Below are 51,236 nucleotides of genomic sequence, written 5' to 3'. Positions count from 1 at the left end.
AAGCTGATGCTCTTAACCCCCACACCACGATGGCTCTCACACCCTCCGTCCCAATGTGACGCAGCCAGCGTGCTTTGCCAAACTCACTTCTATAGGCAGAGGTGGCCAATACGAAACGATCAGGAATCGAGCGATTCTGCTTTCCGGAAGCTACAAACTAGAATAAAGGAAAACAATAAAACAAAAAGGAAAGCTACAAACTATAGGACGGATGGATTTATCGTTATTCTATCGTTTGGCGAGTGTGGTGCACTCCGGAGACCCGGGGATGGCCCGGCAGCCATGCAAGAGACATTCGGAGGTGGTTATCCATGGCTTGCCTTTGCGTCATGGCCCTGGCGTTCCTCAAGGGTCTCCCAACCAAATGCCCCGCCCGACTGGCCCTGCTCTGCTGCCAAGATCCGATGAGAGCCATCTTGCCCGGCCGATCTAGGTCAGGGTGCAATCAAGGAGCGGGGAAACCAAAACCAGCTTTGTTGCATTTTCCCCGGCTGTGCGACCCTTTGAAAGCCAGAACTTGCTGCCTCTCTTTCTGTATCTTTAACGATCGGCTGAGGTTCTCCTGAAGGCTCAAGAGAGAGGTCCAACTCCTCCTGTGCTATTTTAAATGCCAGCTGCCTGGGGGGAAATATTATAGCCTAGTAGTTTAGCAGTTACACACGTCTAAAGCACCTGGGAGCGCTCTCTGTCTCTCTGCCTCTCTGTCTCTCTCTCTGTCTCCCCTTCATCTGGACTCTTGTTTCCTCTTCCACAGACCAACCTGAAGGATGGAGCAGAAGACGGAAGAGGTCTTCCCGATGACCAAAATCAAGCGCCCTCCGGACCCGTACGCCCCAGGCTCATACGCCCCAGAACCACAGGGCAAGAAATCACACTTCAAAGGACCACAGGCCTCAAAGGCGTACGCCCCGGAGCCACAAGCCCCCAGATCCTATGCTCCAAAATCGTACGCCCCGGATCCCTGTGCCCCCAAAACATACAGCACAGCCACGCCTCCCTACGGGCCAAGCCCAGGGTACTCAGCACCGTACGCGCCCAAAGCATCCAGCTCCAACCCGTTTGCACCGTCATACGGCACCGATGCCCGGCCATCCCCCTCCTACACCTCCGAGCCGTTCCCACTGGAGCCTTCTGCGCCGGAACACATCGAATTCACAGGTATGGCCCAGTCCCCAATTGCCGATGTTGCAATGCCAGGTTTTGGGGAGGCATCCGAGTCCCCGGAGCTGTTGATCTGGCTGTCCTTCGGCCCTCCACGGCCAGCCAGAGGCCCCCCACCCATCCCAGTCCCCCCTTCCCCCCCCGACAGAAGGGACCCAGGAGGGCCCCAGACAAGGGGGGGAAGGTGGGGTCACGGGCCCTGCCGGGTGGGCAATGCAGCCAGGGAGCCGTGTGGAAACTGTGCCGGAGAGGAGACAGCTGGAACCCTCTTCCGAAAATCAAAGGGTGGAGCAGGGGTTGGTGGTGCCCAGAGGCTGGGTTGTTTCGGGTGGGGGACACAACCATCGAGGCCGAAACAAGGAGGAGGAGGATGCCAGCTGGCTCCGAGGGTGGGGAGAGGCCCCCCTGCCAACACTCTGCCCTCGCAGCCTGGCAGCTTCCCCCCCTCCCTTCTCTGCTCTCGCTGCAGACGACGGCTGTTCCTACACCATCGAAGTGATGTCCGGAGATTGCCCGGAGCAGCCTCCGCCCTACACGGCCGTGGAGATCCACTGTGACAAGATCGCAACAAGTAAGTGCCAGAGCCCCGGGCCTCGGACCGGGCGGGTCCTCCGCTGCAAGGGGGCTGTCGGGAGACCCGGGGAGAGGGGCCCCAGCCCCCTTCCCCACCCAGATCCGGCCCCTCGGCCCCTTCTGCCGTCCGGCCACGGCTGCCCCAGGGAGACCCCGTGGGGGTTGCAAGGCGCTTGGCCCCTGCCGGCCTCCTCCGCCCAGCCGTGTTCTTCTTTCGGGGTCTCCCTGGCCCGGCCCACCCAGGCTAAGAGCGGGCTGCCGCTTCCCTCCGCGCCCTGCCTGCAGGCTGCTGCAACCCCGTGAACCAGCCGCCCGTGGTGGTGGCCGGCATCTTCTCCAGCAAGCCCGCCTCGACCATCTGCCCCTGCTGCCGCCAGATCATCACCACCGAGGTCACCTTCCGCGTGGGGACCCTGAACTACGCGGTCTGCAGCTGCCTCTGCGTGGTGGGGTAAGCGCTTCGGGAGCCACGCCCGTGCCTCCCCCGTGGCCTGGCCCTCCCTCGCTGGAGATTGAACCGGGGGGGGGGGGGGAGGCCTTCCGCAGGCCAAGCAGAGCCACAGACCCTACCCAGCTGTGTTGGTTTAGTGGGCACGTCTGTCCCCCGTGTTTACCGCCCCCTCCAAGCCCCTGGGGTGGCCGGAGTGGACCGCACGTGGCGGGCCAGCTCAAAGCAGCAGGCTGTACACTTGATTCCCGCTCTGCTCCTCCTTCCCACGCAGCCAGCTGGGGGACCCTGGGCCAGCTGCAGTTCTCTTGGGGCTTTTTCCAGAGAGCAGCTCTCTCGTTGCCTGCTGCAGTGAGAGGAAGGGGGCAGTGGAAAACCAGCCCTCCTCCTCCTCCTTCTTCTTTGGTGAAGAGCTTGTGGCCCTTGTGTCCTCCCCCCCCTCTCTTGCAGCTGCTGCCTGGGCTGCTGCCTGGTGCCCTTCTTCTGCAAATGCTGCAAGGACGTGGACCACTACTGCCCCTGCTGCGGCTACCACATCTACCGCTACAAAAGGATCTAGAGCCCTTCGGCCGCAGGGGGGAGCCGCCCTGAAGGCCCGCGTGCTGCAGCCGCTCTCCGACGGACCACGCTGCTCACCGGCAGTTCCTCTGCCGCTCCTCTCGCAAACCACGTTGCCAACTCCAGTTCTGGGGAATCCGCAGAGCCTGCTCAGACCCAGCCCACCCCTCCTTCTTGTGACTCGCCAGGGATCCTGCCCAAAGTCTGATGCCCCCCAAAAGCCTCCCCCCGCAGCCCCCCACCCAGGCCTCTCCCTCTTCCGTGGGCCTCCCCCGGCTCATTGGAGGCCTAAATCCTTGGGGGGCAGATGAGAGATGTTGTTGGGGTACCAACTGCAGGTTGGGAATGGCCAGGGTGGGGGTGGAGCCTGAGGAGGGTGGGGCTTGTGAGGGGAGGGGCTTCCCTGTGCTGCAATGCCACGGAGCCCGCCTTCCTGAGTGGCCATTTTCTCCAGGGGAGCTGGTCTCTGTCGCCTGCAATCCCAGGAGATCTCCAGCCACCGGCGGGAGGTTGGGAACCCTAAATGCTGGATCTGGAGGTCGAGTTATTTTGATGAGAAACGTGGGCGCTATTCTAAGGGATGCTGGAGAAAAATCAACACAGCTCTGTAGAGACAGAACAAGGCCTGGTGTGTCGTTTTTCGTCTGCCCAAAGCCCTCCGTGTTCAGCAGAGCGGGGACATTGGATGCCAAGTCTGAATCCCGCTGCCACCACAAAATATTTCTAAGAAACCTTCAGGTAGAAAAGCCCAGAAAAGGGCCCAAACTGAATCTTGAGCACACCCCATTGGGTATTTGCAAAGCTAAAAAGGAGCCGTTCGGGATGGGGTGGGGGCTGGAATTGCATATTTGAGTCTTGCAACTGGCCCTGCTGGGGATGGAACTGGGGACCTCGTGCAAGGAGTTCGGACCCCGAACGGCCTTCCCCAGACGCTGAGGTGGGAGTCCCTCTGGGTGTTGGCATGCATGGGCTGTCTGCCTTGCACCTAGGGTACCGAGTGAACTTCCAAAAGTCATCTGCAGCATTTTCCACCTGCCAAGGTCAGGCCAGAGAGCCCAGCAGGAGGCTGAAGGTGGGGCTGGACTGCCATCTAGTGGCCACCTCGAGGTCCTGCCGGCCCTAAACTGGCCAAAGGGTTTAAGCTGCACCCTGCAAGCGCAGGAGTCCCAAATTGGCTAACTGTGCAGGAAAGAAGCCCCTGGGACCCTTCTCAGCCCCACAGGCATCCCCCCCCTGCGGTCAGGGAGCCGATTCCATTCCGGATGGCACCTTTGCTTCCGCACTCTTTCGTGGTTTTTATGGGGATTTTATTGTGTTTTAACTGTTTATGTTGTAAACCGCCCTGGAGCAGGGCGGTCTAAAAATTAAATAATAAATAATAATCCCTCCCACCTTCGGACGGGGAGTCAAAGGCCTCGGGGATCTAGTGGGGGCAGCGAGGGACACCAGCAAGATGGCAGATTCATGAAGGACGGGGCTGTGAAGGGAGCCTCCACATCCAGGGGCAGTGAGGCTGAACTGCAGCGTAGGAGCAGTGTCCGGGGAGGTCCTCGGCCTCTCTGCCCCACTGCTGGTCCTCCAGAGGATCTGGCCTAGATGGACCCTCACCAGAGTGCCAGCATTAGTCAACCCTCCAAAAGACGATTTCTGATCATTATTTAATCAATAAACTCTATCTAATTGGAAAACTCGGACCTCCCCCCCCCCCCAACCAGGCCTCTCAGTCACATTAAGTGGGTTATTCCCCCCAAATTCTTACAAAATCAATTCCACTGTGGGCGATCCTGGACATATTTCCTTTCTGTGTGTTTGTTGTCAGGAAGCTTGTAACTGATCCCACAATAACAAACCCCAGGGAAATGCAGAGCTGTTCATGTCCACTTCACAGCCAGCCAAAGTGGCCCAGCGGTTCCAGGGTGGGGTATGGGGCTTGGGTTCAAATTCCCACCCTGGTAGAGAGAGCTTTACCCACCACGTAGCATTGCTGCAGCGATGCAGGGGGAATCCTAAAAATGAGTCCGAACTTTTAAGAGAAAAGTCTGACAGATGCCAGGAGACGGGCCGCTCCGGCTTTTCGGGATCCCGGGAACAGCATTAATCCAGACTTCTGCTACCCTGGCCTTCTATTCTAGGCAGTTCCAAAGCAGGTAAAAAAACCTGTATTTAGAGCTCCATCCCCCATTGGTGCCTGAACAATTTGGGGTTTTTTTTGGGGGGGGGGGTCTTAAAGAGAAAGCTTGGTGAATGCAACCTCCTCCACGTACCATTTTAGCCCCACTTCCCCCACAGAACAGACCCAGAGACAGCGGCAGAACGTGGAAACTTAATTTTATTTCCAAATGATGAACATCAAATGTCCACAGAAAAGCGTCTCAACAGAGAGGTTTTTAAGCAGCAGGAACGTGGTGTGGAGCCCGAAGGTGCCCTTTGAATCTTCAAATCACACCCAGCAACGACAATTTGGGTTGCCGACCATATCCCCTCCCCCCAAAAACCCAAAGGGGGGGGATGCTGGCCGCATTACACCCAGGGGGGCTGCTAGCAAGCCCACAAACAGGGCGGGAGAGGTATACTGCTTGCAGATGTGGAGGTTCCATTCGCTACGTTACGATTGATCCAGGGCGAACAGGGCAATGCCCTTTCTAAGGGCCACCCTTTATCGATCTGGAGCCACCCGGTTCGCTTCCCAATTCTGATCTCAACTGTTGTGGAGCAAAGCAGAGACCGACAAACCCTGACGTTGTCACCACTGTCCGGGGGCCCCGGGGACAAAAGGGCGCCAAGGGGGAGTCGCATGGGGACACCCTCACCTGCGGGCTCCGGAAAAGCACCTCCGGCCTTCTGGGCTTTAACCAGTGACCTTGGGGCAGGGGGCATTCCCCAATCTGCACAGCAGATTGCCAGTCTGAGGCTTAAAAAATTAAAAAGCCAAACCCTGAAATATTAAAATGGAAAAAGCGACAGACCCTCACAGACCTGGAACGAATGTTGAGACCAGCTGCACCTTAAGGCCAAGTTTAATTCTGGGGAGAGGTTTCTGGGCGCGTGCAGACTTCCGATGCCAAAGCTCACACCAACGGGCTAAGCACCTGAGCCTTGCAGTTTTGGCACGCAGGGGCGGCGTTCCTGCCAGCCCAGGACCAGGCACTTTCTTTGCACGCAAGCAGCAGCCCTCCGGAGGCTTCTGTTCAGCTGGTGGCACCACCCCGCTCCCCTCCAGCACGCCTCAGTGACCCACACAAGCTTCTGACAGGAAGCGGGAGGAGGATCTGGCCGGGTGGGTCCCTGTTCTGCCAAGACCCTCCCCCGGCTTGGGCAGAGGGGAGCTGGCACCCAGGCGCCTCCAACTCAAGTTCCCCAAACCACTGGAAGCCTAAAGGAAAGCCGAAGCCACCCTGATAGGCCAGGTTGTCTTACCCGCAGAAAACCTTGAACCGGACAGCTGGGCCTCTTGTTGCAGACCCCCGGGCTTCCCTCAGGGCAGAAAGGTAACCTCTCAGGGAGGCTATGCCAATGCAGGTTTCCGGCAGAAGAAGAAGTGACTCTTCTTGTTATATTTCCTGGAGACACACTGGCAGAAAGCACACACTGGTGACGAGGTTTTCTCTATGAAAGGGACAGTCCTAGTACCCAATTTGCTATCAGGCATAAAATGCCTCGTTTTTACTAGTTTGCCAAAAGCCACAGCTAGTGCCTGTTCTGAGCACCGTATTATCCGCACTCACCACCTCCTTTCTGTCAGATCATCTACGCCTGGGGAAGTTCACGCGTGAATAGCAGACGATTCACCTCCCCCGTACTTGGCCTGATCAAACCTTAAGCCCCTCGAAAACTTTGATTTTTTCTTTTAAAGGTCTTGGTGAAACCTTCCTTAATGTGCATTTCAACAAGGAGAGCAAAGAGCATCTCCCATGTTCAAGGCCACCACGCACCGAAGGGAAATCTTATAGAAAATTTTTATTCAACATACAACATATTTTTTTTTCCAGCAAAAAGGCAATATACAGGAAGATTCATTTCACGGGGCTGCTACAGAAACCAAATAAAATTCCGGGCTGAGAGGGAGTGGGGGGGGGGGGAAAAGAAAAGAATGCAAACTTAAAAAAACAAAAAAACAAAAAACAGAAAGAGAGGGAATTGCTGATTCTATATATAAATTTGCCCCCTGAAACTGCACTAAAAAAAACAAAACAAAACCCAAAACACACACAACTTAAAGAGACACACAAACGGCTGTCTGTTTGCTCCAAATTAAAACGGAAAAGCCATCCGGGGGAGGAGAGGAAAAGAAGCGGAAACTGCACACCATGAATATTGACACCTGCGAAGTTCGTTTGCAGACGCATCCCCTGCCCACCCAGCCCTCCCTCCAGACCCCAAAATCGTTATGTCCAAGTGTTAAATTGTACACGTTCCTCCGTTAAATATACAATTCCACCCCTCCCCACTTCCCACCCTCCCCCCCGCATTGAATTCATTTTTTACAAAGTCCACAGCTTACTAAATGCTAGCAAACACGTCCTTGGCGCTAAAGGGCTTATTTCCTCGGCCTTCCCTGCTTCTGTCCCAGATTAACTAAATGTTCTTTATATATATATATATTTATATATATATAAAAGTAAACGCCTTTCCCCTCCTGTTTGGTTCTCCGTCAGCCAGGTTTGATTCTTTTAACTCACAACTGAGATTCTCTCCTTAACGATTTTTGAAGTTTTAACCGCGAAACGATTCTCTCCTTATTTTTAAAAAAAATTTAATTCCACGCGGCACACACCTCTCCCCTCCGGTGAATATCTCCCTCAAGCTCCTCCTTGGAGAAACGCAGTGTTCCCCCCCTCCCCTCCCCTCCCCTCCCCCTGCCCCAACCCCAAAAAGGAAACGGGACTCAAAATCCATTTATTTCAAATGAAAAGAATAACAAAAAGAGAAGCCCTAGACTGCTTGCAGAGACAAAAACAAAATCACTTCTCCCCCAATAAGTGCCAGCAGGGTACACAACAAAGTAGAGATTTGCTATTTATTGATGACGTGAGCTTTTCGTTTTCTCCGTTTCTGTTTGCATTTACAAATGCACAAAAAAATTTCATATTTTTCTTTTTAAAGGATATAACTGAAGGAAATAAATGGGACGTGAGGCTAACCAGAGCACCAACCAGATCGCAGTGACAGCGGGACCACGGATATCTCGAGCGGGACGGGTGGACGGGGGGTGGCCAGCAAAGACCCTCGACTCCAACGCGGCACAGACTAAGCCTCCTGCGAGGGAGGGCCCACCTCTCCTGCGCCCCTCCGCCCCTCCTCCGTTACGCTGACAATCTCGGGTTTTTTTTTAAACATAGTTTTCCCCCATAAAAACTCATTGGCACCCAAAAGCTTTTATAAAACACCTTCATTTTTTTTTCTTTTGCTCAAAAAAAAAAAAAAAAAGGCAGTCAATAATAATAATAATAATAATAGATTACAGAGAAGCCAAACTGAACAGCCTGAAAATAAAATTAATACATCAGCAGCAAATCCTCTTGCTGGAGCCTCCCGACTGAGTGCACGTGTACCAAAAGTCCTACGGTTGTTAAAAAGGTGCGCACACACACACACACACACGCACACACACACTTATTGTCGCCCCCCTCCTTCTCTGGGATTTTGTTTGTTTGTTTGTTTGTTTTTGTTTTCGTTTACATTTTTGCCTCGAACAAACGGGAGAGGGGTCAGTCAGTTATGGATTTTAATAGCTTTCTCAAGGTACGTGTACCGGCTTCTCTTTGGAGCCTTGTTGAAATGGTCAAGTCCGAGCCACGGCCGGGGGTGGGACATGTTGCCTGCAAGCGGGAAAGAGAGACAGGGAGGGGCAGAGAGACACGCTGGTTAGTCGTTCCATTCAAAACGCGCTTCTGTAGCGCAGGAAGCCACACCAGTCGGCCCGCGGCACATGCTAACCTCTGCCTCGCTTGGTCGGGCCCCCCCGCCCCCCCCCAACGCCCGTGGTTTCCGTCGCAGCACGGCGGCCAGGCCGGGGTTCATGGGGGCTGCCCGGGAGAGGCTCCAGGCCCCACCTGAATCTCGCGGGGGGACGTGGGGCTTCCTAGGACCGCCAGGCGCTTACCTGGTTGGGGCTCAAAATCTTTCAAGTTCACTTCATATTCATCTTCGTTTATATACTGGTGCCGACCCATCATGACGATAGCAAACTTAAACTTTGGGAAGAACCAAGGGGGAGGGAGGAGGGAGAGAAAAGGGAGGGGGGCGGGGAGAGAGGCAGTTGGCTCAAAGATGGATCCGGAAGGAGAGTGCCGAAAATATCGCGGAAGCCTGCCTCAACACCTCTGGCTTTTTGCACTTTCCCTCCTCCCGTTGCAGTCCGGCTCGCAAGGCGCCATTGAGGGCCTGACCCTCCTTGTACAGCCAAGGACACCCCGCCCTCTCCTCTTGAATTGTGTCCTCTCAACAGCCCTGTGAGGTAGGCTAGGCTCCAAGGCCACAGCTGATCCCAGTGGGCAAGGTACCTTTTCAAATTCCTTCTCCTGGATGTCCAACACAGCCTGGATCCTCTTCATCACTTCCCGAAAGTGTTCGCCCTGGGGAAGCCAAAACCAATGGCCTCTTGGTTTCAGGGGGACTCTCCTGACGGGGGCCGCCAGAGAGACGGGGCACCTAGAGGCTCCTGCTGGGGTTGGGCAGGCCCGGGTGCGAATCCTCCCACTCCTCTCACACTGCCTGGGTGACCCCGGGCCCTCCACATGCTCTGGACTGCGGCCTGCCCCTTGGCGTTTCGACCGGCACAGCGCAAAGAGCCGCCGGACTCACCTGGTGTATCCTTAGCAAGAAGGGGGTTCCGAAAGTCCCGAAAACCTCTTTCTGGAAGTGAGCAACCGTGATGAGCATCTCGCTCTCCTTATCTAGATCTACCTGGTCCAAGGGGATTTCCTGCATTCAAAGACAACGGCATGCCTGTCGATCAGCCAGAGAGACGGGCGAGCACACGAGGGTCGGCCCCAAAGGTGGACGAGGGACAGAGCCCCCGCCAGCCATCCAGACAAAGCCTGGCCAGACCGGGGAGGGGGGGGGTCTGTCCAGTTTAACACACAGTGGCCAACAGGTCCTTGGAGCCAAGGCCGTCCCCCACTGACAGAAAGAGAAAAAAACTTAGCAGTGGTCCCCGTAGGGCAAGGCTCCAGGTGGAGAGGAAACCCCCGCAGCCCACTTGAGAACAGGGAGGATGCAGGAGGCGCCTGCTGTGGGGCGAGGGGCCCAGGCTCACCTCTATTCGAAACGTCCGGCTGGTCGCTGGTGATAAACACTCTAACAATTCGTCTTCCTGATGGACTCCGATTATTTTGTAACTTACAATTTCTAGCAGCCTTTGGAGGGAAGCGGGGGGGGGGGGGGACACACACACCCGTCAGTGCGCTCACAGAGTACGCAGCATCGCTCAGAGATGTGGCCCACAGAGCCTTCAGAACCCGTGACAAGAGGGGGGGAGGGAAAATATCCCAGTCAGCAGGACCAAATGTCCATCTTGGCGCCTGGCCTGGCCTGCCACATCTTGAAATCTAAGCAGAGTCAGCCCTTGGAGGGGAGACCACTCTCAGTGGGGCTGAGAGAGCTCTGAGAGAACTGGGACTCACCAAGGTCACCAGGCAGGCATTACGTGGAGGAGGGGGGGGATCCAACCTGGCCCCCCAGGTGATTGTGGAATGCCACGCTGGCTCTCTTAAGGACTACCCCCACCCCACCCCCTTCAACTTCAGAGGCAAATCTGCAGCTAACCTGGAGGACAGGTGGGAGACACTTGCCTTAATTTCCCCGAGCCCCTCTCAGAGAGTTCTACCGCCTTTTTACATTCCTCTAGCAAATCTCGTACGCAGCCGTGCTTGTCTGGATACAGAGTTATCTCCTGAGGGAAGGAGAGAACGAGGCCGTGAGAGGCAGAGAGAGACACGAGAACACGCAGGGCGGGCAGCTGCCGGCTGAGACGGGCGACCCTCATTTCGTGGGCTGAGGCACCCCAAAGGTCAGACCTCCCAGTTGCAACTGGTCCACGGGGCTTTCTTGAGAGACAGTTTCATTGGGCGGCCGGCTTGGCCTCCAGGAGAACCGCTAAATCTGAGTCCGAAACCACCGAAACACGTTTAGGGACTAAAAATGATTTTGCAAGGGGCAAACTTAAAAGCTCTGACCAGCTTTTAAGCTCTGGTCATCAAGGTCCTACTGGACTCAGATCCTTGAGAGAGGCTTCCCACATGAACAGAGGAGCAAGCCCTTTTCAATTCTCCTGTGTCGTAACTCACAAAGAGCCCTGGCATGCTGAAAAGACAGGAGCAGATGCTCTTATGCAAAGACTTGGACAGCGGAAACGTTCGTTCTGTAATGTTGGGTATAATAATATGAAAAATCCATTTGGTCCTGGAAGGAAGAAGTGTCAGGTTTCGTGCCGAGCGAGAGAGGCCAGAATTCGGTCTCTGGAGCTGGCAACTCCTTCGCCAGGGAGCTGCCTCGGCCAATGACTGCGGGCCAAATTTTAATCCGCGATTCTGCTTTTGCCCATTGATACCCCTAGCTGGAGAGCCTCTTGTGGCGCAGAGTGGTAAGGCAGCGATATGCTGTCTGAAGCTGTCTGCCCATGAGGCTGGGAGTTCGATCCCAGCAGCCGGCTCAAGGTTGACTCAGCCTTCCATCCTTCCGAGGTCGGTAAAACGAGTACCCAGCTTGCTGGGGGGTAAACAATAATGACTGGGGAAGGCACTGGCAAACCACCCCGTATTGAGTCTGCCATGAAAACGCTGAAGGGCGTCACCCCAATGGTCAGACATGACCCGGTGCTTGCACAGGGGAGACCTTTACTTTTACCCCTAGCTGGACCACTTTTCCTTCGCTCTGATCGAAGTTTCCAAAACACCAACGGGAACCAAATGAAACTCACCTCTTCCCTAAACAGGCTGTTTAGCCATATGCACTTAAAACTTCTCCTGTTTTCAAAGTCTGTGATCTTCATTTTGAGCTAGAGGGAGGAAGCAAGAGAGCGTTTAGCCCTTTCTGCGGAGGAGCCAAAGCCACCCCCTACCGAGACGCCAATCTGAGCGGAGCCTACCTGCTGGTAGTAAAGTTTCTTAGGTTGTCTAGGCTTGAAGAACTGCAGAAGGTCTCTTAGAGTCCCATCGTAATTATGTCTAAGAGGGTTCCCTGGGCCATCTCTGTAGCTGAACGAGAAGAAAAAGGTCAGGAAGCTCACGCTAACCGGCACCTCCACCCCGGCGGCCTTCGTTGGCTTTCCAAAATGCAGGCCTCATCCTGCGCTCGCCACGACCTGCAAGACTTCCTTCGGGCGGGAACCCTACAAGGCCCCGCAGCTGCCCCCCCCAGCCTTCCTGCCGCAACAGGGGAAGGGGGCGGGGAGTCAGGGCAGCTCGGAAGGGGTGGTCAGAACAAAACAAAACAGAATCCAGGGGGCCCTGAAACACCCGTGGCCACAGAAGGCTGCTTTACCTCTTTTTATTAACATCTTATTTTATTATTCTTGTAATCTCTAACCCGCCTTGGGGGGAGGGGGGCGGTGTAAATACATTCTCCATAAACCAAGAAATTGGGTTCCTCCTGCCTTGCTCCTTCAAGGATACCCTGGTGGTCCACAGCATCATATGTCAGTGCTCATAACTGTGAGCATGCCCCCCCCCCTCAATCCTCCTCCTTCAGGGCTTGGCCAAGCCGTCTCCAGCCCCACGGCCGTGTCTTTGCAAAGGTTGGACTCAATGCACTTTGCAACCTAAAAGGAAGTCTGTTTGGACAAACCCCTCTTACCCTTGAGACTTGAAGAACTGCAGTAGCATAGGGTCTGTATTCAGCCTCTGGGCGACTGTCTTTGCAACCTTCAAAAAAAAATTAAGAAAAAAGAACAAAAAGCAAGTTTTGCAGGAATACTATTTGCTTCTGTTCTCAAGACGTGGCTGCTCGCTTTGGGAAAAGCCCAGGACACCCAGGCACTCCGAATAACGTTAGGACGGACAGGGGCTGCTCTCAAAGCATCCCCCAAAACATATTTTCACAATGTTACGCTCCCAAAGCACCTCTGAGGAAGACCACACCAAGTTAACCTAATCAAGCCGTTTCAGATTGTGGGTGGGCGACGCCACTTTTGAACAGCCCCCTCTCTGGGTAAACGTCTCCTCTGAGAACAGAACCACCACACTGAGTTCGTGGGGAGCTGAGAACTCGGCAGAGAACGTACGTGTACACGGGCCCAAATAACAGGTAGGAACAAGTCTAAATCTTAAGTGTTCCCGAAGAAGCAGGCCCAGGCAACAGCTGGGAAACACGGCCAGAGCAGCCCACTGGGAGCCAAGCGGCCGATCTGAAACCCTGTCGCAGAAACCCAGAACCTCCAAGGGCATCTCCCCACTGAAGGGCCTGTGTCCCTTCTGCACGGGGAGCAGGTACCTGAAAATAATTCATTCTGTTGGACAACGTGACCACGAAGCCAGGGTCGTTGGGGATGGTTTTGTCGCAGAAGATGACGTCGACTCGGTGGTACAGGTCTCGGAAGTACTCTTTTGCCGTGGGCAGTTCGCTGTTGTCGTTCTCGGGGTCGTCCCTGAGGGGGGCGGGGGGCAAGACAAGGCCGCAACCGTTTCATGCCAGAGCTGGCTGGCAAGAGGGGCTGCGAGGACAGGAAGTCTGTCTCGCAGCCACCTTCTGCACGAGCTCCAGAAGGAATCCAAGGGACGTTTTCCCAGGCAGGGGCAATGCCCTGTGGGCACTGGAAGCTCTGAGACGCCTAGCACAGCTGGACCCACCAACCGCTTCCTACAGGGCTTACGGGTGAAACCCACCACCAGTTTATCCGACAGCTGAGTCAGAGTTGAAGAAGACTCCTATGCCCGGCTGTCCCCAACCCCCAGAGCTTAGATGTCGGCCGCTGGGGCCGAGCCCCCCTCGACACCTACTTCTGAAACACGATGATGTCGCCGTCCATGAGTTCGTCCAGAGCTTTGTCGAGCGAGACGTCGTAGTCCTGAATTCTCTCCGTTAAATTCGGCTTAACTTCCTGAGGCAGAAGGGGGAGGGGGTGGCAGATCAGAGGGTCCTTCCCGTTACTGCACAGATAAGCACTTTCTCAAGCCCGTACCCCAGAACCTCTCAGACCCAAACTCAAGGTGACAATCACTGGCAGGCGGAGAATGGGAGCATTTGCATCTTAAATAATGGAATTAGTTTCCTTGCTTGTTGCTTTCACTGTTTTAAATCCATGTCTGGCATGGGCTTACTTGTTGTTCGCTGCCCCGAGGCTGTTGTCAGAGAGGGGAGGTTTATAAAACCAACGTATAAATACATTATAAATAAATAAAATGGGCTCCTTTCTGCTCAGTAACGTGGCAGTCCCTGGGAAGGCTATTGTGGCAGTGGACAAGCTTCTAGCCTGATCTGTTTCCTGCCGGTCACTGAAAGACACTGCTGGTCTCCCATCTCCCCCTTTTCTTTAGTGGCCGCAGGTTCCCCATCACTCAGCCCCTCTGGCCCATCAGGAAAACTAGTCTAGATTTGGTCGGAGAAAGAAGGGAGGATCCAAACCTCATAGAGGATAAGATTAGATTCTTGGGGGAATCCTGCTCTTTCACACATAACCAGCAGCAGGTCACCTGCGGGAGGAAAAAGAAAGAGGCCCGTTAACGCTTCCGCTGGCTTTCCAAACCGCCCACCCGTTTGACCCACGAGTGGCAAGGCTTCCGGCTAGTGGAAACCCGTCTCCACCTGGATTTTCTACGGAGGACAAACCAAACGTAAAAACGGCAAGCGATCCCTTGAGTTCCCAGAGGATCAAACTGGAGTGAGGGCATCATGTTCAAGCTAAGAAGAGGAAGCCGAGGTTGTGTGTGTGTGCGGGCATCCTCCTGTTACGTACGTATTTTACAGGATATCGGCGTGTAGATATGTCCGCAGTAGTTCAGACTCCGCGTCTTTGGATCGTACATCTTCAAGAACAACATGACGTCATCTGCGCATTGAGACACAAGAAGGGGGAAGGAACAGAGGCTCGCTTGCGGCAGGAGGCGGCTTCCCTGGCAGCTCGAGGAAGACCCGGCGTCAACGGAAGCAGCCGAGTCCCCCAAGGCGGGGAGCCCCCGGGGAGCCCTCAGGGCATGCCTGGCCTAGACGGCTACTCACGGTCTTTGTCGAACTTGGGTAACGTTGCCCCCGTAGCAGCCATTTCAGGGTCAACGGTCTCCAGGAATATGGTCCAGGGGTTTTCATTGTCGCTGAGTTCAATCATCTGCACGGTGGAAGGAAAAAGAGAGAGAGAAGGTCAGCCATCGGGTCGGCTTTATATAGAGCTGGCCCGCCTGCTGCACTGACAGGGATGCAGCAATGCAAGAGGTGTGCCTCTATTCCTCACAGAGTTCCCCGTCAGGGGCAAGCAGCATGTCAAAGGGTTTGCGTGGCTCTTACTCCCCACTCCTTTTTACTTTCATGGGGGGGGGGGCTCCGGAGAATAAAACCGGAAGTCTGTTTTAAGATTTACCTCCCTAGGCCCCACTCCAAAGACCCAGGGATCTCCCCACCCAGAGCTGGCCACCTCCTTCCCCAGGTCCACCTCCCCCCCTCCCCCAGTATTTACAGTTTTATTGCCGTCTGCTTCGTTATCTAACATGGCGGGTCGCTTCGTCCCGTTGCTTCGGGCCTGCATCGGCCACAACCGGATCTGGTCTTGAGGAAAACCCTGCAAATTTCAATAATGTCAGTGAAACTCAGCTGGACACCACCGCACGGCTGAACAACACCCCCCTCCCCCCCCCAAAAAAAATCTTAATCCGGAGAATGCCCAGCATCTCTGTCAGAAGCCGCTCCTCACCATGGTCTGAGAAAGGTTTTGCACGAATTCTGCCAGCGTGGAGTTCTTCAGCACCTTGAATACCGTGTACTTCACTTTCTCTTCATCGTACATGTCGTTCCCTTGGTGGCCGCAAAACTGGTCCTCGGTTACTATCTGGAAAAAGCACGGGACCTTTCAGGACGTGGTCCTGCCCCACGTCCCGGGGGATGGAGGCCTGCGAGGGACACACAACTGTCTCACCTGCACTTGCATGTACAGGTGGGCTTCTTGCCGCTCCTTCCGCTTCTGCGCCTCTATTCTCTTCTCTTCTTGCAACCTTTCCACCAGCTGCTGCGGGATATCGTGGTCTGTGACCGGCTGCAGAACTTCACCTGGGAAGCAGGGGGGGGGGGGGAGGAGGAAAGGACAGGCTCTGATCAGAGTTTCCATTCTGGACCTCTGGTACTTGGTGGTGGTGGTGGGGGGAGACTACGAACTGCTTCGGCTAAGGGTTTCTGGAAGAAAGGATGCTGTTCGGCTTGGGCCAGGCCAGCCGTTCTGAAGCCCACCCGGTCCTTTGGCCGTGCGAGCCCCCTGTGCCATTCAGGGGTGCTTCTGGGCCTCCCCCTTCCTGCCGCTCCCCTCAAGTCAACTCGCAAAGCTCGTGACGGTTTTGCGCGAGGAACCCCCAGAGCCGCCGGGGCCGAGCAAACGGGGACCTACTCAGTTTGGACTCCCTGATGTACACCAACATGTAGGCGTTGGTGCAGTGCCGTACGGACAAGTCGTCGTCGTGGCCGCCGTAGTTATGTTCAATAGCTTCTTCTTTTGTACATCGAGACACGACGTCGTCGTCAAATTTACACCACTGCCAAGGAGAGAGCGCAGCGAGGTCTCAGACAGAGCTCGAGGCTAATCGGAAACTCAAATGTCACACGGGTTTGTGGCCAGGAAGCCCCCCGAACACCAAGGGGAGCAGGACAAAGTCATCCTGGTCTGGTCACAGCCAGGCATTTATTTATTATATTTATATACCGCCCTCCCCGGGGGCTCAGGGCTATTTACATAATAACCTAAGAACTATGCATGGAACAGTCTATAAAACATTTGAATGACCGTGCAATAACAACTGATAATTATCCATTCTGGGGGTTCTCAGGGCCGACCGGGTTCAAAAGACGCAGGACCATCCAGTGGCCAAAGGTAGCCCCAGGGCTGCCCAGCAAGGCCAAGCCTGTGCTCCAGGGCTGCTCGACCGACAGGGCAAGCGTTCAGCAAAGGTCCCGCCCGACGGGCCCTGGGCAGGGGAGGGGAGGGGAGGGGAGGGGGGCTCTCCGGCTCTACTCACTTTCCCGTCGCCTTTCGGATTCAAGTAAACAACGTAATGCCCGCCGTGGTTGTCTCCGCTGTGCACCAGCACGGCGTGGAGAATGTAGTTGGCTGCGTCTTTCGGGTCGGTTTTTTGCAAGAATTCGTCGAGCGGCAACTGATCCGGAAATTCAAACCTGGGTCGGAGAGGAGAGGAAGAGCCGTGTGTGCCATCGCTGCTTGCTGGAGACAAAGCTGGGGATTCGTGAACGACGGCCAGGGGCACGGGGCCGGGAGGCCGGGAGCCTCGCCCCTGCTAGGGTGGGGGTGGGGGTGCAGTTCTGGCTCAGCCATTTCCGCCTTTTGGCCTTGGCTTTTGTGGCAGCGACGCCCGTTCTTACCTGTCGTTGATCTTGATGTTTTGGTCTGTCTGGGGATCGTACATGAACCGCATGAGCTGCAGGTGCAGCACGGGGGGCAACGTCAGGAATTTGACGCCCTTCTCCGCTTCCTGGGGGGCGAGGGAAGAGGCACAGGGTCAGCGCAACTCACTGCTCAACGGTCTCCCGGGGAGGAGCGATGCTCCCGGCTTCGAGAACCGCCTCTCCGGCTCTGGCCGGGCGAGGGATCGAGCGAGAGCCCCGCATACCTGCAAGCCGTGCTCCCCCGCGTCGTACTTATTGTCCCCTTCCAGCTGTTCTACTGCAACGTAGTCAATGAACGACTCAAATACTGGGGGAGAGGGACACGAGGAAGGGAAGTCACAACAGCCCAGCTCTGGCACAGAAAACACACCGGCAACCAGACCAGGGGGGCCAACCCCGGGGTCTGTCTGTGCGCCCACATCCTGCCCCACAGCCCATCCCCCCCACAGCAGCCACTGACAGTCAAGCTGGGTTCTCTGGCCAACCTGAGCCTGGTCAGTGTGGGGGAGATAATCCCAGAATGTTGCTGCTCACGTAAGCACAGAAGGGCATTGCTGCATGCTGCAGGCAGAGGCCTTCTCCACGGTCTTTCACTGGACCACCAGCCAGAGAAGGGACACTTACTGTTTTTCTTTCCCTTTATACTTAGTTGGATGTCGTAGTAATCCTCTATTCGCTCCGACCGATAGTCTACGTGCTTGCACTGGATATAAGACTGCCAACACAGAAGGGGGGAGGGGACCGTGAAAGGCACGCCGGCCAAGACCGCAAACCCCCCACCCCCCAACCCCAGCCGTTTCTGAGCTTTGACACCTACCACCATCTTGCCTCTGAATAATTTAGGAATCGTGCCTTCTACGCAGGTTCCTTTCATTTTGTTTTCGACGTTATCCAGCAACTGAAAGGAGACAGGAGACACCTCCTTGAGACGCGCACGTTTATTCTTAAGGTGCAGCTATCCCCCCCCTCTCTCTCTCTACCCCCCCCCCCTCCAAGAGCTCAGGGGTTCCCAGTGTGGCCCCTCTCCCACAATTCAGGTTCCTCCTGAGCTGGATGCTCCCAAATCCCCTGAACCACTTTTTGCTTTCTCGATTCAACAAGAGAACCCCAGGCCAGTCTGGCTGAAAGTTTCAAACGCGATGGACAGGCATTTCCTCAACCACCGGATATAAAGAGCCGATGCTTACAGGGAAAGCCACTCACGTTCCAATATTTAACATACTAAATGCAGCTGCGAATGACGCCCTATTATTTCAAGAGTGTTGCTTTTCTGAAAGGCAAGTGGGCAATCCTCTGGTGGCAGGACACCCCTTCTCTGGACACGGGGGCCAGCATAACGACCCCCCGGGAAGGAGGGAGAGCGGGCGGGTGGGCTGCTGTTTCCTGGGTCAGACACAATGGCGCTCTGCACATGAACGGCAACACTGAGAAGCAGAGCGGGTTCCGAAGCTGAGGTCAGGCGGAAGCCGAGCCTGGAGCTTCGGCAGACAGATGTGGTGCGATCCAGCAGGCCCCCTCTCTGTCCTCAAACGGGGTCCCTGTCGGAACCGCTCCCTACTGGATCGAACCCTTGGGGAGATCCTGTGCAGAACCGCCCTCTGGCTCAGGGTCCCCATCGAGCGGGCGAGGATACGTACCACCCGACACAGTTCTTGGACGTCGTGTTGCATGAAGCTGTCTAAAGTCTCCCATCTTTAAGGGAAACAAACAAACAAAAACTACCACTTGCAAAACAAAGTCCTCCGAATTATCTGCTGCTTTCGAAGAGCCTGCACGAGGAGGTGCCCTCAGAGGCCGTCGGCCAGCCCGGCCCTCTGGCAACCCACAGCTGGAGCACGCCTGGCCGAGGGACTCTGCTCCAGGGAGGGGGAGGACACAAAGACCCCCCAGCCCACCCCCAGCCAGCACAACGGCACAGCTATTCCGACCATTGTGAAGTTTCCCCTGGCGCTCAACCAAAGCTCGCCCCCTGCAACTTAAGCCTATTAAGTGCTGCTCGGGAGCGTCGGAGAACAAGGCCTTGCGCTCCTCCACCGCACAACTCTTTAAGCCTCTGCAGAGCCTGGTCGGGGCCAGTCACAGAAACTTGCGTTGGGGGGGGGGGGCGCATACCCAAAAGACTTTGTTAGCTTCTTAGTTCCTACAGGTTTGTCGCTGTGCTGGAGCTCGTAGAAGACTCTCTGCAGCGCTAGAGGGACGCTTTTGGAGGAGTCGTCTCCTTCGGTGGGCATCATGTACACGGCCTGCAAGAGAGCCCGGCGTTCAGGGAGGACCCCTGGGAAAGGCTCCACGGCAACCTTTGCGACTTTCGCAGTTTCCCGGTTCCGCCCTGGCCATTTGGGATTTGACCTCTGCCAAGCAACCTTGGGACGAATTCTGCCCCAGGACAAACCTCCCGATTCAGCCGGAGGGAAAGTCCCTTGCAAGGATTTTCGGGCCCACAAGGTGGCCATTTGGAGGGCTTCCCTCCTCTCCGTTTTGACAACGTGGAATTGCAAGCCACTTGCCCTGACACAGGGGGCAAGGAGGGCAGGGGCTGGCGCTGTGCCCACGAGGGGAGAGCGAGGGAAAGGGGGTCGGGTGGAGTTTGCTTATCCCTTAATCACCCTGGAAGAGGCAGGAAACACACTCTAATGCCATTCACAGATTACATTCGGCCGCGGAGGATTGAGAACAGCAGCAAATTTAGACGGAGGGAGGGGGGCCGTAAAGGGATTAAAGCGGCAAACGGCAAAAGGCTGGACCCTGGATGGCGAGCTAATTGAGGAGGAGAGGGAGAGCGGCCGCTCGTGAAACTCCGGCTGCTTGGGGCAGGGGGTTGGGGAGAGACCCCGGCACGGGGAAGGGAACCTCTCCTTTTAAAGAGCCCCGCAAAGCAAGAGAAGAGCAGCTTGTAGCAAGGGCATGGAAGGGGCCTGGAGGCCACGCTAGACTAGTATAGGGAGAAGGAAGCCGGCTTCTGTTTCAAGGCGTGGGAAGGCCGCCTGCCCCCCTCGCCCAGAACGCCCCCTCTAATCAAAGCCCTGCTTCCGATGGCTACAGCTGCTCTCCCACGCACATTTCAAAAAATGCCTGTCGTTTCTCCCTGTGTTTTGGAACGGAACCAGAAGTTGCCTCCTTCCCCGGGCCTCTCCCTGTGCACCACCCAACCTGCACCCCATTTTCTCGTGGAAGGCAGAGCGCTCTGGGCTTACCTTTCGCAGCTGGTTGGTGAAAAATAACGTCTGCAGCAAGCTGTTCATATAACAGGTTGCCCCCTGGTTCTTCAGCCCCACGTAGCCGGTGTGCTTCTTGGAATCCCACCTAGGAGAAAAGGCCCCAGCTTGCACAAACATGGACGTATCCCAATGATTTCCCCAACAACGGCCCTCAGATAGCTGGCCCAAGGGGCACCGGCCCATTTCCACGTGCTCTTCTCCTGCAACGGCTGGGCTGAGCCAAATCAGGAGGGAGGCAAGCCCTCTCCTCTCAGCTGAGCAGAGTCACCCGGAGCGGCGGGGAGGAGAGACCCGCAACCCGGGAACGTTTGCATGAATCGATCGTTCAGGAGTTCAGCACCCCGTCGGCAGGGTCTTGATAGGCTGAGAAAGAACGACTGGCACAGAGATCTGGTCTTTTCGACTCCTTCAAGGGTGCCAAACCAGGGACAGCTTTTACATAGTTTCAGAGGGAAAAGGGGGCTGCATTTCGGCCAATTTGTTGCTGTTACTGTTAAGTCATAGAGAAGGGGGGGGGGCAATTCCTGAGAGAGTCACCGTGCAGGGGGCATGATGCGGCTTTTTAAAATAATTGCCAAAACTACTCACGCCACACCGTGCGGGGCATCGGCTTGAACGTAGACCTCAAAGGTAACTTTGTCGTCTTCTATGTAGCCTTTATCCGGATCAGTAACTTCCTGTTTTTTATATTAAAAAAAAACAACAACGACAATACATTAAAAACCAAAACAGACAACCACCTTCCGGACTGTTGATGCTTCTTCCCTCCCCGTTTGGAAACTGAAGCCGATTCTGAAAGCTCCTTTTAAAAGGGGAGGGCAGGGCAGGGGAAAGACAGGCTACAATTCATAAAGATTTGCTGAAGCCCAACGCTAATGCTGAAAAAGACTGGAACGTTGCATGCTGTTGGCGGATGGCCAGGTCTTTTTCTTCCACCCTCCAACCTGCTTCCTGCTCCCCCACCAAGCCCAGCACCTCATTGGCCAGGAGTGCCAACCTCAACACAGCCACCCGGGAGCTGGACGTTCAATCCATCCAGCACCAAGCACGAGCTGTCCTAATTGTGGGGAGGGAGGAGTTTTCAGAACTTCCTCACCCGATGATGTGCAGAGAGATTTGGAAGGGGATTCTGACGCCAGGGAGAATCTCCCCCGTCCCCTTTTGCCCCCGTCAGTCATGCCGCCGGAAAGGGGGCAGACCGTGCCGCTTGTCCCCAGTGGCGTCACCGGGACCTCCCGACGGGCCTGTGCCGGACGTCTCCCAGTGCGCACTCTACTCACACTCCACGACATGAAGTTGGAGAAGCCCCAGTCGTTCTCTTTGTGGAAGAACAGGTGGCTGATGCGGCGGCTGAAAGATTTCTCGTCGTCCTTGTAGTTTATTATCTTGAGGACCGCTTGAGCGTGGCAAGACCACGACCTGCAGCGATGAAAGAGGAGACGCTCCACAGCTGAGCAGCAAGGGGCGCCAGCGGTCCCTCCCTCCGGCTTTAAACCTTTTGCTTCGGCTCTCTCTTGGGGCGGTTGGCGGTCATCAACGTCGACAGAAGCGACTGGCCGAGAGAGGCCGCGATTCAACTCTCTGGGACGCAATTACCCCCCCCTCCACACACACACTTTTGTGAGTTCCTGTTTGAGGACTGCCTCGCAAAACCCTTTGAGGGAAAAGAGCTCACGGTCACTCAAGAGCTCTGGCACTTGAAAGGATGCAGAGGGATGCTTCTGACCCCATTCATCACATTTATGTCTCCAGCCGGCCAGAGGAGGGCCGGCTGGAAATCTATCTGCCCTTCACAAAGCACAATGGCCGCGTTTCATCTTGTGGAGAGAGGCGAGGCCATAAAAAACCACACGAGGAGCTGTTGCCAGGCCCGGAGAGCAGGCAGGCAGGTAGGCCAGGACGCGCCTGCCCTGCGAGGGAGAGAGACAGGCCGTGCAGAACACAGACGTCACTGGAGTTCTGGCCGCAGCTCACAAGAGAGGCCCCCTGGGCCTTTCCGAGAAGCCTTCGTTCCCACCCAGCCTGGGACGATTCAAAACTGTCCCGAACTACAGGAAGCAACTGGCGCTCAGGTCTGCTCTAGCACAGCCAAGGGTCAGGGATCTTTCCAGAGAGGATTTCTGCAGAACTCAGGGGCGCTGCGCATTCCTACACCAGAGGGCCGGACTGGTAGAAGGAAGAGCCTCACGCTTTTCATGTGCTGCTGAACCCCCCTCTGTCTGCGCCCCCCTTTGCAAGAGGCACCAGGGCAGCCGGGCCGGGCCTCCCACAACTTTTGCCCCGTTCCTGCATGAGGACACGCGAGACACAGCCCCTCCCTTGCCTGCTGCCACTGCTCACAACCCCATCTTAAGGATCTTCCTCCCGTTTTCTCCTGTTAATCCGTCACTGCTCCAGGCTAGGCCTTTGGGGGGGCGGGGGGGGGGGGCGCGCGGCAGGAATGTATATGAGAGATCTGAAAGGGCTTACGTGGAATCAGACTCAGCATTGCACTGAAGAAAGAATCCTACGCTTTTTTGGTGCGGTCTGTCCGGGTAAAGTCGCGGCATCACCATAATCTTCCAGGGCAGGTTCCGGACGAAGCAGGGCGGGCTCAGGACCGACTCGCTCAGACGGTTGAAACGCTCCACCGTGAACTGGAACGTTGCCTCCGACCGCCAGCTTGTGTCTGGAAGGAACCAAAAGAACGATTACTCCGTGGACTGGACATGGGGGCGCTTCGGCCCAACCAACCCCCCCTCCACGGGCCACCGAGTTTCCCTGCCGGGATTGTGAGCCGTTGTCTCATCGGGGAAGGGTCCCTCCTCTTCCTGCCCCGTGGCTCTGACATCAGATTACTCCCCTGCTGCCACCGGGGGCAACAGTGGTTCCAGCGCACGCAAGGGCTGAAGGCGCCACTGATCGAGTAGCCTAGTGCAGGGGCAGTCCACCTGTGGTCCTCCAGACGGCAGGGGCTCATGGGAATTGTAGTCCATGAACCTCTGGAGGACCACAGGTTGACTACCCCTGGCCTAGTGGGCGGGCCCAGATGTGAGCAGGTGGGACGCTGCAAGCTGTAGTGGGGAAGAGCTCTGGACTCTAAGCTGGATAACAGCCATTGGGTTTCCCTGGTCCTCCCTCCACCTGAGGCCTCCTGGGTGACCTTGGGCAAGTCACAGCTCTTTTAGAGCTCTCTCAGCCCCACCGGCCTCGCAAGGTGCCAGTTGCGGGGAGAGGAAGGGAAGGCGACGGCGAGCCACTCTGAGACTCCTCAGGGGAGAGAAAAAGGGGGTATAAAAACCTAGCCCTCATCTACACGTGGCAGACGGCACACAGGACAGCGGCACCAAGAGCAGTGTGACTTGTACCCCAAAGACCAAGGGTCTCCCTTCTCTTTTTCTCCCCAGAGGCCACGGTAACCCTCCAAGGAAACTCTGTGCCGAACGGGCCGTGACCCACAGAACTGGACGGCAAAAGTGCATTCCGCCTCGCCCGACCAGCAGATTAGAGCAGCACAATTGAATCCATGCAGATGACGGTGCACAAAATGTGCAGACCTGCTGCGGCCGCGGCCTCGGGGAGATTATCATGGCGGATAATAATAAAGCCCCGGCAAGTTACACACTCACACAAAAGGCAGCTAAGCCCCACGACTGGGAAGCACGGCATTCTGGGTGACAAAAGACGCCGTGTGCCAACTGAGAACAGGCAAGACATTAACAGGCAACGTGAGACACTCAACGGGGCCACGGCAGAACCCCTCCCTCTGCTCTCTCTCTCTCTCTCTCTCTCCTACCCAAAGCCCTGAGCACACCAGTCGGGAATCTCCGGCAATGAACCGAGCACAACTCTCCTGCCTTTGTGGAAAGACCAACCCATTCCTGGCAGAATCGGAGCCTGAAGTGAGCGTCACAGCATGGCGCACGAGGCTATTCCCCCCCCCAAAAAAAAACACCCCACGGTTATTTCAGAGAAGCTCCCACTGAAAGATCAATGCTCATCTGTGAGTTTTCCACAGCGCATTCCGCTTACTGCTGTGGCATTTCGCAACGGAGAAGGGGGGGGGGGGGAGGAAGCAGTCAAATGCAAAGAGACTCAAAGGTCCCGTTTCTGATGGCAGAGCGTTTCGCCTTTCGCTGCCTCCCAAATGAATTCCCACTGGGAAGCCGAGCCACTAGAGCAGGGGTAGTCAAACTGCGGCCCTCCAGATGTCCATGGACTACAATTCCCATGAGCCCCCTGCCAGCATTCGCTGGCAGGGGGCTCTTGGGAATTGTAGTCCATGGACATCTGGAGGGCCGCAGTTTGACTACCCCTGCACTAGAGGTTGGCAGGCGCAGGGAAGGTGGCCTGCGGGGCTTCTTGTGGGGGGAATTCCACAGGAGTCCAAAACAAGAACGGCCCCCCCCATCGTGGTCAAGCACAGGGAGGAGGCCCACCGAGTCACACAAGCTGTGGGCCGCACCTCTCGCACCCAGGCCCCCCCCCTTACGGCCCACCTGCGGAGAAGAGGGAAGCGGGGATCCAGAGACTTCATTGATTTATTGCATTTCTGTGCCTCCCCTGCCTCCTCCTCCTCCTGTTTCAAATGGTCTTATAAAAGCTCGTAAGCTGCCTGAATGCTGGCCTCTCTGGGGAACAAACGCTCTGAATCAGCAGTTTCCGATCTTTCCGGGCCCGAGAAGCCCTGAGCGTGAGATCCCGTCCAGCGCTTGACGTCAGAGCCCCACGACAGAGAGAGGGGCGGGCGGAGCCATGACGGCACCAAGGTCAAGACTGGGGACGCGGGCGGCAGACCGCGCGGACCGGGGGCAAGAATCACCGGCAGCACGCCTCCCATTCATGCAGGGCGACCCGCACAGCAGCCGTCTGGCAAGGTCCTGCACTGCCCACTGGAAGATCACGGCAGTTCTGCTCGGGAGGCGAACTGCTCTGAGATGAGAGGGAGCGCTCGTCTTCCGGAGGGGACCCCTCTCCAATCAGCGAGTGACCTTGCTTGTACTTAGCAACGCTCTCCTCAAAGCACAGGCAAACAAGAGGCGGTTAAACAACGCATGCGAACAAGGCGGGGGGAGGGAAGTCCCAAGACGCTTTTTCCCTAACAGACCCAGGAAGTGGAAATCCACCCGAAAATGCTCTTCCGTGCTGGTCCTACTCACTCCAGAAGATAATCTGAAGGACAAGAAGCACGAGCCGGCCGAAGAACGCAGGGACATCCAAAGAGCCCTGCTCAATCAGACCACCGAGGGCCCATCTAGCCCAGCATCCGTCCCACACGGACTTATCCTCCATCAATCTCACCCCCTTCTACAGAGCTTTATTCCTGCGGCCACCCTCTACACCCTCTGGAAGTGAGTCCTGCGTTCTAATTTAATCGCTCTCTGTCCTAAGATCGGCACTCACCGTCCTCCATGTCTTCTTCCGTGTTGTTGTGCCCGTCGGCCATGGCTACATTCCCGTTGATGACCGGGTTCTGAGTGATCCTCGGTGGGTCGTCGGCATCTCCAGCTTGCGAGAAGGAATGAGAGGGGGGGGGAGAAGGAGAACAGATCAGTAACTTGTCTTATTAGCTGCCGGCGGGGTGGGGATAAACTGCAAATGGCATTAAGCACGGCCACCCACAACGAGCAAAATGTTTGTCAGGCTCAAGACTCGGTATTCGCTTAGCTTTCCCTTTCCACATCAAGCAGTAAAAGACGAACAAGCCGCCTGCGGGACTATTAATCCTAACCCCTTCATTTTTTCTTTAAAAATATGAAGAATGTTAAATATATTCCGTGAACCTAATTTAATCTCTTATTTCAGGTTCTTCCGCCAGGACTACAAGTCAGGGCCCCACCGAGGTCTACGTTCACGCAAGAACTCAAGCCCAGCACAAGCCCCCGCGAGGGACGTGGAAAGCTCATCTGGTGATGTCTCTGCTCCCCACCCTGCCTGCCTGCCCCGCAATCTGCCAAGAGAGATGACAGACTTTTGGACAGGGGTCTGCTTCCAGTTCCCTTTCGGCTTGCAGTTTCCGAAGTACATTCAGCACCCCGGACAGGGCCTCGGCAGAGAGCGGCTACAAAACACGCCGACGGCAGCGGGGAAAGAGGGCGCTTCTCTGGGTGGGCCTTGTGCAAATAAAACAAACCGTTCCCGCCGGGAGGCCCGCCGGTCTTCATGGCCGCTGCCCTCGCACCCAGATCCACCTGCCGCCGCGGCCCCTGGCTGGGGGAGAGTCCGGCTGCCTGGCCTTTGGCTCCCGGCACATCCACCCTTGGCGGGGGAGCGCCATGCTCCTCTTACACACGAGAAGTCATTCCCTTCACTGTCCTGCTTGGGACAGAACGTTTATTATTAGGCACTCCTTAAGGGGATTACGTGACCTCTCCGCTCCCGCCTCCCAGTTTGTGCCCTGCAGAGACTCTCAAGGGCTCCATCCGAGGCCATCTTTGCCCCCCCCCCAAGGCTCAGACACTGGAGCTCTTGCTCTGCCACTGGCCCTCGGACAGGCGCTCCGACTCCCAAGGGAACCCCGAAAGCAGACAGCCCCTTCACCCCAACCCTCCCGTTGCACGCAAACCATCACGGCAGCTGTCTTGATACGCACAGAAGTCCCCAGAAGCCCAGATCAACCGCCGGGGAAGCGGGGAATAATTCGGCGGAGAAAGCCCAGAAGCATTTTGTGTGCCTAGAACTCCTGCCCCTGAGGCAGGGCAGCACTGAGGGGCCCAGCGCCCACTGCAAGATGAACCCGGCAAGAACGCTTTGCGACGTCCTTGTTAACGGCACTCCCCAAAATATTAGGGGCAGTCCCCTGCCCTGCGTAGTGCTGGATTCTACGCCCAGATTCCGCTAACGACGGAAGGTTAATGACGAGGCCATTTTATCTCAAAGCCAGCTGCACAAACCAGCCCAAGAGCCCAATCTCTGCAGTTCAAGGCCGGGCGCAGATTCTCCAGGCTGGGCTAGAAAAGAATACGGCCATTGGATTCCCCCCCCCTCTTTTGCGCGTACGCTTGAGCAAGGGATCTTCAGGGCGTCGATCGCTGGCTTTCCCGGCCCACGGAGGGCTTGAGCAAAGTGCCTTAGCACGGCGGGCAAAACTTGTCGGCAATTAATGCAGTCTTGAAAATACTATCTGCAGCCTACGGAAGAAACGCCACTATGTCGTCGGGCTACATGCGTCTTCTTGACCAAGCAGAACTTTGCCTTAAAATCTCACTCCTTCTGAAAGACAAAACTATCCGACTGAGGCTTTGCCTTCAAGACTCTCCCCATTTGTCAGTTTTTCTGCTGGAAGAACTGGGGCGAGACAACGCCCTGCCCCAAATCCCCCCAGCCCGGGAAAGGGGAGAAGAACCCTTCACCCCAGGTCTTCACATCTCTACGACAAGATTACTAGCGGTCCTCTTGCACCGAGGGCTGGGAGTCCCGCAGGGTTACCCTATCGGTCTTTGGGGGACCCACATCCTGCTCCAATTGGATGGCGGACCGCGGGTTGACCTGCCCTGTCAGGCCTGGGATGGCCCCGATTGCACTGTAGCTTCCCTACCATGGGAAAGCACCGAGGAGTCCTCCCTTCCCACGAGCTCACGAGGTCTGGGGCGCCTGGGGAATGGCCTGTCCTCGAGGATTCCTGCAGCCTCCCTCTACTCAGGTGTTGTCCCTGTGCCCATCGCTCATGCCTGACCACTGGGCAAAAATACCGTCTCTCTCAAGAGTCCTGCGCACCGTTCACCCACAAGTTCGGCTAGACTCTTAACGGGACGGAACCTGCTCCTTCGTCACCCACAGATCACATTCTTTGCAGGCCAGAACCCCGTCTGACACCTCCAGGAGGAAATCCCCGGGAGTGGCAGAGCGGCCGGCCGAGATTCTTCTATGCGCTTCCTGCGCAGTCAGGTGAACCAGCGGCTCTTACCCGGCCGGCCTTCCGCTTGGGCCTGCAAAAGGGCCTTAACCACAGTCCCCTGAAGCTTGAGTCTGCAGGGTCTCACCTGAGTTGAAGACACAGAAGTCGAGCAGGCTCATGGCGACTTAAAAAGACCGCAGGCGAGAGGCCGCCCGTGGCCGCTCAGAAACGCAGTGGGGCAAAAGGGCGGCCTAACATCTCGCTACTGTGTCCAGCCAGCTTGACAGGCAGCTACATCACCTGGGGAGGCGCAAGAGAAGCGGTCAGCCCAACCCGGGCCAAGGCCACAGCCCTCCAGACCCGTCCCCTAACTCAGAGGGGGACTTCCGCCCGGGCGCTCTCCCTTCCTCTCCCCTCCTGGCCTAGAGAACCGCAGGATCTTCCGCTACACGGGGGACGGAGCCAGGAGCAAAGGCAGCTGCCACAGGGAAACATTGTGCCCGGGACCTGTGACCTGTTCTCTCGTTTTAGCTGAAGGAGCCAGGGAAGAAGAGGGAACCAGCTCCCCCTGTAGCACCCATGGGCAACGTTTTGCATGGGCCAGCACCGAGGAAGCAGGAGGCTCTGCTCTATCACAGAGGTCTTACTCCACTGGTGTTTGGGGACACTGCTTTGAAGGTCTGTAATCCACCTTCAGTCTCAGTGGGAAAAGTAGATATTTTTTTTAAATTGGAGTTATTTCAGCCTCACGGAACCAGAAGGCAGGGCAGAAAGGGAAAGGTGAACACTGATTTTCAGGACTGTGAATGGGCCTGCTGAATCCAAGCTTCCTTTTCTAAGTCTTCAGCAGGCCACGTGGTCCCGTAACAGCTGGACAAATTCAAGTGCTAAAATATTAAGGTGCTACTGGACTCAGTTTTTGTTCAGCTAGACAAAATCGGCCACATCCGTCATTTGAATTAGATATCTCTTTGGGGGTACTGTTCAGTCAAGCGTCCCCTCTCGTTCCGTTTTCCCTCCCTGGACTTTGAACAAAAGTAGGCTCTGGCCCACGAAAACTTGCCCCCCTGTAAGTCCCGTTTCAATACAACAGGTGTAGCCCAGCTATAAGTAGCGTATTCGTCAGGAAATGCTTTGAAAGAGTCTAGCGGAGAGCCAAAACAGTGTTCTAATCCCTGCCTTCAGCGGAGATTTCGTGCCTCGTTACTAAACACAGAAGACTTTTTATTCCCAGTTTCCTCTTAAATCTTCCATTTTTTCCCCATATGAAAAAAACAAAACCCAGAATGCAAGCCCTGGGTAAAAGGTTCCCTATAATCCAGAACAAAACCAAACCACCAACTTGACGGGAGTTAAACGCCAGCCCACCCACCCACCCACCCGCCCACCGGCACCAAAAGCCTTGCTGCACCCACGTCGGTCGTGCCACGGATACGTGGGGGAGGAGGGTGGTGATACAGGAGCAGGGACGAGCCAGGCCTTGTATTTTGGGGCGCTTTTGGAGAGCGGGGAGCCCCGCGAAGGTCTCGCTGGGGCCACGTCTGCCCTCGGAAGACCAGTGCTGTGAGTTCCGTGGCAGTTGCTGGACCGCCGGAGAGCCGAGCTCCGGTCTGCACCGCCCCGAACGTGTCCCTGGTTGGGCCGGGAGGGCAGCGGGCACGCAAAAGCGAGATTCACAAGTCAAAAAATTAACCCTGACGTCAGAGCGGCAAGACACCGAAGGGGGTGCGTGTGTGTGCGGAAGCAATCCAAGTTTCCCTCTCGTGCGCCGAACGCCTCAAAGAGGAACAGATTAATGGTGGTGTGAACCCACTTCAGCAGCAGGCTGGTTCCTCTCAGGCTCCCTCAAAGAGACCTATATTTTGTCGCGTGCAAGAGAAGAGAAAGACACCGGACTTCCACAAGGCCTCCAGCTCCACGGGGAGTAGAATAATTCTAGAAAACCACTGGTCTGTATCCACTGCAAAAGGACAGTTTCCAAATCTACAGGCCGAGGAGGTTCAAATGCCCCAAACTGGCCAACACCAGTACAGGATCGCGGGGTCAGGAGGAGAACCCACTCTAAAAATTTATTTCCAGCCTGCTGCTGGGAGGGTAAGCATTCTACAAAAAGCAAATACACTTAAAAGAGGGTTTTTGGGAGGGACGTACTTTGGGGGTTTTCGGGGGGCTGTGCTTCTGCCACATGAAAGCCCCAAATTGTGGAGTTTGTGTAAATCCAAACAAAGAACTCAGGCCTGTGACCAGTGGGGCATATCCCCACATGGCACATATAAGTAACGCTCCAAAAAGGTGGCAAAATAAAAAGTTAGATAAGATTCAAACTCAAATGATGGTAGAAATATGGGGATGGGATGTCATTCCACTCACTATTTCTTCAATTTTCAGCTAGCACATGGCACCGTCTACTCCGGGGGTCCCCAACATGGCGCCCACCAAACTTTTCGGAAAGTGGGTGGGGCTTGTTATTGGCTGCCACGGTTCAAGCCAAAGGCCTTTCCGCTGCAAGAGCAGTCTGAGCCACGAGAGACCCAGCAGGACTGGGCCGCTCCTGTGCTTTCCTTAGCAAGATTTAGCTCCATTCCCACTTAAACCTTCCACAGGTCTTTTGCGGGGAAAGGCAGCCCACAACCGTGCGATGCTTCTGACATGGCATCGCGCATAAGGCGACGCTGACACTACTGCAATTTTCGCCCCGCGTGCCACAGAAACGCTCAAGTTGAAAAGCGGAAATAAATTAGCCTGGTCCAAATATCGCAGGGGGGGGGAGCTCCTGACCTATATCGTGGCCGTCACACCTACGTGTGTTCCTCTGAAACCCCGGAGGAAGGGCTCAACCGCTCCGACCAGTTCTGCATCCTGCCAGCGCGGATTCTCCGGGTGTCATTCTTGCACAAGGCAGGAGGCGAGAGTGGGGATCTGCCAGGGAGCGGGTTGGTGTTACTGTGGTTCGGCCGTGGCAATCGTTTTGTGTCTGGCTCCGCCTCTTGGGGCAGCCATCTTGTTGCTAATCCGGCTCCTGTATTTGGAGCAAAAAGGGAGCAAACTCTGGTTACATTTAAGAGCGTGCAGGAGTGTCCCCAACGGTTAACGCACTAATTGTGGTGTTTGTGCTCAGCCATATTACAACTGGGTTGATTTACAGGGCCTGCTTTAATCTGCTGGTCTCAGGATAATTGTTGGGGATTTCCCCTAAGAACTGTCCTGCTGTGGGGACCCGGGAATCAGAGGGCAGCCCCCTGGTAGCACATGTCAGCTTGAGCTCCCAGGACTCCATGGGGCAGGGGAGGTGGCCAACACCCGGAGGGGCTCTTCCACACACCCATGCCCACCCTCTCCCTCACCCTCTCCCTCCCCAAGATCTGGGATCACAAGTCCTTTTTGGGCAACACAGCACCTTCCGGCAGACAGGAGGGAAAAAACGCAGCCAAATGACTTGCACACTTGCTACCCTCTTGGCCTCTGAGCTGGCTTTGCCCCACAGGCCTGATCTCAATCTACTCCGAAGGACACCGGGGATGAGCAGAGAGAGGGAAAGTAGAGGGGGGGCATGGGGGGGGTCAGAACCCGCAAAACCAAGCGAACCAGAGAGGAAACCTCCAGGTCTGGCTCCAATTCACCTTTCTTATTTCCAGAACTGCAATGCAGCCCTTTAAAACTGGTTAACTGCACTAATTATTCGATTACCACGTTAATTCCTAAGGAGATTATGTCTCAATGACCAGGCCCCATATTGACAACCCTCCCCGGAAAACAGCACCATGCTCTGGGAGGCGCAACAATGGAGAAAGTCAAAAGAGTGAGCGCCACTGTGAGTCTTCCCCCCCCCCCCCCGAGTCCAGTAGTTCGATCTTCAAATGACAGCTGGTGCGACTGAGGTGTGCTGAGATTTTTTTTAAAAGCCAGGAGGCTGCACAAGGCCGTTAAGGGCCAGAACAGCATTTTCCACGGGGCGGGGGACTCTAAGCACTTACAAAGAAGCAGGCCTTCACGAACACAAATGCTGGCAGGGGCTCATGGGAATTGTAGTCCATGGACATCTGGGGGGCCACAGTTGGACTACCCCTGCCCTAGAAGGACCGCAGCACCTTGACTCTCCATGGCCCAGCTTTCGTAAACGGAGCCTTCTGCCTTCCGAACCTGAGGTCGGGGCATCCCACCGGCACAGCAAGCCCCCTTTTGTTGAGAAAGGCCTTTTGCAAAGGGCGAGACTAAATCGAGGAAGGTGCTGGGTGCATCATGGGCCCCGCAGGGTCCCGGGATTAACTGCCAGCCGGTTTGCCCAAAGTATAAATATCACTTACGGAGAACGACATGCACAATTATGCTCGGGGAGGCTGGTGCTTCAACGTGTTCCAGAAAGCTAATCTCAAAAAGGAAAAGAAGAAAGAAGTCTTCCTCTGCAAATCTCACCAATTTGTAGAGCGATTTCCTTCCAAAGCCCAGACTGAACCGCTCCTGTGTGTGCTGCGGAAGAGCCTATGAAATAAAACCCAGGATGCAGGCGGGGCTTTCACTTTCCCACGACTGATTGCGGACGTTCCTAGGCATCTGTCTGGCCGCTCTGCGAAACGGGAGGCTGGAGGAGGTGGTCCTCGGGTCTGTCCCTGCAGGGCTCTGCCCTCATTCCTCCAACCCGCAGGCAACCAAACGCAGTAAGACCCCAGCGGCTCCACAGAGAAGGTACTGAGAACGCCCGAAATAGCCTTGGCTCCCTTTGCAGCCACGGACTGGGATTTCGGGATGACAATCCTGCTACCCCGATCTGCCTAACCCACTTCATTAAACTCGCGGCTGATTTGGTCCTTTGGCCCGCAGGCATCCCGCACGACACCCTGCGCTCTTTCGTCTCTTGACCTCAGGGAAGAAGAGGGGAGGGGTGGAGGGGCCAGATTATGACCCCCGCGAGCTGCTTAAGCGTCACAACATCCCACTGGGGCATGGACTGGGAGGGGGGCGCTAAGAGCACAGCCGTGCCCATCCGGTGCGCGGCTACGGAGGAAACGCTGTGAGTTCGGAGAGTTTCCACTCACAGATCTCGCCTCTGCAAGGCGCTTCTGGCCAACATCAGCGGCGTGTTTGCCCTCTTGCGTGGCATTTATACCCCCACCGTGGCAGCTAACAGCTACCGCCCCCCTCCCCGCATAGCCTGGAGGACGGCCCGAGCGGCAGACAAAAAGGCAGGCAACCTTAAAAAACAACACTATGTATTCCAAGGCCACCACAAAACAGATGCTAATGTTCTGCCTCCGGGCATTTCCACTCTGCCCTGGCATCTTTGACAAGCGTGCTTTACGGCGCCCCTCCCAGCGCCTGCCGCTGCGATCCAAGGACTCGAGATCCCCATTGGTCCCTGTCTCTCCAAGGCCTGGGCAGGGGAGGCCAAGCCGTGGCACTGCCGATGTCCACGGACTACCATTCCCGTGAGCGTGGGTGGCAGGGCAGAGCCTCAGCCTGGCCACCGCTGGCTTATCCCTTGGAAATCTGGTGGCTCTTTAAGGGGCCAACTGCACTCGAATCCAGAAAGGGCCAAAGGGCGTCTACATCCCAGGCTTCCGTGTCCCAGTCATGGAGGCCTTGAAGCAGCAGGCTACAGCCTGGAAAACTGACAGCCAGCCAGCCACCAAGCCCCTGCAAACAAGAACAACAGAATGCTCCTCTCCATTAAAAAGGAGCAGGAGACAATGTCTCCTTGCAAGTGGAAGGGGGGCGGGGGGGGGGAGGCCGAAAACTGGGTGCCAGGCCGAAAACTGGGTGTGGCCAAACGAGGCCAAGGTGAGGCAGAGGTGAGTCTCCGTGCGGATTCTACTCGGTGTTCAAAGAGCCAGCCTTTTCGCTCCCAGGGCCAAGGGGTCCTCTGGAGGCCTTCTGAAGGCCTGGATGGTCATTTTGGAGCCTTCTCTCCACTCCTTTGAACAAGGCTTGGGGCTGGCATGCAGGATGAACATTCCCCCTCCCCCCAAATGCTTCCTCTCACCCTGGCCTTGATGCCTGCCAGCTCAGAGCAGTGCTTCCGCATCAGGTCAGCTAAGTGCAGACTGGAGGTCGGGATCCGGGCCCTGCTCCGCCTCGGCCCATCCCTGCTGTAAATCTACTCGGATCCAAGGTGCCGGCGAGCGTCCCTCATGCAACTTGCAGGTAAGAACAGGAGATACCACCGACCTTCGCCCTGGCAGCACGCTTACGGCCAACTGCGCACAAATGGCCCTTTGTCCAGGTTCCAAAATGATCTTGTGTAAAAAATAGAAAGGGGGGGGGGCTATCTCAAGCCTCCATCAGTATCCAAGTTGTAAACATAAAGTGGAGGGGACAGAACGAACGACGTGGAGCTCCACAGAGGGAAGGCAAGAGGCAGAAATGAGTTCGCGATGGTAAGAAATACCCGGAGAGACTGGACGCTTGTTGCAGTTTCTGGGCTCAGAGGGAAGCAGCGTTCTTTGTTTAAACAAAGGGCAATAAACACTCTATACAGCATCAAAAACTGAGTCCAACGGCACCTTGAAGACCAACGAAGATTGATTCAAGGCGGTCTTCAAGGTGCCGTTGGACTCTGATTTTGCTGTGCTGCTTCAGACGCACACGGCTGCCTGCTGGAATCTGCAGAATCAGTCTAAAGTTGCTTGGTTTTGCTAGTCCCATCGCTAACCAAACTCGAGCACGATTAAAGAGGAAAATCTCAGACCTTAAGAAGCACACCGAGGTAACTGTGAGGACAATAAATCCAGTGGGCCTGAGATTGTTAGTGACGGGGTGCTGTTTTGGTTAAGCGCACGCTAGAAATTTAAAATCTTCCAGGCAGGGAACATCCGAGCTGCTGAACAACACATCAAGCTGCCTTAAAACGAATTCCAGCGTTGGCCTGTCAAAGTCAGTATCGTCTGAGATGCCGAAGCTTTCATGCCCCCCTCCCCTCCCTGCCTGGGAAGCTCTGTTTAAAACAAAGTCGGAATAGTAGCAAAACGCACGCTTTGTTTTTAAAAACATGAGACCTCGGTGGAAACAGCATTTCCTTATCTCGACAACGGTATCTGAAAGAGTCCCTCTCCGAACTCAAGTCACAGATGGGTGTGTAAGAATCATTCGGGAATGAAACCTCGTGCTACTTTGAACACAGACATTTAGCGCCACGGACACCTAGACTGGGAAGCAGGTCTGGAAGCGAGAGAACTAGAAGCCCCCTCCTCAAAATGGGGGTGGGTCCATAAAACAAATGGTAAACACGCTCGTGCCATGGAGGAGAAGTCCCGAAACATTGATGGGGGCGTGCTACAAAAGGGCTGCTGCAAGATGAGGAGCCCCCTGCTCAACGGCCGCCAAAGAAGCCTCCAACGGCCCACCAGGCCCCACCTGTCTTCTAACAAGCCTTGGTAGGAACCAGAAAAGGTGATGGTGGAACCAGGGTTGGGGCTCCCTGGTTCATACCACTGTCCTCTGCACTCCTGGAGAAACAGACAGGCTGGGAGTTGGGACATGTCACGGCCCATCGCCAGCAGCCTCCTGCCGTGGTGCCACTGAACCAGCAACACCTGAACTGGTTAAGCGTGCTGCAATTCTGATCCAGCACGGCTTGGCTTGCATTCCTGTAGGCCTGCGCTCCATTTAGTCGGGCCAGGGAGACTTCAAAACAAAACTTGCCTGCCATGAAATAAGCAGACAAAACCAGCCAGCCAACCATGAGACCAATGCTAGCCTAGGCTCGAACGTGGCCACCACGTTTTCTGGAGGGAAAAATGAGAAAAGTGAGAAAACAAAACCCTTGAGAGAAGTTCTACCTATTCCTTCGAAGCCAGCCTAAGAGCTGGAGGACGGGGGCCTAAGAGCCAGGAGGTCCCGAGCAAACATACCCAGCAGAGGAAAAGAAGATGCTGGATGGACCATGTGTCTTTAAATGCAGCATTTCCAGACTAGACGGGAGCACAGATAATCATAATCACGCAGCATTCCCAGGACTTAAGGCAACCGTCAGCTTCCAAAGGAAAGGCCCTTTATTCCATTTATAAACTTATTTCTACAAACACAATTGGCCTTTCTGTCGCAGGGCGAGACGCAATCTCTAAGCGCAAGCGAACGAAAAATACTCGGAAGGAGAGAGGGGAGATTTGCAAGGCCTCTTGCTCTCTTGGCCCGCCCAGAAGAAGCGCTGGTTTGGTTTCTTTCTGCCCAAGCGGGGATTCATCCTGGCTTAGAAGAAAGGTAGCAAACCCCAGGCAACAATCTGGACGAAGCTCCTCCAGGGCCTGCTGTGGGAATGGCTGCTTTTCTCGCGGCCTGCGAGGGGGAGCAAAGGACGAACCACGGGTTCCCCAGCCGTGTTCCTTGGTTTCTCGCGCGACGCATGTGCCAATCGCTTGGGACGCCGGTTGCAACAGGCAGGCGGAAGCAGCGTTACCCCATGCAGCCTCAGCTTGTTGGGCAGCTAAACATTTCGGCTCCTGTCGCAGGCCTGACTCTTCGCGTTGACACCTTTGCCACTGCACGACTGGGCCGTTTTCTCTTTTTCACGAAAGCAAAGCACCGTCTAGCCGAGACCGTGAAACCTGAAGAACGATCTGCAGCTTCTCTGTGCTTCTCACCAAAACGGACGCCGTTTTTGTGGCCGTTATCTTTTCTGCTGTGCTGTAGGGGCAGACTGCCAGATCAACAATAAATAAATCGATTCCGTTTGCTAGCCTGAACTTTACCGAGCCGGGGCAAGGAACTGAGAACAGCAGTAGCAATCATGGAATTGGCTCGTAAATGAAATTTTTGTAAGAGCTCGGGGTGAGCAGGTTAAACACGGAAAGAGGGGCAGAATCGGCGCCTATGAACCCCAGCCTGCTAATATATTAAAGGAGGAAGAATCTTTTTGAGGCAAAGGCAAACATTGGTGAAATTGATCCTCACTCACTCCGGAACACCCTCGATGGGGAAAGGGTGATATCGTGCCCTCTTACTGTAAACAGAGTCTCAAAATACCAGGACGTTGTGTTTTGTGGATTCTCTTTCCTCCTCTGCTGCTGCAAAAATCCCCCTCGATGTTTCCTGCATGGATTCTGAGCTGGAGCAAGCCTTGCGGCCCAAAGCTACTGGGAACCCACCCTCTGTTTTCACAGCAGGAGTCTCTCCAGAGGAAGCGCACCGTGCCCTCAAGTGTGTTTTGCTTCCGTGGTAGGATGAGGTATGACAATACGGGGATATCTACGTGGAAGGACTCGAGTCTCCTCTTGGCTCAGGAGAAGCCCGTTCCGACTACAGGCCCACCAGGCCTCCCGTTCTCCAAGAGACACAGGCCGGAAGAGATGTGCAGCCCAGGGACAGGCGATGGTTGATCCAGTCACTTTTAAGACCATCTTGTGCTATCAAGCCCGACAAAGTCCAGCCCAAAGTTCCCTGCAAGCTTGCCTAAAGCCTGGCAGGGAGATGATGCCTCCTTACCTCTGCGGGCCAACCTGTTCCAGAACCTCAGAGGGATCACGGCAAAAAAACCCACCAAATCAAGCCATCCCGGGGAAGAGGCCTCCTCGCAGGAAGGGAGAGCTGGAGAGGACAGAGGGCAAGCAATGCACGGATGCGCTCCCCTCCACGTGCCGTTTCTTCCCAAGCTCAACTTCCTGTCGGCAAGAGCTTTAGGAAAGCGACTGCGCTATGCTGTGGGACGTGGAGTCTGTGCGAAGGATTACTACTCTGTGGCACTCTGGAAACTTATCGGGGTCTTTCGGTGAGCAACCAATGGCGGGGGACAAAGGTGCCCGGATTCCACACACCGATGAGGTCCAACTTGGCTGTAACTACCGAAGGAAGGAGATAATTAGGTGAGGTCACTAGACTCTGGGCTAGCTGGGGGGGACGGGGATGGTTTTGTTTTGTAATTAACTGCCTACATGCTGTCCTGAGGCCTTGCAAACCGAGTCCTGGGTCTCTCCTCCATCTCGGTCGGGTCTCGGCTTCCCCTGCTGCCTTCCCCTTCTCCTAGCATCACTGCCTTTGCCAAGGACTCTGGTCTTCTCATAATGTGACCAAAGTACGGTACCCTCAGTCTGGGCTAGGCAGCTTTCAGAATAAAAGATTAGACAACTTCATCGTATCCCTGCCAGTCACCACCACTACGTGTTCAAGCCTCCATGTATAGATACAGGCTACCTGTGAATACCAGGAAGTGCCGGAAAGTGTTTTGAAGGCCACACACACACACACGAGAATATTCACAAAACTTCTGGCTTATTCCACTGGAAGGATCTCGTGATACACTCCCTGGTGAACATGAGATGCACTAGTTTTATGCCTCATTTATGTCCTGCTCCCCACCCCACAAAAGCGATCCAAAGCAGCGTACCCAGCCCTCCTCTCCTCTGTTTTAGCCACACAACATCCGCCCAGTGAGACAGGTGAGGCTGAGGGGGTGTGGCCCGCCCGAGGCCACTCAGAGAGCTTCCGGAGCAGATCAGGGATCTGAACTCGGGTCCCCCGGATCCTAGTTCGATAACAGCCACACACACAGGCTCTCATGATATATTAAAATAAGGGGATCCAAACTTTCTAATGTTTTTGCATCAGGACACGGCGCAAGTTACAGAATCAAATCACCAGCTGTCGCTTGCAAGCAGCTCTGAAATTTCGGCTAACAGAGGTCAGAGGCATCCGGAGACGTCCCACAACAAAGGGGGAAACATGCCCCACTAAATAAAATTAAGGTGATTCTTATGCCACCATTGCGTACCTAGATACAAAATATCTGTTTGTCATATCCGCATCTCCCCCCAAAAGACAAAGTAACATTCGCCTAAATTCTCAGCAAAAGCGGTCCTTTCACGCTGGGGCTGTGCCACTTGCCACAGAAGAAGAGAATATAAAGAGAGAAGGGTCCCAGTCTAGCTCCACCCTGTCCAGGCCCCTGTGGAAGAAGACCAAACTTTTGGGGTTGTACAAACCCGCGTTCTGCAGAAGGCTGCGTGCAGCTCTCCTTCTCCTACACAAGGGAAGGGGCACCCAGATCTGGAGCACCCCCCCCAGCCCAGGATTTATTTATTTATTTCCTTCCTTCTTTCCTCCCCCCCTCCCTGACTTCTCCCCCTAACTAGGCTGCAGCAGAACTGAGCAGGGTCAGTGACTCCAGGGCGATTTAAGAGCATTACGCGGGAAGGGTGGGGGGGGGGGAGCGGATTCAGTCCGGCATCGCGTGAGCAGCGTCCCTCCCCTCTCCTGCCCCAGCCAGGCTGATGCGTTTTCTGCAAATAAGCACCCCCCCCACCCCCGCCGGTGCGAGCCAAGAGCGATGCCCCAATTAAACATGGCGAGAGAATCTCGCGTGGCTGGCTGCGTGCACGGTACAATGGAGGGGGCAGAGGGGGGGGGGAGAAAACCAACCAACCCCCCCACTCCCCCAGCAGAGGCATTCCTGGGCAAGGCGCCAGCCACGCAGGCCGGGCAGGAAGACCCCTGCAGACCCCCACCACACCCCGCCACAGTCCCAGCTTCCCTCCTCTGCAGAAAGGAGCTGGCGGGGGGGGGGGAGGGGGTGCTGGCCCTTTTGATGTCCAGGCAAGATTTGGGCCTTTGCGGCCCCCTCTCCCCAGGGGAGACACACCCCTCCCCTCCAAAGATGACCATGCTCGGCCACCCCCATTCCCCACCACTTGCAACACGTCCCCCCCATCAGTTGTGCAAACCAAGCCCCAAACTTTTGGAGGAATCCCCCCCCCAACCCAAAACTTTTGGCACCAATACAGGAGAGCACTGAATCAAGGAGGCCTCCTCTAGAGGAAAGCCGGTTTGGAGCAGTCTGCCACCCACCCACCCACCCACCGCCCACAAATGCCATGGGGTGGGGGCGCCCTAGGGAGCCTTGGGCCGGCAGGGCAGGCGTCAACATGGAAAGAGGAAGGGAGTCAGTCCCGGAGCTCCCTGGGCGGCAAAAGCGGGGAGGGACCCAGCTGGTATTTTGGAAAAAGGGGGGGGATCGGAGGCCTGATGATGGGGGGGGGGAGGTCCACCCATGCAGGAGACCCCCCCCCCCCGGAGGCTGGCCACCAAGGGGAGAAGAGGATGGGGTTGCGGGAGGGCACTGCAAAGTTGCAAGAGCTTGGGAGAGTTCCTTTGAATGTGGGGGGGGGGGGTGAAGTGACACCCTCTGGGGGCCCAGCCCAGCCAACAGGCCCCGGGGAGAGACCAGGGGGGGGGGGCAGGAGATGACTTGGGAGACAAACTTGCCCAGGCACTTGGGGGGGGGGGCGGGGCGGAGAGCGATGTTATGCTGGAGAGATAAAGGGGGGGGGAGGCAGAGGAATCAGGCCAGGACCCCCCCCCCCGGCGTGGCTCCCCTTGATCCCGGGGGCAAGGGGTGGGGGTCAGGGCGCGCCCCCCGGCCGCCTTGGCGGAGAAGGGGGGGCAGAGATGGGGGCAGGGTCTCTCCGTGGGGGGGGGGTCCTGGCAAGGCAGACAAGGGGGTTGGGGGGGGTTGCAGAGGGGAGCCATGGGGCTGAGCGGGGGGGGGGGGCGGGGGTGCCGTTCACCTTCCATCTCCATGTCCTCGGGCTCGCTGAGCTGCTGCTCGCCGGGCTTCTGCGGCTGCTGGGGCTGCTGCTGCTGCGGCGGGGCCTGGGCCTGGGGCTGCTGCTGCTGCTGGGGCTGCTGGGGCTGCGGCGGGGCCTGGGGGGGCTGCTGCGGCGGGGGCTGCTGGTGGTGGTTCATGCCTGCCGGGGCGCGGGGCGGCGTCGGGCTGGGCGCTCCGGGCTGGGCCTGCGGCGGCGGCGGCGTCTGCGGCGGCGGGCGGCGTCGGGGGTCTCCGGCCGGGGCCTGGGCCGGGGCGAGGGCTCGGGCGGCCGCCGGGGGAGGCAGCGAGACGCGCACGTATTTGCTGGCGATTCGCCCAATGGCGGCGGGCGGGCCTCGGCGCGGCCTGGCTGGCTGGCGGGCGGGCGGCCTCCCTTCCTGCCTTCCTTCCCGGCTGCGGCCTGCCTTGGCTGGCTGGCTGCGGCCCTGCGCTGGGCGGGCGGGCGGTGGGGCTGCTGGGGCTGGTGGGCCTGCGGGGCTGGCGGGGCCGAGCGCGGCCTCCTCCGCCTCCTCCTCCTCCTCCTCCGGGCTGGCTCCCGCGCTCAAAATGGCGGCCGCCAAATGTCACATCCGCATGGAGGCCGGCGGGAGAGCGGCGCCAGGGCGCGGGGACACTCGGGCGGCCCCCGCACCACACGGGCCTCCTCCTCCCCTCCCCGCCCCGCCGCCGCCCGCCCCGCCCCGCCTGGCTGCCTGGCTCCTCTCCTCCTCTCCTCTCCTCCTCTCTGGGCTCGCTCGGCCGGCCCAGCAGCAGCGGCGGCGCCTCGGAGGGAGGAAGGGGAGGGAAGGGGAGGGCCGGGAAGCAGGACGAGCAGCAGCAGCAGGAGGAGGAGGAGGCAGCAGCGCCGCGGCCGCCCCGGGAACAGCACGCCCAGCCGGGGACGCGGCCGAGGGGAGGAGCCGGGGCAGGGACGGGGCTCGAGGGGGCGGGCGGGCGGGAGGGAGGGGCGGGGGGCTCCGGGCCTGGCTCAAGAGGCCGGGGGGGGGGGAACCGGGCCATGCTGGGGGGGGGGGCGGGAAGAGGGGATCCAGCCGGGGCACCCTTTGGAAAGATGCCGGCGACCCGGGGATCCCCCCGAAGGAGAACGCCCCTCTGCCCTCGGGGAGGGGGGAGGGGGGCGTCGCCTGGGTCCGCTCTCCCGCCCTCCCGTTTTTGCCTCCAGACACCCCCAGAGTCTAATCGGGGCGTCTCCTGTGTTGCTTCCTGGAGGGAGCGGGCGGGCGGGCGGAGCGGGCGCCTGCCTGGCCGGGAAAGGCGGGCAGGTGAGCAGGCCAACTCCAGTTCCCCTTCCCTACCCCGGGGGGGGGGGTCATTGGCAGGGGGGGCATGAAAATCCCGCTTGGCATCCCAAGTCTTTGAATTGTTCCTTCCATGTCTGATAAGAGATCCCACAAGTCCCCTTTTCTATCAAAGGGTCAGTATCATTTCCAACGGGATGTTGACATTGTTTACTAAGGATGACTGTTTAAAAAACAGGAGCTCCTAGCCCTCCACCCCCAGGGCAGGGCAGGGCAGGGCAGGACTGAGAGACATCTAGCAAGCTAAAGAAAGGGCATGTCCAAGATCAACTCTCTTGGGTCAGCTGGGTCAATGCTGCCTACGAGTTGCCTAAAGTTTACAGGTTAATCCCAGCCCGCTCTGAAGACCGCTGGGAGCTACTGGGTAGCCACTGCCTCTGAGCATATCCTACCTCACAAGACTGTTGTCAAGATACACAGACCACCCTGAAGTCTCGGGAGGAAAGGATAAAGATCCAATAAAATAATAACCATGCAGGTTTATGGGGGCAGCCGATTTTCATGCAGGTCACCCGCCGAACGTTTACCAGTTCAGTAAGACACTGGTTGGCTTGAATCCTGGGTCTCGTTATATCAAATCTCTTAAATATAGCAAAACTGGAGAAGCTTAGTAAAGCCATTTACACAATGCCTCTGATAGAAACCACCTCCAGAAATGTCAAACAAAGCAAAACTAATCTGTGCAACATTAAAAGCCGTAGTAAATATGGCTGTCAGAAGAAACCCTCCATAATAATTGCACGCATGTTAAAATGCTGCCCAGTGGGATTTAAAAAGTCCGACACGCAAGATAGCTCCCTATGATGCCACTTGGAAACAGGAAATTTTATTTCATATTTAATCAAAGATGTTAAAAAATCATTCTCTCACTGAAGGGTGGCCCAAGAGGAGAAAAGCGGGGTGAACTTTAATTCAGAAACAGTTTTCCTGCCAAATGTCTCCCGCAAAGTATACACGTTTTGAAGATGTGAGGCGACATGTAAGTTATTTAAAACACTGTAGTATTCACACACGTGCCTTACACATTTTGCTTTGAAGACGTAGAACATGTGCGTGTAATCCTAAGGGCACTCCAAAATCCAGTAGGGAAAGTTGGAGAACAAAACTTGCTGGCACCAATGGCCACCAAAGCAAATTAGGAAACATCTGCCTGTTTTTATTTTAAATCCATAGTGAACAGATTTAATTGAAATAGATCGGCACGTGTCCTTTTAACAGGAATAAGCCAGAAATAGAGCTATGATCAAACGTGATTTCCCTCCACCCCCTGCATATTTCAATGGGCTTTTTGAACTATAAAAGCAGAGAGTCACTGCTGATTTATCAAGCAACAATTCTACACACCCATGAGGTACCCTGAGAGCTGCAGTTCTGCGTGGGAGATGACGTCTATTGGATCCTGGAGCAGCCTGACTGAACTACAATTCCCAGGGTTCCTTGGGAAAATTCATGGCAGCTAAAAGTGACATCCTGTAATATGGGTTTGCAGAGCAAAGCTGTCTCATTTGTTTTGCACGCATGACTTGATGTCCCCCGATTTTAGACACTTACTGGAGAGCAGCTTCTTGATATCCCAGTCATCTGAAGAGAGGGCAGAGTGGATCAACTTCCCAAACATGAATATCTACCGGCTGGTCGTCCAGGAAGAAAGCTTCCTGCAGGGTTGAGAGAATGAAAAGATATTCTTACTCCTTTGTGCTGAAATTCTCGTCCCACCTCCTCCTCCCCATTCTAAACTGAACTTTGATACCCCATTTTTATTCTCATTGCAGCTTCACGAGCCTTTGGCAGTGGGGCGTGCCCCTACGAGACGGCGGCTGCTTTGAATCGGTGGCCTGTCTGCCATTTCCGCATCAAGGATACGGGAGGAGCTGAGCCGGAAAAACGGCCTGCTAAAATTATGCGTTTTGTAAGTTTCTCTTATCCCCCCCCCCTTGATTTGATGGATTTGAGATTTTATTCAGATTTGATGATTGCTCAGGAACATGGCACCAGGAGGAGCAGAGTGGTCCAGAGAGCGATTTGAGATTTATGGGGAGAAGGCGCTAGGCTAGGGGTGCCAACCTCCAGGTGGTGGCTGGGGCGCTCCTAGGATTGCAGCTAATCTCCAGGCCACTGGAGTTCCGTTTACCTGGCGTGAATGGCCTCTTGGGAAGCTGGACCCTTCTCCAAACCCCACCCTCCTCAGGTTCACCCCCCCCCCCCAAATCTCCAGTCATTTCCCAATGGGAAGCTGGTAGCCCTCTGCAATGAACTACAAATATATGGTTGCCCATGACATACTTGTGTCAGTGTAGTTAAAAAGAGAAATTATAGGGATTTAGAAACGACAGTTCTGTTGATGGCTTTTGGCCCCAGAAGACCCACAAGAAAGACCTGCAGAACCCCAGACAACTGGCATTGGGATACATTCCCTCTGAAGGTGGAGGATCCATTTTGCCATCTCGGCTATCTAGTTGGTCACTGTTCTGTGATCAGGACCTAATCTCTTTCTGGCATGGCCTTGCTCCCCTGCACTGGTCTTCCCGAAACAGTGAGGTAGGCACCATCTCTGGGTTGTTTTTCTTTTTTTTTTGAGAGCGGGTCGGAGAACAGTAATCGATTTCACAATGGAGGATTTTAAACACAAAACCGCCAGGTTAATTGTTTACTGCTTGAGTCGGACGTCGTGGATTGTTGTCAATTGAGTTATTGATGTCACGACCGCATTTGTGACATCTTTGCGGAGAGACGCTGGGATAAAAACACTCCTCCTTCTCACACACCCATGAGAAATACCCTTTGAGCCCCTGATTCTTTCAGTGCCTACCTGGAATTTAAGTGTTGGAACGCTTCTTAGAAAAGGCGCCTTTTGTTTCCGCACAGCGGTGAAGGTGGCGCTGTCCAAGTCTGTCGGGAAAGATCCCCCGGTGGGCGTGTGCGTGGGGGAGGGAGACAGTGCCACAAAGTTCTGCCGAGCCAATGTGGTGGAACCTTCAGCACAAAGTCGGCCCTTCCCATTGGTTCCGGTTCAGCTCAGAAGGAGAAAGCGGCGTAAACAGAACGTCACGCGCGGCAACAGGCGGAGGGTGTCGCAAGGCCAGTGAGGCGGAATGTCTTGCTGACCCGGCCGCATTCCCGGGATCAGAGCGGAAACAAAATACTCCTTTTAAACATGAACACCCAAATAGCCAACAACGACGATTCACACACGCCTTTCCCTCCTGCGGATTTTGATCGGTCAAATCAGATCCCACGGTTAGACATTCCACGGGGTTGGATGTGACGTTTAGGATTGAACTTAAATAGCTTGGTAGGCAGCTGGACCACCCAAGGCATCTTAACTGGTGTCAAGCACTTCTCACTGTTTTCCTCAAATTTAGACCAAACGTCTTTGCTGCAGTTCATGTCCTGGAGTTCAAGCCCCGTCATCCAACATGACTGTGAAGGGATCTGTCCCCTATTCCGCAAGGAAGCCCTTTAGGAAGCTGGTGATCCTATCATCTTGCAAAAGCGTCCTCTCCAACGTAGAGGCTGCCAGCTCCTTCGGCCTTCCCTCTTGGGATATGATCCCCAAAGCTCTCACCAGCCCAGTTGCCCTACGTGGGCAGTTTATGCCAGATCGCTGACAAACTGATCCCGGATGAAGTCTTTGGAGTCAACTATGAGATCTCACATTAGACAGCCGGGGCACCAGCTGGCTGGGGTGTCAAAGGTAGACACGGTAGGGAAGGAGAATCCTCTTTTTAAAATAACACCACCTAGCTGCAGAAGAATAAAGAACGGCGAGGATTGCTAGCATGAGACTAGAGATGGACTCTGGTGTGGGAAGCTGGACCGTCCCCCTGAACCATTCACAATTTTGTAAACCTCCCCTCCCCCTTGCAAAAAATTGGATCTCCAGCTTATAAAGGCAAACCTTTATTCATTGTTACAGAATGTTTGGCAACACACATTTCAGGCCTGGATTTGAAGTGTTAATTGCAGCCTCTGTTTAAGGGGACTTCTTAAAGTCCCTGCTTTTTTTATTCCTCCCCCCCTCCCAACCCAAACCATTTGTGACGTTTTCTTGCCTCTCTTCTGCCTAGAGAAGGAGTCAGACTAGCAGGACGCCCTCTAGCGACAGATATCCGACAACCGCCCACCCCTTTCCGTTCCGGCCCCATCTGGACTCTGCGCTTGGCCCCCTTCGGCTACTGTGGTCCCCTGTCGTTTTCTAAGCCCCTTTGACCGGCAGAGGGTCTAGGGATGCCGCAGGATGGCTGCCCAAGATCAGGGGGCTGGAATTTGTACGTTCCACTCTCCACCTCTCAAATTGGAGAGGCGCAGATCTTGTAAGACCTCAGATGTTAAGGAGGGGCAGCAATGGCTAGCGTTGGGGTAGGAGACCTCCGGAGAATACCAGAGCCGTGACACGGAGGCAGACAACGGCCAGCCCACCTCCGGATGCCCCTGCCTTGAAAACCTCACAGGGTCACTGGGAATCAGGAAGGGATGCGCCAGTGTTTGTCTCTTGTGGCCCTTCCTTGCATACCCAGGGAATGGTGAATAGCCACCGAGGGTAGGTGAATTTCCCTCAGGGTTCTGGAGATTTTTGGTGGAGGGATCACTTGGGCATAAAATTGGGGTCCCCGTGGGTGGGCAGGCGGGCAGGTAGAGGTGAGCGTCCTGCATTCTGCAGGGGGTTGGACTAGATGACCCTGGAGGTCCCTTCCAACTCTGTGGTTCTAGGGTTCTTCCCACCACCACTATGATGTGGTTTTCACTGTCTTGCTTTCATTGTGCCATCCATCTTGCGTGTCAGCAAGGCAGGCAGTCTACCAGTGAAGTGAATAAGTACGTGGGGACAGCGGTCGAAGCCTCTTCAAGCCCCTCCTCTGCCTGTCTAATGAAGAAACAGAACAGAATGCCGTCCTTTAACACAGCCGTCCGAGGAAGACCGCACAGCCGTTTGACAACTGGTGTCGAAATTGAGCAGGCTATACAGGATGCGAGAGCTGAAGGAACAACAGCTCCGTGCTGTTCGGGTCCTCGGCCCGCAAGGACCGAGCTGCCCGAAAGACGCAGGGCCCAACCTAAGAAAGAAGGCAGCTCACGTATTTCCAGTTTCATCTCTGCCCTTTGCGCATGCTTAAGTTCCAGAGATGGGAAAAAATCCAGAGGAGCGGCAGTCCTCTTGTGCTGCACATGGTTGAGCAAATGCAGTGACACAATCTTAAGCAAAACTCAAATTTTTGAACGGCTGGGGGAGGGAGGAGGAAGCAGAAACCCCCACAGACCATTTCCCCGCAAGGTTCTTCCAGGCGGCGGGATGAGACCGACCTGGGCAAATGTCCGAATGCTGCAACGTATCCTGATTTACTTCTGGCAGAGGAGGATCGGTGGCCAAGCTTGCCTGTCTGTAGCGGGACAAAAGAGCAAGCGTTCAAGAGCCCCTCGAAGGAGGAGTGAGCTGCGACTCACAAGAGTTCATCCCCTGCCACAGATGCTGTCACTCTTTAAGCGGGTACTGCGCCCTTGCTGATTTCCCTCTGCTGAGGCAGACTTTCTTTCCTGGAGGATCCCTTAAAGTATTTGGGGATGTGCACGTGAATCTGAGCGGCTGGAGACAACTTTTGGAATGACGGTTCGGTCAGTCTTCTCGCCGTCACATGGGTATTACCCCGACCCTCTCACGATTGCATTCGTGGCCCTGGCCTAGATGCCAACTCCACATCCGCACCCCAAGGAAAGAGGGGGCATGGGTGAAGTAACTCCCACTGTGTTGGGTGACCAGGGAAACCACCCCTTGGTGCGCTTGGGCGGCCAGGACAGAGCAGTGGCTGCCACATTGTTGGATGCTTCTGTCACTAGCTTCCGTGTGCATGCAGACACGCCCAGGCGGCTGGCCAAGAGCCTCTTCCTGTCTTCCCGTCTACGTAGGAAATGGATTTACATCAAGAAGCCTGATTGCTTCCCTCAATCCGTCATCCGCCTTTCTTCCTGACACTCCAGGCGGGCTACTGTTTTGAAAAACGAGATCTGCCCTGCCAGAGTAAAATCCCATTCGTTTGTTTAAAAAAGAGGAGAGTCCATTTTTAAAATTAAAGACCGGGCTGGCTGTCCTGGGTAGGGGGACCGACCTCCAGGTGGTGGCTGGGAATCTGGAATTACATCTGGTCTCAGTCACAAAGATCAGTTCCCCGGGGGAAAGTCGTCTCTTTGCAAGGTGGGCTCAGTGACATACCGCTTTGAAGGCCCTCCCCTCCCCCAATCCGGCCCTGCTCAGGCCCTCCCCCCACAATCTCCAGGTATTTCCCAACCTGGAACAGGCAACCTAAATAAAGACACCTAATTTAGAACAGCCTCTGCTGTCCTAAATGGCCTGGGTAAACAGGAGCCCCGGTGCCCCCTTCAAGACAAACAACCTGCGTTTCTTTCTGAGTCACCGCTCCCTTCTCCAGAGCATGACTCACAGAAACTCTTGTGGACATAGATGTTGTTCATCTGGACTTTTTGTTTCATTTTTCAGCAGAAGACTCGTGCTTCTAAAGCCCTTTGTGATCTCTGTAAAGAGGTCGGGGAATCCGCTGCTTTCCTGGCTCTCAGGCGACTCTGCAGAAAGTAAAGTTCAGAACGGCTCTTCATGGGAAGCCAGAGAACCGTCTCATGTCCGTGTTTTCATTTTGCGCATGGACACATTTGCTGCTATTTCAATCTACAGGGGGAACTGCTGCTGGCCCCTCATTTTCTTTAAACGTTTTAAAAGGCGCTTGGTACGTTTGCTTTTTGTTGCAAGCAAACAAGGACGCAAAAGCCAAACTGTGAAATCTGCAAGGCAGGGTCAAATACTTTAAAACCAACACAAACAAAAATGGACGTGAAAAAAATAACACTGCAGGACCTGTGGGTTGCTCTGCTCAAGTTTTGCAGAATGAAGCTAAAACCACTGGTTTTCCGCACCCTGAACTTCTGAAAAAGTGACCACAGGCCTCTTCCCAGGTACAGATCTATGCCCCTAGCTTGATTCCTCCTGGCATCTTCTCAAATGCTCATCTGTGACCACTGGATTCGCAAGAGGTTGCTCCAGTTCTCTGGAACAGGCTACAAGAGCACCTTTTCTTTAAACTGAGGCAGCGTACCTGGGTCTCCTCTTTTCCCATTTTCTCTTCACAACAACCCTGCAAGGTAGCAACTAACCTAAATTACCAAGCAGGCTTCAAAGCTGAGCAGGGTTTTAAAGGTGGGTTTCCCCAGACTTATTCCAGCCCGTCCTGAGCTCCTGGAAGTATGCAAAGGGAAGAGTAATGTATGAGGATAGTTCCATTTCACGTTTCACATGTCAGGGGAAAGGAAGTCTCTATTTCCGTTGCACAGTTCCCCCAGACTAAGGTCATCAGTGCAAAAACATCTCCGTGCTGAGTGCAGCAATAAGTTTAGCATCATGACTGCAGAGTCCGGTGGGCTGCCCGGTCAGTCTGGAGGAGCAGCACAAAATCTGCAGAGTCCAGTGGCACCGTTAAGGCCAACAAAGTCTCATTCAAGGAATCCACTTCTGCACTTCCACTGGTTCCAGAAGTGGGCTCGCACACGTTGAATAAAACTTTTGTTGTTCTTAAAGATGCCACTGGACCCAAACTTTGATCATGGCTGCAGTTTATTACTCCAAGCCATGGTATTGCACGGTCCGTAGAGTCTGCCTGTCTGTCTCCTACCTACCCCCGACTATAATACTCCAAAGAAAGAAACTAATCCACAACAATCTGAATCTTGACTGCTTTGGGGTCGGCCTCGGCTTTTGAAAATAACAGCAAAAAGCCAGGCGGCTGTTGGAGCTTCTCTCAAGGAATACTCAGAATTGTAGTTTGGTTAGGATGATGTAGCAACAGCCACAGGGTTAGAGGCCCAGCGGGATTAATGGAGAATTAGACCTGGAGATCTGGGAACAAGTCCCCACTTTACCATGATGGTGGGCCCAGTCAAATGAGGTTCTACCTCATTTGAGTTGCTGTGATTAAACAAGGGAGACTTCCCCCCCCCTACTCGCATTGTGAGTTCTTAAAAGAGAGGCAAGACACTGTGAGTTCTTAAAAGAGAGGCAAGACACAAAAATACTGAACACAAAAGAGCTAAACAACTTCTCTATCTACAGATCCAAACATACCTCCACTGGTGTTCTCTCCAGCAATGAAGACTATCGATGTCATCAGGAGTAACTGGCTCTACAGCACCTGGATCCGGCCTTCAGAGCAAGGCAAGGCAGAGGTCAGCATCGTTGTACGGATTGAGTGAGATCCATCTTCAGAGGTAGCAAAGACAAGCTACTCGCAATGGGCCTTAATGTCCTGCAGAGAAAGAAGCGCATATCTTCAGTGCTAGTTTAACCCTGCTTCTGGTTCTCCCTCCACCAAGACAGTTTTAACATTTTTTCTATCTTGGTTTAATCTCTCCCCAGGCAGTGGGACGTGGGAGGGACAGCCAGGGAAGAGAGTTACCGAACAGATATGCCTGTATCAGGGGGATGTTCCAACCAAAACAGTTAGCCTATCTTCCCACCCAACTGGATCCTCCCAGTTGGCATTTCTGTGCACTACATTTTCAGGCATAATTGCAAGCAGATATGTGTTTCCTATTAATATAGGTGGAAGTAAACTGAGTCACTTCTTAATTACAATTACCAGGTGTAATCCTAATAGTAAATAAACTATTTAAGAAATCTAAATTGGGCTCTGAGCCTCATGGTGTTTATGTGGAAGTCATGTCCAATTGTTCCATTTCCTGGTCAATGTTGGAGTGAGATGAACTCCGTTAAACCCCTATCCTCAGGTTACTGTTTTGAGAAATGGTTCTGTTTCTCTGGAGGCCAAACATAGAGATGCCATGAGTCTAAGTACAGCGGACTCTTATCAGGGGAGGGGGTAAAATGTCTAGATATCCATGTAAAATATCATGGATAAATTTGGTGGGTTTCCTTCTCCGGCAACGTTGCCGTTGGACTTTTTGTTGTTTCATCCTGGTGTCGGGAGGGTTTCTTCTCATTTATCCCCCACCTTCCTCCTGAGGCAGCTTGCGTGGTTGCCCCCGCCTCTGTTCTACCCTCAGAGGAACTTTGTCAGGCAGATTAGCCTAAGGGTGTGGTGGG

At 55.2% G+C, this 51,236-nt stretch overlaps 2 protein-coding genes and 1 long non-coding RNA gene across 6 annotated transcripts in view; 2 read left to right on the top strand and 1 right to left on the bottom strand.

Annotated features, from left to right (window-relative positions):
• LOC143827393 (lipopolysaccharide-induced tumor necrosis factor-alpha factor homolog) overlaps positions 1-4,325 on the top strand; it is an 8,106-nt gene extending 3,781 nt beyond the window's left edge. Inside the window, exons 2-5 of the mRNA XM_077316914.1 lie at positions 755-1,158; positions 1,631-1,732; positions 2,020-2,185; positions 2,633-4,325. Of these exons, the coding sequence (XP_077173029.1) occupies positions 768-1,158; positions 1,631-1,732; positions 2,020-2,185; positions 2,633-2,741 (768 nt within the window). The 5' untranslated portion in view covers positions 755-767 and the 3' untranslated portion in view covers positions 2,742-4,325. The remainder of the gene's footprint in view (positions 1-754; positions 1,159-1,630; positions 1,733-2,019; positions 2,186-2,632) is intronic.
• A 2,357-nt stretch (positions 4,326-6,682) lies between these two features.
• USP7 (ubiquitin specific peptidase 7) lies at positions 6,683-50,436 on the bottom strand. 4 transcript variants are annotated; one of them, XM_077316961.1, is made up of 32 exons: positions 50,259-50,436; positions 43,688-43,791; positions 25,876-25,980; positions 22,963-23,161; positions 21,774-21,912; positions 21,082-21,170; positions 20,470-20,578; positions 19,388-19,518; positions 18,913-18,967; positions 18,093-18,173; positions 17,900-17,990; positions 17,500-17,582; positions 17,252-17,361; positions 16,891-17,047; positions 16,266-16,410; positions 15,804-15,934; positions 15,582-15,716; positions 15,348-15,449; positions 14,897-15,002; positions 14,634-14,726; positions 14,303-14,370; positions 13,678-13,778; positions 13,172-13,325; positions 12,536-12,603; positions 11,829-11,937; positions 11,661-11,738; positions 10,534-10,634; positions 9,999-10,098; positions 9,545-9,664; positions 9,244-9,315; positions 8,844-8,934; positions 6,683-8,559 (listed from the first exon to the last, which is right to left on the bottom strand). In XM_077316961.1, the coding sequence occupies exons 2-32, from the start codon at positions 43,752-43,754 to the stop codon at positions 8,453-8,455; spliced, it is 3,297 nt and encodes a 1,098-aa protein (XP_077173076.1). In that variant the 5' UTR covers positions 43,755-43,791; positions 50,259-50,436; the 3' UTR covers positions 6,683-8,452. The 4 variants fall into 4 exon arrangements, with proteins under 4 accessions (XP_077173076.1, XP_077173075.1, XP_077173077.1 ...); XM_077316960.1 differs by lacking the exon at positions 50,259-50,436 and adding an exon at positions 44,946-45,094; XM_077316962.1 differs by lacking the exons at positions 43,688-43,791; positions 50,259-50,436 and adding exons at positions 28,455-28,609; positions 29,725-29,878.
• LOC143827434 (uncharacterized) lies at positions 29,894-50,387 on the top strand. Its single transcript, XR_013227307.1, has 3 exons — positions 29,894-30,403; positions 43,909-44,045; positions 50,247-50,387. It is a non-coding gene; the product is annotated as an uncharacterized LOC143827434 (long non-coding RNA).
• Positions 50,437-51,236: the final 800 nt, after the last annotated feature.

This window comes from Paroedura picta, chromosome 17 (assembly GCF_049243985.1).
Source record: "Paroedura picta isolate Pp20150507F chromosome 17, Ppicta_v3.0, whole genome shotgun sequence".
Taxonomy (NCBI): domain Eukaryota; kingdom Metazoa; phylum Chordata; class Lepidosauria; order Squamata; family Gekkonidae; genus Paroedura; species Paroedura picta.
The sequence above is the reverse complement of the archived record's forward strand: the minus strand, read 5'-3'. Positions and strand labels throughout refer to the sequence as shown.

Bases quoted from the DNA above. Each gene is read 5' to 3' on its own strand.
- USP7 (XM_077316959.1), bottom strand. From the start codon at position 40,975: ATGAACCACCACCAGCAGCCCCCGCCGCAGCAGCCCCCCCAGGCCCCG. The intron at 20,579-21,081 runs GTGAGTAGTTTT...CTTTTCTCCTAG, and splicing joins GATGCCCCGCACGGTGTGGC to GTGGGATTCCAAGAAGCACA. The intron at 15,935-16,265 runs GTAGGTCCCCGT...CCTGCTTCCCAG, and splicing joins CATCAGGGAGTCCAAACTGA to GTGAAGTTCTGCAGCCGGTC.